This window comes from Hermetia illucens, chromosome 1 (genome assembly GCF_905115235.1).
Source record: "Hermetia illucens chromosome 1, iHerIll2.2.curated.20191125, whole genome shotgun sequence".
Classification (NCBI taxonomy): Eukaryota; Metazoa; Arthropoda; class Insecta; order Diptera; family Stratiomyidae; genus Hermetia; species Hermetia illucens.
In genome coordinates, this window is record NC_051849.1 from 69880592 (window position 1) to 69952680 (window position 72089).

Consider the following 72089-nt stretch of genomic DNA (forward strand, 5'->3'; position numbering starts at 1 on the left):
AGCGGTGCACGAACAAAGACAGCGAGGATGTTGCTGGGGAGAAGAGTTTTGGCGGGAGAAGAGATTGGTTTTTGGTGGGCAGAGTGAGGACAGACGAAAGAAAAAGAGGAGCGGTTTTTTTTGTTTGCTGGCTGGAGAATCGAGGAAGAAAAAAGAAGGAATTGGAAAAGTCTTGGAGAAGAGGAAAAAGGAATTGGAAAAGTCTTGGAGAAGAGGAAAAAGGAATTGAAAAAGTCTTGGAGAAGAGGTTCAGGAACGCAAGTGTTATTTGTTAACAAATAATAAAGGCACAGTGATTTAAAGTAAAAAAAAATAGAAAAACAATTGAAAGGACAGATAATTGAAATATCAAATGAATTAAAGTTAATATTTAGCGGCAGAAGTAGAGTTCGGAATTCCCGCGCTGTGTATAAGCCAACCCAAACACATAAAAAGTGAAGATAGAAAGTGAATTAACGTTAGTTTTTTTAAGGACTATATATCTTGTAATGATTAATATTTTGAATTTTAAAAACAAAAAATAGGTACACCAGCCGCCAACCGAGCTCGGCGTGACGACCTAGGTGAGTCATTGTTTGGATTTTCTTTTTTTTTATTTTCTTTTTATTTTTATTTATTTTTCATTTGTTTTATTATTTTCTTCTTTGTATTTGAACAATTGTTTATTTTTATTTTCATTTTTGCTGTTATGTTGTTATGATTAATATTATAGAATTGGATAAATAATGATTGCATAATCTGAAGTAGTTTGAGGACTTCCTCCCCTTAGTTCCTCCTTGCTCCCGCAGAATTCCTATTGAAGGGACATCCTCTAAACGAATCACTGGCCGGAGGATGTCGAGGAACGGTGGGAACCTCAGAGGCCGCGCCTCGTACAAGATCTGAGGCGGAAGAGACAGCACTCGAGACGGTGATCCGTCGTGGATCTTCCCCTCCTTGATCGCGGCACTCGGGTCCGGAGACTTACGGCTCCACGCGCGCGGTCGAGCCGGTTTTTTTTTTTCTATTTTCCAATTTAGCTCGCGTTCTGGTTTTCATTCGATAGGCCGTCGCGAAATCCTACTTAGAGTCGAATTTAAAATCCGGTGCGGACCCACGCATCGGAAAAGGCACGTTGTTTTTAGTAATGAAGCGTGAGGGATCAAAGCGCTCAAAGGACCCCCCCCCACATTCCCGAGCCTGGCTAGCACAGAGGCGTGCAAGAACGTGTCGACCGAGCACTTTGATGAGCTTCAATCTTTGTGGGCGGACCTTCACGGTCAATTTAGCCAAATTGTTGAGATTTTTGGGATAGCTCTGCCCTCTAGGTCGTTATCGGCCACTAAGGATGATCGACCTGATCTTCTATCTCCACTCTTATCATTACAATGGATTTATTAATGAAGAATCCTTACTGGTTAATTAAGATCGCTTGATGGATACATTTTGTGGTCGTGTAATAATAATTGCGCCGTTATAACAACTTTCTCTTTTAGAAAAGAACATTGAAAAACTTTGTTTGGAAGAAATAATTAGAAGACATTTGGAGACGAAAGAAAAAAGAAATAAATAACGAAAGACGAATAGCAAATGGCGCAACATATAAAAAGATTGGAATCTGCAGTAAGTAGTATTTGTATTATATTGCTGATAGCTGGGCAGCATTAGATTCCGCTGCAGAATTCCATTGATTATTCATCCGCGGTTATTGAAGAAAGCTACAATTGCAGTAATTTTTCTTTCCCTTGCCTTTGATTATGCTCCTTTCCGAAAGAAAGAAGGGCTAAGGATTATGGTAAAGTAAACTTCACCTTAGGAGCTCTGAAGAGAGGACGGCTTAATAATAATAATCGTTGGCGCAACAATTCAATTGGACCAGGGCCATGAAGTGTGTTAGAGTAGTTCATTCAAGACCGTAACGGTACACAACAGCATCCCAGTGCCCTATAGGAGGCAATGTATTCAACGCCCGTCCGAAATTATTACCCTGATTTGACTCAGATACTTATTCACAGCTGAGTTGACAACACAATCACGATACAAATTCCACTGCCACCAGTAAGGTTTGAACCACGACCTTCTGTACAATGGCCTTGTGCTCTAATCACTCAGCTATCCCAACACACGAATTCGTCCATATTTCCTCTTTTTTTTAATTTATTTTTTTTTTTTATTTATCATTTTTGATTATTGTTTTATTATCTAATATCCTTCAAGATTCTTTAATTTTGGTTTCGTTTCGTTTTCTCTTTTCTTTTTTTTGTTATTTTATATATTAATTTTAGCATTTCCTGTAATTGATTATTTTATCATTTTATTTTTTTTTGTTCTCCACGATTATTGCTTTTTTTTCTTAGTTGAATGGAATAACTTCAGCATGATTGTTATAAAAATATACTTTATTATGAATTAAATATAGACACTGATTTGAGGACTTCCGTTTCCTCTACTCCATCGTGGACCCCCTTTTTCGATCGCGGCGCTCGGGTCTGGAATTTCACAGCTCCGCGTATGCATTTGAGGCGTGATTTTAAGGTTAAAATCGGTTTACTGTCTGTCTGCCTGTCCGTCATATGCATTTTTCTCGGAGACGGTTATGGCGATTGAAATCAAATTTGGAGGAAAGGTGGAAACTGTGAAGGTAACTTAAATAACAAAAATACAATATCACTATAATTTTTAGTAATTGGCTGCGAAACCCCCGAAACATCTTAGTACCAAACAATCACTGTCTGTCTGTCTGTCTGCTGTCTACGCACCGGGAAGGACACGCTATTTTTTGGTATAATAACCCATGAAGGATCGAATTGCTCAAATGACCCCCACCGCCTCTCATTTTCCCAAACCTGGCTAGCACAGATACGTACAAGCACGTGCCGACGGAGCACTTCGATGGAGCTTAAATATTTACGGGAGCTTAAATATTTATTAGATAACCCTCTCCTCTTATTCGTCTCCGACCACGGTCATTCCGATTTTAGTTATTACATCTTATTCAGCCCAATTATTCGAAAAAACTCACAATAATTCGTCAATCTATGTGGGGTGTCAAATGAAAGGGCTCAATTAGAACTTTCTGGAACTGGTCCCATATTTGACATCGGGTGAAACGTAAGGGATTGGGGGCTCTAAATATGACTCCCAATAACAGGTCTCCATAACAGGTCTCACTCTCAGAAGCTATCCAAAGGAAAAATTCGAAGAAAAAAATCACAGTCATGTATCTAGACGAAATCTAGGCGTTAAAATACATTCCATTCCGATATCTGCCCAAATAAAATTAATAATAGCTTATTGCCATATTTTCAAGCTTTATCCGAAAACCCGTCTTACGCTTATCCTGGAAGTACAATAAGTAATAATGTAATTCATAATTTGGGGAAGTTTTAAAAAAATTAACTATTATAAACTCGAATTTATTGTACTCGAAGGCGTGTGTGACGTTATCATCATATAAAGTGCACTCATGTGAACGATGGAGTTGTAGTTGGCAAATACATGTATCCTGGAATAATTTTAATTAGAGATATGTATAAATGGGAAAACGTGAATATGAAATTTCTCACACAAAATGAACACAAAACCCTTGTACGCGCCTTTCGGTATTGCGACTTGTTTAAATTTTGGGATACCTCTCTCATCTCCAGCCACATAGAATGATCTTTAACCATCAACCAATCACATAAAGTTATTACAACTTCCTTAAAGAATGCCATAAAAATTAAGGAGCCACAGTATTTTATCAATTTTCTCACCACATATGTACAAAGGATTTTCTGGATCATGCAGCCCTTCCATAGAACCGCCTTAACAAATTTAATTTTTCAACTCAAAATCGATAAAATTGTTTGCCAGTCGTGTCCACCGAGAAATGAAACATTCAATCCCAATTTTTTTCATCCGCCACCTTTCTTGTGAAATGATTTTTACCTTCCATTATGAAGAGATGCTATCCTTGAAAAGGTATGAAAGATGTGTTTACGCTATCGTTGTTGAAAACTTTAGGAAGTGAGGCTCTTAAAAGACTTAACGGTTACAAAAAATTCAGCCTGAATTGGGCATCTGAAACCTTATTCCTATTGGACAATTGTTATGTATCAGGGAGTAATAACCTATCGCTACCCCTGCCAAAGCGTTGAGTTTCAAGCCCAACGTAAAGTAACATTTAAAATTTTGTTTTTTAAATTTGTCTACCTTGAAATTATAATAATATACCGAATAATGAAATTTACAGCGAAGAAAAGAACAATAATAATGGTAGTGCGACACTGAACTATGCTTTGACGGCTGCTAAACAATATTAGTGCGGATGCCTAAAGTGCGTAGCGTCGACAGATAAATTTGATTTACTGGGATGACTCATATTTTTTATTGATTTATTGATGTTAGTAACCAACTTGGAGATATCTTGCAAAAAACCAGGAAGTTTAGTCGCAAAATTCTGATGGATTCTGCCTTCTTGAGTGAAAGTGGGATTTGAAAAAATCCGTCTTGATCTGAATTCTTGAATGTAACCAGTCAGAGGTTTGGCTGAGCATTTACAGTTCTAGCCTTGACACTGATAACACTAGATACACCTGAAAGCTTCAGCTACTTCCTCGTTGATCCAGGTAGTTTGCTGAAACTCTACTTAACATCCGCTGTGAATGAGGGAGCACAGGAGATGTTCTCCCTAATGTTTCCCTCAATGTTTTTATAGCTAGAAATACCATTCTTCAATATTGTTCTGATACTCGGAAGAAGGAGTCTAGGAGTAATTTTAGATAACAAGCTTTCTTGAAACATTCGTGCAAATGTAAAGCTGAAACCAACTCTCATAGCCTATGAGCTATATAAACAGATCATTATCATAAACGGCGCAACAACCGATATTCCATCTAGGCCTGCCTTATTAAGACATCTTGGTTTTGCGCCGAGCTCACCAATTCGATATCCCTAAAAGCTGTCTGGGGTCCCGACCTACATCACCGCTCCATCTAAAATGGGATCTACTACGTCTTCCTTTTTTACCATAGACGTTGCCCTTAAAGACTTCTGGTTTTGATCTTCGTTGCATCTGCTCTCCATCGATTTAGAGAAAACTTTCGATAGCGTACACAGAGACTGTATCTGGAGGGCAGGAGGGTCATTCCGGCGAAACTAATAGCTGTCATCACGGCGACATATGATGACGCAAAATATCATTTGCGGCATCGGAGTAAAATCTCGGGGGATTTTAAGGTCCAAAGTGAAGTCCGCCAGGGTTGCATCCTTTTGCCGATATTATTTCTTCTTATAATCGGTGACATTCTTCATACTCCCTTGGAGGACGCGGAGGAGTTTAATGGACGATGACATTTTCCCCCGCCACTGACAGATAACGAACTTTAGAGGGAACCAAGTTAAGACGTCAGTTAGAGACTTAATTTTATTTTTTCTATATTTATTTTATTTATTTTAGTTATTCTAATATACAGAGTTAACTCTAAAATTGAAATCACGCAGGTTAATGCAATCAATTAAATCCAATTAATGTCCCAAAAACGTTCATCTTCCAAAGTCTTCAGAAAATCGTACAAATCATTTCCTGCTTGTCTTCAACTCCAAACAATACAAAACACACTCACGAGCTTCCAGTTTTTGTTCGATTCTTTTCAGAGCATTCACTTCTCATTATTCTTTCGAAAAGATTTTCGCGTCAAACGAAGACAATGACGGACCCCCAATAAAAGCTTTCATCGTATTACACTTGACATGGCAAATAAGGTTCAAAACGTTAAGATGGTACTTAGCTCCCCAGAAATACTGAAATAAAATAATCTCCAGCTGAAGATATCCCTAATCCCAGCAATCTCTGTGGTATTCAGGATTTTCCTTTATCTATAAATCCTGCTGTGAACTGAGCTCACACCCATACGTAGAAGGAAATGTTATGAATTTTGGATTATAGTCGGAGAATAAACTTTATACGAGTTGAGATTAGCAATTCAATTAGCTAAGAAGTGATGTTTTCGGAAGGATAAAATTCTTTATAGGAAATTTTGGATTTGATGCAAAGCTATTGTTTTGATCTGGGAAAAGAAAACCTGTTAATTAACAATCTGAAATATTATTTACTGTAGTTTATAGGAGGCAGACTCCTTAGAAACCCTATAAGCGCTTAACTTAGCCAATATATTGAATTAAGGAGAACTATATTTATTGAAGGCTAGAAAGTTAAAAGGGCAGTACATCATCGATGCGAATATATCCAATGGAGTTTGCGGAATGTACCTGTACTGTTCATATTAATAGATCTATTATCAATACCATTTACATCCTATTACAACTTTATCATTCAAGCTTGACACCAAATCCAAAAATTTTCGAAGAAACCAACAATTGGCAGCGATCTAATGGAAATATTATTGAAACCATCAAATCCAGCACTTTACTTTCACCTCAGCGTAAGACTACATCAAAGTATACGCGTAAAGAGGTCAACCAAGCTATTTCCGCCATGAATCGTTTTTCCCCAAGGAGGTTTCTAATTTTGTCTACAAAATTCACTGAAAACAGCTTTAAGGAAAATCGCAAATAATGAACTGCCTCGTGAATTCCCATGACAATAAGAGTATACCCCTTCAGCCACGAAGTTTACAGCTCACAAATCTTTTACAGCCTACACGGGAAATATTACAAAAAGTCTTTAAGTGGGTTCATGCTATTATTCGTGTCCTAATTGGACGTCGATCAAAGGCTCAGAATTAGCCTCTCTGCGCTTCATTGCCTTACCAGCTCCTTGCCAAAGCAACAATTCTTCGCTATACCAGAGTGTTTCAGTGTTCCATCCTCTAATGGTATTAACAAAATAGATGCCGATTTCTAACAGGCATTGAAAAAAGTCCTTGTTCGCACTTCATTTATAATCTGGACTGAGTATGGCCAATCATGATGGTCATTTTGGACATCCCAACCACCATCATGTTTTCAAATAAGAAATAAGCAGCCCAAACGTAAAAGTATTAGCTAGCAAAGTATCATATTTTTAGGGCTTATTTAAATTGGTTTACTGCCTGTCTATCCGTCTAACTGCCAGTCTATCTGTTTGTCACACGCACTTCTCTCAGAAACGGTAGCACCTATTGACACGAAATTCGGTAGAAAGTTTGGAATTGGGAACCCATACCCATGCAATGAATTCCATTACGGGACGGTGAACTTAAAGGGGAAAGCCACTAATCAAACATTTTTTTTAAGTGGCTTTAATCATATTTGCGAAATTCCAACTCAAGAAGTAATGAATCTGCCATTATGAAATGCGGAGGTACACACAAAATTATGAAGAATATGAACCAACATTTGGGACGATACCATATTTTTAAGGGTGCTCTTTTCTGCATAATTTGTGAAGAGCAAAATATTGAAAATTGAAATATTTTTTCAACATCTTTCAAATTTTTAATTTGGATTATTCTCGCCTACACTAAATTTCATATTCTAAAAAAATAAGTTATGTTAAACTAAAACCTTTCCAAGCAACTTTGTAAATTTTAACTTAAATTATTTCAAAAAACTCCCAAAAATTGTTCGAAGAGTGACTTAACCGGTATCCGGTCTGGGCCTGTCTTAATAAGGAACTCCAGACATCCTTGTTTTGCGCCGAAGTCCTCCAATTCGATATCGCTAAAAGCTATCTGGCGCCCTGGCCTACGCCATCGCTCCATTTTAGGCAGGGTCTGCCTCGTCTTCTTTTTCTACCATAGATATTGCCCTTATAGACTTTCCGGGTGGGATCATTCTCATCCATACGGATTAAGTGACCCGCACACCGTAACCTATTGAGCCGAATTTTATCCACAACAGGACGGTCATGGTACCCCTTATAGATTTCTTCATTGTGTAGGCAACGGAATCGTCCATCCTCATGTAAAGGGCCAAAAATTCTTCGGAGGATTCGGCTCTCGAACGCTGCCAAGAGTTCGCCATTTTTCTTGCTGAGAACCCAAGTTTCCGAGAAAAATATGAGGACTGGCAAGATTATAGTCTTGTAAATTAAGAGCTTTGACACTACGGTGAGACGCTTCGAGCGGAAGAGTTTTTGTAAGCTGAAATAGGCTGTGTTGGCTGACAACAACCGTACGCGGATTTCATCATCGATCGCAGCTGTTATCGGTTGTGATTTTCGACCCTAGATAGGTGAAATTGTCAACAGTCTCAAAGTTTTAGCCTCCTATCTTTATTCTTCCCGTTCGACCAGTGCGGTTCGAAGTTCTTGGTTGGTTGGCTTTTGGTGCTGACGTTGCCACCATATACTTTGTCTTGCCTTCATTGATGTGCCGCCCAAGATCTAGCGCCCCATGCTTGATCTGGATAAAAGCAGTTTGTATGTCTCGGGTCGTTCTTCCCATGATGTCAATATCGTCAGCATAGGCCAGTGGTTGGGTGGACTTAAAGAGGATCGTACCTCTTGCATTTATCCAGCCTCACGGATCACTTTCTCGAGGGCCAGGTTAAAAAGGACGCATGATAGGGCATCCCCTTGTCGTAGACCGTTGTTGATGTCGAATGGTCTTGAGAATGATCCTGCTGATTTTATCTGACCTTGCACATTGGTCAGGGTCAGTCTAGTCAGTCTTATTAATTTCATCGGGATACCGAATTCTCTCATGGCCGTGTACAGTTTTACCCTAGCTATGCTATCATAGGCGGCTTTAAAGTCGATGAATAGATGGTGCAACTGTTGTCCATACTCCAACAGTTTTCCATCACTTCCCGCAGAGAGAAAATCTGATCTGTTGCAGATTTGCCTGAAGTGAAGCCTCTTTGGTATGGGCCAATGGGGGCGTATGGGGATATACGGCCTAGCAAGATAGAGGAGAATATCTTATAGATGATACTCAGCAACGTGATACCCTATAATTGCTGCACTGTGTGATATCTCCCTTTTTATGTATGAGACAGATAATGCCTCGTTGCCAATCGTCAGGCATTCATTCGCTGTCCCATACCTTGAGCACAAGTAGATGAACCACTTGATGTAACTGGTCGCCTCCATATTTAACCAATTCGACTGTAATTCTATCGGCTCCTGGCGACTTATGATTTTTTAGCCGATGAATTGCACGGACTGTTTCTCTTAAACTTGGTGGTGGCGGTATTTGTCCGTCGTCTTCACTTGGCGGGACCTACAATTCCCCGATGTTCTGGTTGTTCAGCAGCTCATCAAAGTACTCAACCCATCCCTCCAATATGCCCATTCTGTCGGAAATCAGATTTCCCTCTTTGTGTCGGCAAGATCAGCATCGAGTTGTATAAGACTTCACCCTGCTGACTTGTTGGTAAAACTTCCGCGCCTGGTGCGGTTGCTCCCTATACTTTTCTAGTTCACAGATTTGTTGGCTCTCCCAGGCTTCCTTTTTCCGTCTGTGCAGTCGCTTCTCCGCTCGACGGAGTTCGTGATAAGTCTCTGCGCGTGCCCGCGTTCCAAGAGAATGCAACATTACTCGGTATGCGGCATTCTTCCGTTCCATTGCAAGCTTGCATTCATCGTCAAAACAGCCGTTCCGACTCCTTTTGCGGCTGGGGCCAAGTATCTTTGTGGCGGTATCAATGATAACGTTCTTCAGGTGGTTGTGAAGACAATTTGTTGATGCTTCATCTCCAAATCCTCTGTTGACTGCGGTTATTGCGGCATCCATTTCCCTCTCTCCCTCCTCGAAGTATGATTTTGATATCATATCTGGAACAGGCTTCGAGGGTTCGTTCAACTGCCTCGTAGAAGGTATCCTTCTCCGACTTTGCAATCTCCTCTGTAGGGGCGTGAACGTTAATGAGGCTTATATTTCTAAACTTGCCTCGCGAGCGCAGAGTGCATAGCCGTTCGTTTATGTTTTCAAAGCCAATAAGAGCAGGTTTCATTTTTTGGCTGACTAAGAAACCTACTCCGAGCACATGGTTTACTGGATGGCCATTATAATACATGGTGCAGCGGCTCTCCTCCAGGAAACCGGTCCCTGTACAACGCATCTCCTCCGCTGTTACATCAGCCCTATATTGGGACAGGGTATCGACTAGCTGCTTATCACCTTCATCTCTGTACAGGGAGCGCACCTTTCACGAGAAAATGCGCAAATCGTTATTCCTTTGTCGTTGCCGGGTTCGTTGTTGTATAATCCGTCCAGTCCGAAGCTCCTGTTGTGGCTTCGTAAGAAGTTGTTTTCCGTGTAGGGTTGTCAGCTCTACCCAACCCCAAACCTGGAAGGCCAGTTGGTACAATTTGTCCCGTTTTTTTGCGCGGGAGACTCGCCTTCATCCTTCTCTGTCTGCAGCTTTTCGTAAAGAAAGAGCTCCCAGCGGTCACCACGTCGAGGTGGAGATAGGGTTCAGTACACATTTCCTGGGTTTTATGCTCCATCGTGGGTCGAATTGAAGGGAGAGTCCCCATACATGCAAAAGGGGGGAGTAATTTCTTTTTTATCATATATAGTCATGTAGGGTATCAAATGAAAGGTCTTGGCTAGTAATTTTTCAAGCCGGTCTTAGTTTTGACATTTATTGAAAAGGTGGGGAATACGGGGGGTCGAAATTGATCATTTCTTTAATGCACCCATTCTCAGAAACTACAAAACCGAAAAATTTGAAAAAAATCAGGAGGCTACCACTATACGGTACCACTATATGGTGCCTAGGCTCCGAAATACACTATATACCGATATCTGATGAAATAAAGTTAATAATAGTATATTACTGAATCTTTTAATAATTGGCTGCAAAACCCCCTTAAGTTCATCCTAGTATCACGAAATTTAGCAATGTATGCTATAATAAAAAGCATGATCTTACCAAGTTTGATGGAAATCGCACTGTCAGTAACAAAGTTTCAATTGGTGTCAATATCACTTGAAAGTGGATATTTCCACATAATTAATGCATATATTACGGGCTAGATTCTAATGGGACAAATGCTCACTCAAATATCCCTATGAAAGAAATACACAAAACCTTTCATACCTGAAGCGTCCAGCTTCCGGTTTCCCGGCTTGCTCTCCGATAATTCCATGCGAATCATTTGCACTCAACGAAATAAATAATGAAAAAACATCACTAATGATGTGTTACGACAGTGGGCCAAACCTGTATTCGTGTGTTTATCAGTTTTACATTTGCCTTTTTTTCTAAACCATTTACATATATGTATGCAAATATATTTCTCAGTATTATCCTACGAAGGTGCGTGCGAATACTATTTGAGTGAAGCCTTACGAAATTCAGACAGATCTCAAATTTGAATATGAATAGAATTTATCTTAGATGGCACCAGCCGTAAAAACATTTTCATTTAATTTTACAACTAAGAGACTGCTATTGAAACCGGTTAGGTAGATAGATGCGATCTCTACCAACTCAAGCGGGGATGCCCCCGGCAATCTTAGACCCTAGAATTAAAATCAAGGTTTGCATAAAATTCTTCTTTCTCCCTCATTTCAGCGCTATCCGATTTGGTAAAAATAAATCCAAAGGCAGTACAGCATAGAACTTGTAACTGTTCGAAGCTAGTAAGATGAAATTAGCATTAGACGTTACAATCTGAATTTATTACAATCTTTCGAATATCTAGACGTACACTTGGTGTTTTGGCTTTTAAATTGTGTGAGTTTTCTTTGCATTCTAATTTCGTTTGAATATGCATATTTCTGCCTTTAAAAACATACATAAATTAGAAGTGATATGACGTTTTGTTATAAGACCGCGTAGCGTAATGTGCTATTCATTTTTTTTAAACATTTGGTAACATTTCTCATTTAAAATAGCAAAAGATATTCGCCGACGCCGACCGTTTCATATTTCAGATAAATTACAATGAATTTATCATCCTGGTCGATTGTAATTTTACAAACGCTCGTTGCGGGAAATTGTCTGCCGAGTAAAAGTAGCGTAAACAGTACTTCTGAAGATTCTACCAGGTGGGACGATACTTTGGCCGATATATCGTCATGTTGCATTCCCAGTCTCTCTATATATAATGGCATGGAAAGTGAATTGGGAGAATTTCCTTCACTTGCAATTTTGCATTATGTCAACTCGAACGGGTTCAGTACCTTCCCATGTGGTGGGACATTAATTAATAAGCAACACATTCTGACTGCGGCTCATTGCGTCACAGGAGCTATACTCGAAAAATCTGGAAAATTGTGAGTAAACAAATCTAGATGTAACAAAAATTATTTCCTCAATGACTATCCAAATCACTTTATTTTTCCTGTCAATAACCAATCACTTCCAATTTTACAGACACAAAGTTCGTTTAGGTGAACATGACTTGTCTCAAACTGTTTGCACAAATGGAACGTGTAATAATGGAGTAATAGAAATGGACATCGAAAAAATTATAATCCATAAAGGATACGATGATAGATCTAAAATTCATGATATAGCGCTAATCCGTTTCTCCAAGGAAATTGACAACTACGAGACGAATATTAGCCCGGTATGTTTGCGTTGGATTCCGCAGTCTCCAAACCCGGAATTGCTACCAACTCATAACTTTACGGCAGTAGGATGGGGTCGAACGCTTGATGGTAAGTTTCGTTTTATTCATTCAAACCTCGGCTTTTGCCCTTACTTATCCCTGATAAAAAAATCATTTACAGCTAAGCGAAGCAATGTAAGCAATAAATTAGAGATTCCCTGGTATCACCACGAAGACTGCAAACAGAGATATTCGAAAGTGAGAATAAACATAACGGACACACAAATTTGTGCAGGTGGAAAATTCAAAGAGGATACTTGTGACGGAGATTCTGGAGGTCCTCTTCTGTCAAATATTGATGGATGTGATTATTTGGATGGTATTGTGTCATCTGGGAAAGGATGCGGTTTAGAAGATTGGCCAGGGATCTATACCAACGTCACAGCTCATAAAGATTGGATAATGGAAAATTTGAAACTTTAAATATTGAAAATCCATGACGTTTTTGAGGATCGTATTGTTGAATATTCTTGTATATGAAAAATCAAAAGGTTTTAAAAAGTAAAATAAACTGAATTTCGTATGGATATATGGGACGATTAATATAAAACTTTTTCTTTAAATTTAACTAGAAAACGTTAAAACGTGGAATCTAAGGTGAAAATTTTATTACAAAGAGGAAAGAGCCAGCATTTATTTTACAAAATCTACATTGCTTAAATGTTGCATGCCACTATGTTTCATATAGTTTATATCCCCAACTCGGACCGGGACTATACTCTCGAGCATAGCATTAAGTATTCCACCGTCCGTTTACCAACGCTAGAATCATCAACCCTTAGAAGTTAGCCCCTTTTGTGAGTGTCGTAAACTTCCAATGCAAGATACCACCACAATTCTTAAACGGTGCTAGAAAAAAGGAATCTGCTTCTGCTTTTTCTATACGGTGTTTATTTACTGCCTTTCCGAAGAGGGGCTGGAAAGCAAATTTTACCGTAAAGATATGACTATATCCTTATTTCAAGTGTGATAATTTTTTAAAGAGAGGCGTCCCGTTTTCACGTCCCACATCCCAATCTAGCGGCTCCGGATTCATTCCCAAGGTTTAAGTTCCACCATTTAACTGCATGAATCCTTGAAACTTCACCCTTCAGAGTAGATTTGGCAATGGACGGCCGGATGCCAAAAACTGGCTTTGGCTCCACTATTTTGAATCCAGACCCTTGTCGAGCTAGTCTACCAGCTTCATCATTACCAGCGATGTTTGATTGTCCTAGCAACCACATCACGAATGTTTCGTTCGTCGGCTATGTTTCAACAGCACCTGAAAATAACGCCATGTCAACTGGCTTGATATTTTGTTGCTGTATAGTGCTGGTAATGCTGCCTGACAGACGGAACAAATTCGAATGATGCGACCCCTGCATTTTTGCCGCGACTATTCTTCTATCGCCAAATAAATGAAATATATCTCTGTCTGAAATATGGTTGTAATTTTTTAGAGTGATCGAGTGGGTTCCATAACCAAATTACCCGAGAAGACAGAGAACACACCTCCGCTCGGTCCCGTCGACTGACCCGTCGGTGATGACTATTAGGCCTGTAGTCCGGAAAGACTCGTGGCCATTTATCGACCATTCTTCGATTTATCAACCATTTCGATGGAGTAGGTCTTTTCAAAGACGAATTTGGAATCCATATAATAGTTAGTTAGTATAGTTAGTATCAAAGCCCCCGAATGTTTGGCGAGGAATTTCCAGACGGACGCATGACCGTAAGAGTTGCCGCTTTTCCACGCGCCAATAGTATCGAGTCTTTATGCCTCGTTGATTGCTTTCACTTTCACCTCCAAATGAATGAGGAGTTGATTGTGGATAGCGTCGAGTGCCGCGATCAAGTAAGCTACAGCACCAGAGCAATGTGAAGAATTTTTGATATTGTTCCCGGATATGGTTCTTCCACCTTAGCTTGGAGCCAAAATATACCCCCAAATACTTAACGGTTTGTACCAGCTTCGAGCTCTTTATGGCTCGTTGAACCTTCTCTTTGGTAATGTCCACAAAAATTCATGGCTGGCATAGTGACATACCGGGTTCCTTCGGCGGTAACTCACTCAGCATGTTGGTCGGGTAACCACCAAAGTTCACTCCGATATTCTTTGGCTTCAATAACTGAAAACTGTACTGTCTGGATGGTCTACTGAGGTTCATTAAGGGATTTGAAAAGACTCCGCTGCTACCTTGCGTACGTTGAATTCTGAATACATCTGGAGTGACTTTTGTCGTATCATTGTAACCGGCTGATTCCAACAAAATTTCTTCTACGGTAGTGGACGGGGATGACACAGTTCCGGTAAACCTTCTGCACCTTACTCCACAGCCGTCTGGTGGCATTACCAGTGCTGATTTGACTTAGCCTAACAACGTGCTGCTCCGCGCTGACGTTGGAAATGAATTTTCCATGTTGGACCTCTTCGATCACTCAAACCAGTAACACTAAAGCTGATATTCCATGCACTAGTGATTGTACTTGCACTCAGTCAAAATTCAATTTTACCATAAATTAAAGATATAATATTTCTTTTGTTTTTAAAATTTTGTTGTAAAACACATCCTTATTTGAGCCGATCTGATGTGTCTCTGTCCATCCGTCTGTCTGTCTGTCGATCACACCCGATTTATTCGGAAATTTGGTGAGAACATGTGGTCTGTGTCCGGATAGCTGAGTGGTTAGAGCACAAGGCTGTCGTACGGAAGGTCGCGGTTCAAATCTCGCTGGCGACAGTGGGATTTGTATCGTGATTTGACGTCGGATACCAGTCGACTCAGCTGTGAATGAGTACCTGAGTCAAATCAGGGTAATAATCTCGGGCGAGCGCAATGCTGACCACATTGCCTCCTACAGTGTTCTGTAGTGTACCGTTACGGTCTTGAATGAAGTGCTCCAACACACTTCAAGGTCCTGATCCAATATGGATTGTTGTGCCAACGATTATTATTATTATTACGTGGTCTATGAATCCCTTTACATATAACAAGTGGTGTCATTTGCCATTATGTTGAGTTTAATGGGGGACTCCTCATACATGCGAAAGGGAGGTGCAACATTTTTTTTTTCCCAGAACATGGTCATGTTGGACCCATATTTGATATCGAGTGAAATGTAGGGGAATGAGGGCTCAAAATATGACCCCAAAAAAAGTAACAAGTCTCGTTTTCAGAACCTATCCAACCGAAAAATCTGAAAATAATCGCAGTGGTCTACCTAAACGAAATCTGAGCCTCAAAATATATCCCGTTCCGATATCTGCACAAAAAAAAATTAATAATGGTATATCAGCACATTTTAGAAATTTGGCCGAAAACCAAAAGTTCATGGTATAAGTACAAAATATAGGTGACAATACAGCACATAATTCTGGGAAGTTTGAAGGATATTCAACTATTATTAACAACATTTTAGAAGGAGGAAGCCTTACATTTTACGCGAATTTCGTGCATTCTGAAATGTTTATGATGTCATCTTAACATATCAATTCGTCAATAACACAATAAAGTGAACTCATATGAATGGGGGATCGCAAGAAAACATTTCGTTTTAGTTTTTTCAATCATTGATATCAATATCAATTATCAGGGCAGACGTATGCAGGTATTTATATGTATATTGAAGCTTTGAGGTAATACCTAATTCAGATAGATATATATGTACATCAAACCAGCGGTTTCCAATATGCGCATTGTACATGTATATATGTATGCTTTCATTTTTTACCCCTATACATTTTTTTCCAAAGAAGCTTCTTGACTGGAATAACGCCCAGTCCATTCAGTTTACTCCTTTTAGTATTGGGGTTTTATTTGGATTTACTGAGGCACCAACTGTCAATCAAATCAACGCACATTGTCCATTTCTACACATCGTTCAGAGATATCCACCAAAAACTAGTACATCCACATCATCCACATAAGCTTAAGCGCGTATTGGCAGATTTTGTAGCTCGCATAATAGTCAGTCGATTAAAATACTCCACAGAAGTGGCGATAGCACAACTCCTTGGGCCAACACCCACTTCAGCAGATAGCAATCTCTGCATTAGCATAGCATAGATCCACTTAATTAGAGTTTCATCAACACATTGCTCTCCATCATCAGTATCACAGAGCTTTTGAAAAGGCGCACATTCAAACCCTCTTTCAATGTCCACGAACAGCCCCATCGCGTACTCGCCCTACAATATTAGGTTCTCTATCGTTGAAACCAAAGAGTGAAGAGTGGATTCACAGGACTTTCCACGCTGGTAAACGTCTTGGTTCTCATTTAGTGAGTTAGACCTTAGCGCTTTCGCGAATGTGACGAACAACCAGTTTCTCCAGACATTTCAGCGAAAATGATGTTAACTGATTTGTCTAAAGTTTTCGGATTTCAATAGTCATCTTTCCCAGACTTAGGTTTGAAGACGAACTTAACCTTCTGCCAAGAGGACAGTACGTAGCCCAGAGTAAGACATTCTTGAAAAATATTTCTTAGAAGTTGCTCTAAGTGCTCTATACCCTCTGTTAACATCGCTGGATAGATGCCATCCATACCAAGGACTTTGAAGTATTCAAAGTGTTCTCACTTCTGTCACCTGTTCTTCCAGGTGGTGTACTTCTAAGAGGGTCTTTACAGGTTCAATTCTGAGGTTCGTTAAACTTTCTGTCCTTAGAGTTTCTCATAGTATGCTCTAAAGGAATGTCGTTCCGAATGTTTTGCGAAAATCTTATATTAACGCTGTAAGTTCCAAAAATTTAACCAGTTTTCATTCTTATTGCTTTTACAGGCCTAATTAAGGAGTCGTTTCGTTGATTTCCTGAGTGGAACTGACCTCAGGAAATAGTATAAGCCTCTAAACTCGAAAAACGTACGATTCAGAGTTCGCAACTGATCTTCTATTGCGAAAAAGGTCTTTAGTCACCTAGGGAGCTTCACTTTCTAGGAGCGTACCTTACGTTTGCGATCTTCTTCTGTCTTCTTGAATTGCATTTGCTACTGCATCACAACCTATTAAGAGTTCAGGGTCACTTGATTCTGCATACACTAACAGTTCCCTTAATTGTGTTAATGAAGAAGATAAAGAATCATAGGGTAAATAATTAGAGGCAACGATGACGTTTCCCCCCTTGCCATTAATCTGGTATTGTAAGTTGGCCCCAACTGGTACCTGGAAGCAAAATTGTCTCAACATAACTGCTTTTAACTGTTTTGGTATTAAGACGCAGTCTCTATGTCTCGAGGAACTATCATTAAAGAAGATCATAATCCCCTTTATTAATCAGATTTTCTTAGATCGAGCCCATGACTCTTGCACTAGAAATATATGGTAGATAGCTAGAGACTTAGCATACTGTAGGTTAATTCGACTAACCTTTATGTTTGTAGACGTAAGTATAGTCTAATGTAAAAACTGAAGAGTATGCTGCGTCCAGTGTGGGTTTCACTGGGGTTACCAGCTTGTCCTTACTTTCCGCCGAAAGTTCCGCTTTCTTACGTCCTGTTTCTGTTGATGTCGCCACACTTGGTGCCCCAAGAAACTTCGCCCTCTTTCGCAGTGCCTTCCGCTATCATCAGCTAGGAGCCTTCCCCGGTTCACGACGTCTGGACTGCATCGATCTGCTTTCATATGTTACACCAGTTGCCCCCATAACCCCAGGTTTCCTTTTTCCGCTTTTCCTGCTAAAGGCGGAAGAGGAGGTTCTGAAAGGCAATATTTAGAAAGCAATACCCTCTCCTTTTGCCGAGCCCTACTCTTCAGCTTTCTGGAAGAATAGGACAACAGTGCCACCAGCTGTAGTCCGGTTTCCAGTTCCTCTCATTAAGGGAGTTGCTGAACTCTCCCTTCTGACGAACCGCGTCGGATGCAAGCTTTCCACTGAAGTGGAGAGCGTGTTTTCCGCAGATCTCTTCGTCAGGTACATGAATCTGGCGAGGCCTCCTAAATCCGTGCCCGGCCGCGACCTGATTTCTCAAAGTCGTGGGTGGATTCGAAGCTTGTCACTCTCTAAGTGATAACTTGGAGAGTTACAATCCATTGCTTCCATTTTCATGTGTTTTGGACACCTTTAGTGTAGTAGTAAACTACTACATGCTACCCCAACATGACAAGGCGGTGTCTGAGGGGAGCTTGTAGATGGTACATAATAACATGATACTTCTATAGTTGATATCTCCTTTTCCGTATGGGTCCTTTAAACATGTGTTAAACTTGAGAGGGCACTCGCCACATATGCGATAGATATTAGATCTGTTTTCTCAAAATATGGTCGTTTGGAGTGTCATAAGAGATCTATTTGTAATTTTCAAAGCTAGCTTAAAATTTAAAGATATTGGAATATCAGGTGAAATGAAAGAGAGTCAAAACTCTTTGTATTCAAAGCCTAGTATTTAGCATGTCAGATTTAGTACTTCGGGTTGTAAATTTACACGGTAAAGACGTTTTTGAGCTACTGTAACCTTGTTACTAATAATATGATTTGGATCAAACTTGGAGATAATATGCTTCATATTATATTTTATACTACTACCAACTTGATAAACTTAAAGGGGGTTTTACTCAATTTACCCAAAAATATGGTAATATACTATTATTTACTTAATTTGAATAGATATGGATATGGAGAGTATTTTGAGGCCTGGGCACTATATAAAGGCAGATCCATGTTTTTTTTTCAGATTTTTCGGCTATATAATTTCTGAGAATAGGTCCGTTCAAGAAATCATCACTTTCCACCCCTCCCACTCCCCGGCTTTTTAACAAATCTCAAAACTAAGTATTAATTAAGAGCTTTCATTTGGTACCCTACATGACTATATTTGGTGAAAAAAATTGTACCCCCCCCTTTTACATGTATGTAAATGTAAATCTCAACGTAAACGGATATCAATCACTGCATGTCTGGGGGTCTACAAGTCCCACCTTCTCACCAGATTTCGTGTCAATCCGTATAGACGTTTCTGAGAAAAGTGCGTGTGACAGACAGACAGATAGACAGACAGCTCCAGTTTGGGCAACCGTTCTGGAAAACTAGGAATGGGGTATCGACTAAGTTCACTCCGGGTATGCAGTGCTTATCGAACGACATCAGGAGAAGCAGCATATGTACTGGCAGGGACAATCCCCATAGACATCTTCACGGATGAAGGTCGGCGTCCCTATGACCAAATGTATGCAATCGGGGAGTCTATTGTACTTCGACGGCAACTAGCACGGCGGGAATCCATCGCAAAATGGCAAAACAGATGGAACGAGGTACAAACTGGCCGTTGGACCTCCCGTATCATTCCACCCATTCGAAGATGGATTGAAAGGAGCCACGGGGAACTAAGCTACGAGCTAGCATAGTTTTTAAGTAGACATGGAGGTTATCGGGCTTATCTATATCGATTTGGACACGACGAGTTACCATGCTGTCCAAGATGTGGTAACGTGGCTGAGAATGCGGAGCATGTTGTATTTGAGTGCCCAAGATTTACAGCACACTGAACTAGGCTGGAGGCGATCGCAGACAGGCGCTTAACACCTGGAAATATAGCGGAGTTTATGTTCGAATCAACGGAGGCTTGGAATCAAGTGGTAATTGAGCTGAAAATGATTCATCCACAGCTAAGGCATGAAGAACTGCCAAGAAAGCAAGAAAGGGAGCGAACAATAATGCGCCGCAGTTAAAAGCTGATCCTGCCTTGCGATGCAATGCTTATAGCAGTCCCGTGGGGAGAGTGGAAGAAGAAGGAGGTGGTTTTAGTGAGTAGGAGTCTCACATAACTGCATGGCAGGAGCCAGCAGTAAGTTTTGAACCTTTCCACCTTCCAACGATGAAAAAACAAGACAGACAGACAGACGGATAGATGGCAAGAGCGTTGAGAACGCTCGGGAAAGAGTCGGTGGAAACACAGGACCCGATTGTCCAAACTGCCATGGAGTGCCAGAGGACCCAGAGCATGTATTCTTCCACTGTGCAAGGTTTGTGGAAGAAAGGAAGAACATAGAGGAGACTCTAGGAGAGGTGCTCGTACCAGAGAATCTGGTGCGAAGAATGTTAGCATGTCAGCAAGACTGGGATGCGATAAACTTCATGGTCGTATCTATCCAGAGCAAACTGAAAAAGGCAGAGGAGACTAGAAAAGCGCGGTTACGTACGCCGCGCAGAGACGAAAGGGGACCAAGCTAAAATGAGCTGACTCCGCCCCGTGATGTAATACCGTACGGTGGTTCCACGGGGCTTGGTTGGAGTCGAGGGTGGTTTTAGTGGGCAAGAATCCCACACGCTGGCGTGTCCAGGCCAGTGTCTTTTGAAGATTTCCACCTCCTCAAAAAAAAGACAGACAGATGGACAGGCAAACAGACGGACAAACAGACTCATGGTACAAGACATTGATGAGACCGAGGTACTTACAAACGAGGCAATTTTTGGAATCAGGTCTTGGTTAGAGGAAGCTGGTCTGACACTCGCGGAGCATAAAACCGAGGTAGTCTTGATTGCCAAGCGAAGGAAGCAGACATCGATAAAGATCAGGATTGGTGAACACATCATATAGTCGTAGCCGACGCTTAAATACCCAGGAGTCATGGTTGACCAAAGACTGAAATTCAAGTCCCATCTTGAAAATTTAACAACCAAGGCTTCCGGAGTAGCTACATTGTTGGCGAGAATCTTACTAAATATAGGTGGTCCGGGACCTCGGGTGTTTTTAGCTCCTTCTTGCTGTGGAAAGTGGAAGCAAAAAGAAGCAAAATGGCAGCCCCATACCGATTGAGTGCATTGCAAATGTCATGCGCTTACCGTACAACTTCAGATGAAAAAGCTTGTGTGATAGCAGGCATGATTCCCATCGACATCTTGGCGAACGAGGGTCGACGCCTCTGTGATCCATCATATGCAATCGGCGAGTCCTACACCAATCGTCGGCAATTGGCACAAAGTGAATCTATTTTGGGATAGCAAAAAATATGGGATGATTCACCTAAAGGCCGCTGGACACACAGGATCATCCCAGATGTCTCTAAATGGATCAAGCGAAGGCACGATGATGTTAGTTGCCACCTAACTCAATTCCTAAGCGGACAAGGAGGGTACCGTGCATACCTTTATCGCTTCAGGCGTGACGACTCCCCGTATTGCCCGACATGCGTGATGATTCCGGAAGATGTGGAGCAGGTTGTTTTTAACTGCCCGCGGCTCGCCGCACACAGAGCGGAGGCGGAAATTGACGCCGAGGCACGGTTGATACCCGAGAATATCGTGGACCACATGCTAGCCTCTGAAACATCTTGGAAGGCGGTGGAAAAATTAATGAAGGAGATCCACAATCTGCTGAGGAGGTAGGAGCTTCGGAGGAAAGTTAAAATAACGACAGAAGCCGCAGTTCATAACTGATCCGGTCCCGCGATGTAATACCGGATTGGCAGTCCCGCGGAGTAAGCGAAGGAGAAGGAGGTGGTTTTAGTGAGTAAAAGTCTCACATAACCGTATCAGCGGTAGTTTTTGAACCTTTCCACCTACCAACGTGAAAAAAAAAGACAGACAGACAGGCATTGAACCGATTTTAATAAGGTTTGTTTTGCAAACAAAACCTTAAAAATCACCACGTTTCATCTATTATTTGTATTGTCTATGAAATTTAGGGCTCAAAATTTTGGGCTGAAATCTCATTCCTTACTAACACGTTGACTCATTGTAAATCAAATATTCACTGCATTGCGCATGAGTTCCGCTCCTCGCTTTATCGGTGCGTGGTCGATAAGGAACCAGTCAATAAATGCGTAACTCTCGGCCATGAATGATAAATGATGAGTAATAATCACAACTGAATTTTTATCTCCCCACATAAAAATACAAAACTCCGATCCGAACTGCCCAATGGTTCTCGGCTTGCCCTCTGGCAATATCAAGCGAATAATTATAGAAGACGTGTATAACAATCAAAGCAGACCAGAATTGATTTACTGCATTGGTGAACCAACTCGTATTCGTATGTTTATATATGAAAGTTTAAAATTAACAAATTAACAACAAATCAGTGAAATCTTCTCCAACTCAGTTAGGATTCAAATTCGGATGTGAATAAAATTTACCTTATAAAACTTAAATGGCACCACCAATAAAAACATTTTCAACTATATTTGTGCAATTAAAAGGTTTCCATTCGAACCGGTTACATACATGGATCCGATCTCCTCAAACGATGTATTATAAAATAATTAAGGTCTCAGCTCTTCACAGGCGGAGTTAGTGTATACATACATATGTTTGCAGTTCGTTGTCCCACCCTTTTGTATTATCTTATTTGGTACATTGTAACAGAGAAATTGCAATTTGGTACAGTGTAACAGGGAAGTTCCTCTTGTGCGGGCTAGTAAGGTTCAACTGACATTAAACCTTGAAACCTGAGTTATCCATTTGTATATAATATTTGGTGCTTTGCTGACGGCGGTCTTGCCTACAGTCCTGGAAAAGTGTGCAGATTGAGGGCAGGGTAACTTTTCGCTAAAAATTCCGTCACTTCAAAGTTTGGTGCTAAGAAACAGTTTTCTTAAAATTCATAAAACAGCTGGACTTGCTTCTAGTCTTAACATTTTGTCCTAAAATGAGAGATTGCGCTACAGATAATCCCTATTTAAAATTTTAGGTAAATTAAAATGAATTTGTCATTCTGGCTGATTATAGTTTTACAACTGCTCTCGGCGACAAGTTGTTTACCGAATAATAGGAATAGCGAAAATAGTCGTTCCAAAAAATCTGAAGAACCTACCAATTGGGATGAAGTTTTACCTGTCACATCAGTTTGTTGCGCCCAAAGTCGCAACTTCGAAGTATATAATGGAAAGCGAAGTAAATATGGAGAGTTTCCATCACTTGCAATTTTGCATTACGTGAATTCAAGCGAGATCAGTAACTTTCCATGTGCCGGTACACTAATTAATAAACGACATATTCTAACAGCGGCTCATTGCGTCACAGGAAATATACTAAAAATATCTGGAAAATTGTAAGTAATCGGATTGAAATATAATTAAAAAATCTTTCGTTTTAAATCTCTCGCCCCCCCCCCCCCCCCCTTTACTACCCGCTTACCGAATCTTACCTGCATAAAAAAACCAATCAGTTTCAATTTTCCAGATACAAAATTCGCTTAGGTGAGCATAACTTATCTAAAACTGTATGTACAAATGGAACCTGTAATAATGGAGTCGTAGAAATGGACATCGAAAAAATTCTGATCCATGAAGGATATGATAACAGAACCAAAATTCATGACATTGCACTCATCCGCTTCTCTAGGGAGATTGCAAACTACCGGATCAATATTAGGCCGGTATGTTTGCGTTGGTCTCCAGAGTCTCCAAACCCGGAATTTCTTCCCACGCATAAATTTATAGCAGTCGGATGGGGTCGAACACTTAACGGTGAGTCTCACTTTATTCATCTCCGCTTCGGTTTTTGTCCTTACTTATCCCTAACAAAAAATCCTTTGCAGCTAAGCGAAGCAATGTAAGCAGTAAATTAGAGATTCCCTGGTATCACCACGAAGACTGCAAACAGAGATATTCGAAAGTGAGAATAAACATAACGGACACCCAAATTTGTGCAGGTGGAAAATTCAAAGAGGACACTTGTGACGGGGATTCTGGAGGTCCTCTTCTGACCAAAATCTATGGATGCAATTATTTGGATGGTATAGTGTCATCTGGGAGAGGGTGCGGTTTAGAAGATTGGCCAGGGATCTATACCAACGTGACAGCCCATAAAGATTGGATAATGGAAAATCTAAAATAATGAAAATTGGAAAGTCATTTTAAAGGATTGCATTGTTGAATATTGTTTCATTTGAAAAATCAAAAATTTTGGGAAAATGTAATAAAGTAAATGTCCAATGGATATATTTTAAATAATAAAGGTTTTTCTGGGTATTATTATGGAATTTATTTTTCAGTCTCAGCAGCTGCAGTATGTTGCTCCAGAAAACTATAGTAGAAATTGCACCAAACTTTCCAGTATTGTGTAATGATTGCTAGGTTGACTAAAACCAGTCATCGGAGGAAAACCGCCCAGAAAATCCAAAAAACCAGCGGAAGTTATCTGTAATAATCGGCCAACATACAACTGCAGTTCCATTGGATTTTCCTGTCTATATCTCCTGTGAACTTGAGAAGCAGAAAATGTTATCCCATATAGAATGTTACTTCAGTCCAACAGAAGGAATGTGGAAAGAGAGACCTATTCACGGAGGTCATATCAAAAATTTGTCGTTGCCTCCAACAAATTGTTGACTAATGGTGTACTTTTCTATGAGACTGAAGCATTTCCAACTTCAATTCAGGATACTTCGCTCCCAAAAAAAAATTATAAACGGTACATTCTTCACGACTCCTAAATTACCAACTCCGGTTGTAGGTTATGCAATTCTGTGGAGGAGACCATCCAGCACATAACATCTGCGTGCAGGCTGTTGAGCGAGTGCACCAATCGTCATAACTCCGTCTGCAAGATTCTCCATCAAAACCTCGCGTTGAGTATAACTTAGGGGCAAATTACCATCCTTGTCATAATTATACTCCGCAGAGAATCTTGGAAAATTATCGTGCCAAACTACCGTGGGATCACACTGTTGCCACCGACCACAATGTTAATAGACCCGATCGAGTTCTGCTTCTCAAGGAAAAACGAGCTTGCTTCATAATCAATGTAGCCTTGCCGTTGGACCGGAACACTGTTAAAAAATAGCTGGAAAAAGTTTTGGAGGCTACAAAAGATCGAAGCAGTCCCCGTGGTAATTTCAGCGACAGGATTAGTCCCGCAAAATTTACATAAAGCGCCGAAAACGGGCTATACATTGAGATGCAAAAAGCGGTTGCCCTTGCAATCTATGTTATAGTCCGAAGAGTCCTGTAATCCTCCCGGTAATAGTCTGGCTTAGTGGGCTTCAGTCTCGATTCGTACTTCCTTCAATTTAAAATCAATGTCTCTGCAGATTATAACCACTGCGTCACGGTTTAAAGTGTTTGCGACAATCGGGGATGTAACAATATATTTTCGCATGGTCACACACGCTTTGCGTTAAAACGCATCATCGCTGTGATGCGGGCCTTTGGATGTTGCCTTCAGCCCATCCTTAGGTTGGTCGCCCCTCGGTCGGTTACTACATCCCGATTGTCGCAAACACTTCAGCCAATGACGCAGAGGTTCTACACTACAGAGACATGGATCTTATATTGAAGACAGTGCGGAGCAAGACTGAAACCCATTAGGTCAGATTGTTACCGGACAGGACTCTTCGGACTATAGCACAGGTTGCAAGGATAACCGCTTTTTGCATCTCCATGTATAGTCCAGCGCTAAGATCGAGCGTTTTCAGCGCTTTATGTAAGTTCTGCGGGACTAATCCCGTCGCTGAAATTACTACTGGGACTACTTCGATCTTTTGTAGTCTCCAAGTCTGCTTCATATCGTCTGCCAAGGGGCCGTAGTTCCGGATTTTTTCGTGCTGTTTTTCAACAGTGTTCCGGTCCAACGGTACGGCTACATCGATTATAAAGCACACTCGTTCTTCCTTCAGAAGCAGAACTAGATCGGGTCTGTTATGATTAACACTGTGGTCGGTGGCAATAGTGTGATCCCACAGTAGTTTGACCCGATCATTTTCCAAGATTCTCTGCGGAGTATACTTATAGTAAGGATGGTAGGTTGCCACCAAGTTATACTTCAACGCAAGGTTTTGATGGAGAATCTTGCAGACGGAATTATGACGATTGGTGTACTCGGTACCGCTCAACATCCTGCACGCAGATGTTATGTGCTGGATGGTCTCCTCTTCACAGTTGCATTACCTACAACTGGAGTTGGTGATTGAGGAGTCGTGAAGAATGTACCGTTTATATTTTTTTGTTGGGAGCGAAGCATCCTGGATTGAAGTTAGAAATGCTTCGGTTTCATAGAAAAGTACACCATTTGTCAACCATTTGTTGGAGGCTTCGATGTCAATGCCTGACAAAAACAAATTTTTTATATGACCTCCGTGAATGGGTTTCTCTTTCCACATGTCGATCTTCTGTTGGACTGAAGTAACATTCGACATGGGATCCCATTCTCTGCTTCTCAAGTTCAAAGAAGATAATTTATTATCTGCCATGATGGTAGCCTGATGTATTTGGCTAGAGGATTGTTTCTCATAGAAAAACTCACGAAGAGAATGCACTTGATTGTAGTGCAACGCTTTTAAATCAAGTACCTCCCTTCCTCCCTGATGACGTGGGATAGTGATCCTCAATTTTTCGGCAGCTCTATTGTGCATGTTGTTGTTTGCAAGAACTACCCTTACCCGTCTATTGACAGATTCTAAATCGGTATTACTCCACTGTATCACACCGAAAGTGTATAGAAGGACGGGAATGGCGAAGGCGTTGATTGCCATGATTTTGTTTTTCCCGTACAGCTCAGTTTTAAGGACAAGATCCAGACGCCGTTCAAATTCCCCCAGCAACTTAGATTTGATTATTGCCACAGCAGGTGTTGTTGCTTCCAATATGCCGAGGTATTTGTAGACGTCGTCCGAATCCATGCCCTCAATTCGGATGTTATTTTGGCTGTATCCTTCGTTGTCGGTGTGTTTTCCCCGAGCAATTGTTTTTATGCGACATTTCTCCAAACCCAACTGCATGCCGATATCCCTGCTGAACTGGATGGTGCTGTCCAGCAAAGAGCGAAGTTGGTTCTCTTCTTTGGCATACAATTTGATGTCGTCAATGTACATTAAATGGCTTAATGTACATTTCGACAATATGCCATGCTTGACTTGAAACCCGTATTTGCTTTCATGCAAAAGATGGGATAGCGGATTCAAAGCCAAACAAAACCACAGTGGGCTTAGAGAGTCGCCTTGGAAAATGCCACGCCTGATTGGTATCTCTCCTAATGTTTGCGAAGATACCGATAGCTTCGTGCTCCAATTCTTCATTACTGCTCTCAGTAGAAGAACGACATTCGGGTTGATTTTATACAAGCGTAACACTTGTAGTAACCACGAATGTGATATGGAGTCAAAGGCTGATTTATAATCGATGTAGGCTGTCGAGATGTTTCGTTTTTGATGGACAGCCTGCTTTATAGCTACCGTATCGATTATAAGCTGTTCTTTGCAGCCTCGGGAGCCTTTTGCGCATCCCTTTTGCTCCTCAGCTATCAATTTATGAACATCAAGATGTTTTGAGATGTTCGCGCACAGAACTGAAGTGAAGACCTTGTAGATGGTAGGAAGACAAGTAATTGGTCGACATTTTGAAGGGCAAGAGACACCCTGTTCCTTGGGGATGAGGAAAGTTATCCCCTTGGTGAAAAATGGTGGAACTAAATCAGGATCGGCAATCATCTGATTAAATTGATTTGCCAATATCCTGTGAGTGCTCTTGAACCGCTTCAGCCAGAAGTTGTGAATTTTGTCAACTCCTGGCGCCTTCCAGTTACCTGCCTTGTCAAGGGCTGCTTCAACGTCGACTTCGGTTACGTCAGGCATGATCATTTCGGGGAGGGCCTCGCATGAACGCATAAGGTGTGGGAGCCACGCTGCTTCTAAATTGCAACGGCTGGATTCGCTCCAAACACTTCTCCAGAAGTCTTCTGCCTGATCCAGATCGAGGTTACTGTCCCTATCTGAGCTGATGAGATTTTTGCAGAATCCCCGTTGGTTCTGGAAGAACAAGGTGTTGTCTGTCCTTCGCTGAAAGCTTTTCTGATACCTACGGATGCGATTGGAGCATACCGCAAGTTTCTGCTTCAGCACCTCGAGGATTTCTTCGATTGGCATATCATTGGACAGATGATAGTTTCCAATGATGTTCGCAACGCATCTGTGCACTCTTGGTGATGGATTTCCAAGGAGTGCTTGCGTCACACGACCAATCTCCTTTCTCAACTTTTCGACTCTTTTGTTGAGTCGAAACACCCAGAACGGTAAAGTCCTTCTGCGCATACCTCTGTTATTCGCTCTAAGATGTTGGTTATGGGGACGAATAACCGTGGCAGCTGCAACGTAGATCAGGCTGTGAACCTCTGTAGCAGTAATCTCGCTAGCCAAATGATCAGCCAAAATTCTGTCAACGGCAGCAATGATGTTAGTAGTTGCCGAAGTAAACTTCAGTTTTGGGATCTTTGGCCTAGCGTCTGGGAGAATCTCAGCATACTCTGTGAATGCGACCTGGAATGCGGTCAAAGCCTCATTATAAATTGGGTCGACATCCCCAGTTACTAAACTTCTCCTGACTGCTGGATTCATGGAGTGCCTTGCAGGTGGAGTACTTGTGTTACTCCTTTGACTAGTCCGGTAATTTGATGACTCCAGCCCGAGCTCAAGTGAAACCTCTTGAAAGATTTGTTGCCTAGTTGGTAAGGCAACTCGGTTGTTATTCACGATCACCCGGTACTGGTTGACGACGTTCTGTTCCGGAACATGACTTAGCTCCGGAAATCGGGTTATGAATGCGTCATGTAGTCGATGTCTGTACCCTGATGGATTCCGTTCCAAATCCGTGACACGGTAATAGGCGCGGACGATAAATTCGTTGAGTTGGTTCGTCCAAACCATACGAGGCCTAGGTCTCCCGTCCCTGGTGGTTGACGGCATAACCGCCAAAACATCCAAGGGCGAAGAGCCGCTCTGATGTTGGTGAACGACCCTTAACCGTGTTGGGTATTGTCTTCGTGTCCCTGGGGTCCCATTTAAGGAATTTAAACAAAAGTCCCCAATTTTATTCCCACGAGTAATGGGGAACCAGTCAGCCCTGCAACAGAGCCCCAATGTTGCAATGCCCCATGGTTACCTCCAAAGGTAGGGAAGGTATTTGGAGGGGAGCCGCTGAAATACAGTGTAACGTCACTGCAATTCATCCGATAGGCGCGTCGATCCCTTCACCCCGAATTACGGATTTGTCAAGGAGGTTTACTCCCCCTGAACGGGAAGAATCGGTAAGGGAGGACGAACACAAAGAGAAACGTTCTGCTTGTCCGCGGCTACTTATTTACAAGATTAACTTGCGATATTCGTAGCTGACCCGGTGGGTCATGTCATTATCCGTAACCCATGACACGCGCCTGGTCGCATGCAGCTCTGCGTTTGCAACTCAGGTAAGGATAAACCTGGTGCGCCAGGCATATATATATATAGATCCATGTCTCTGTAGTGATCCATAAGATCCATGTCTCTGTAGTGTAGTACCTCCGCGTCATTGGCTGAAGTGTTTGCGACAATCGGGATGTAGCAATACATTTTCGCATGGTCGCACACACTTTGCGTTAAAACGCATCATCGCTGTGATGCGGGCCTTTGGATGTTGCCTTTAGCCCATCCTTAGGTTGGTCGCCCCTCGGTCCGGTTGGGCGGGAAGAGGGTCCGTGGGCTTTTTTAACTATATAGATATAAAGTACATATATCGAATACCGCTTGTTCAGTGTACAGATACACTACTCCAAAGCTTCATTATCATATACATATAAATGCATGCATATGGCTGTCTCATATAATTGATATTGATATAAAAATTATTAAAAAACTAAATCGAGACCTTTCTCTGCAACCTCTCATTTATGTGAGCTTACTTTGCTGTGGTATTGACTAATTGATATGTTATGATGACCTCATATACGTTTTAGAATGCATGAAACACAATTAAAATGTAAAAGTTTCACCTTCTCTAACTTTGTTACTTAGATATCCTTGAAACTTCCCAAAGTTGTGTCTTATGTTATCCCTTATGCAATTTTTGTACTTTTAGTATGAACTTAAGGGGAGTTTTCGGCTAAACTTCTAAAATATGGTAATATACTAGTATCAACTTTATTTGTGCAAATTTCGGAAGGAGATTTATTTCGAGGCCTAGATTTCGTATAGTCACACCACTGTGATTTTTTTCAGTTTCTTCGGTTAAATAACCTGTTACACTTTTTGAGGGTCATATTTGAGCCCTCACTCCCCTGGGCTTCAACCGAGACCAAATACGGTACGAGTTTCGAAAAATACTAATTAAGCGCTTTCATTTGATATAATCCAAGGCTACATTCTGTCAAAAAATGTTGCACCCTCCTTTCATGAAAATGGGGAGTCCTCCCTTAAACCACATCTCACCAATTTTTATGGCAATCGGCCTCGCCATTTCCGAATAAATCGGGTGTGACAGACAAACAGACATAATTCCCAAAATTATTACTGGCGACTTCAACGCTTGAGTAATGAAGTGGGGAAGCCGGGAAACAAATGAAAGGTGAAGATCCTACTCGAGATTTTCTGCTGTCCAAATGTTACCCTGGTCAATACCGGAAGCGAAAACAACTTTAGTCGTGGCAAAGCTAGGCTGCGTCGTGGATCTTACTTTCGTAAGTGATTTACTGGTAAACGCCTACACTGGCATGATAGCGAAGAATACACGCATAGCAAATACGAGGCGTCACCAAGAACGCTTGATGAGGATACATTTCTAGAGGTATTGCACTGGAACACCGAGTTTACTGGAACGGCCATTGAAAAAGCATCGCAGCTGTCCCAACAGGTATACCGAACATGTGACGCTTCCATGCCAAGAGTGCACACTATCGGAGCGGTGAAATAACAAAGTGCCGTTCGGAATGCTTCAAGGCCAGAAGGCAGAGTCAACGCCGAAGAAACATGCCAGAGTATGAACAAAGGTACCTCGAATATAAACAGGCACGCAACACGAAAAGCTTATAAATTATTGTTTAAAGCGACTCTTTGATGGGACAGACTCCGGTCCATGGGGAGGAGCGTATAAGTCGGTTATGTCGGCAATAAAAGGCATCAAAGGCCATGATATCATCATAGTAAAATTCGAATTTTTACCCTGGTTTCGGAACGCAGAGAAGTATTAGCAGCGGCCACCCCCCTCCCCCTTAAAAAAGCATGGTGTCTCAAATTCGGGCTCCTCAGAGGGTTAGATAGGAGGTGGAAATAGATACCGCCTTTCTACCCTCGTTAAAAATTTCTAACAGCATTTTAGAGAGAAAATCTCCTACTTCTCTCTTCGCGCCCTCCTTTCCGCCTGGAGCGATAGAATTAAAAATTAAACCCTACCGTTTTGATTTAAAAATAGACCTAATTCAGAGTGCCATAGCCTTTTAAGCAGGAATGATTTGATCATTCAATATAGTTGGCTTCGAGGGCGAAACACCGATTAGAGCAACCATACAATTTGTCGATACCATTTTTATAGTACGATTTTTCTTTAGTCTCAAAATATGCCTCAGTTTCGGCGATTATATCTTCAACGGCTATAAATTTCTTTTTAGTGAGCATTCTCTTGAGGTTCGAAAACTGGAAAAAGTAGCTGTGGGCCAGATCTGGATGGATGCGGATGCAATCCAAAGCCCAATTCATGCAGTTTTGCCATCGTTTTCATTGATTTTTAATTTGACGCATTATCTTGGTGAAAGATCACTTTCTTTTTCTTCAAATGGACCATTTTCAACGATTTCATTCTTCAACTGCTCCAATAACGCTATATAATAGTTGCCGTTGATAGTTTTTCCCTTCTCAATATAATCGATGAAAATTATACCATGCGCATCCCAAAATACTGATGTCACAGGTTAGTCAGCCGACTGTTGTGTCTTTGCACACTTTGGAAGTCGGTTCATCGCATGCAGTCGATGACGTTTTGATTCTGGAGTGAAATAATGGAGCCATTTTTCGGCCATTTCATCCCAAAAATTCGGATCGTCGTTTTTGGTCCATTGTGAGTTGGCGCGGAACCCACTTTGAACAGAGCTCTCGGTTCAAACACGATATGCCCAAAATGCTCCTTAAAGAAATAACCTTCTTAAAGAAATATAAAAGGTCATCAATCATGCAAGGAACTCTACTCAAAAAGATTTTGTAATGATGATATATCGAAATAATAAAAGTATTTCTTATTTGTATTTTGCTATTAATAACGCTATCTCTTGTGCAATATAGACACTATATTGTATTATGTAATTTACCGTACAATGTCAGCTTTAATGATTATAATTGCATTTTTCTCTAGGCACACCTTTTTTCAATTAAAGTCAGTCACTAGTTTCATGAGTGTCCGGATAGCTGAGTGGTTAGAGCACAAGGCTGTCGTGCGGAAGGTCGCGGTTCAAATCTCACTGGTGACAGTGGAATTTGTATCGTGATTTGACGTCGGATACCAGTCGACTCAGCTGTGAATGAGTGAATGAGTCAAATCAGGGTAATAATCTCGGGCGAGCGCAATGCTGACCACATTGCCTCCTACAGTATACTGTAGTGTACCGTTACGGTCTTGAATGAAGTGCTCTAACACACTTCAAGGCCTAGATCCAATATGGATTGTTGCGCCAACGATTATTATTATTATTACTAGTTTCATTATAGATTTGTTGAAGATTGAAAACTTATTATACCATCTACACTTAACGCGAAACCGGGCATAGTCCTTACACCTGCAGACTATGTGTTCGTTAGTTTCTGTAACCATGCAAGTGATTCATTTGTCCAAATCTATTTCCAAACCTTTTGAGAAAAACTTTGTTATATGTGTATTGGTCTGAAGTAATTTTTTTCGGAAGCGGTAAGCGTACGCGCAGCCCACGATTGAATTATGGGTAAAGTAGCGTGAATGTTAGAAGTAAATGGTCGTTTGACACGTGATATCGCCAAAAAGTCATCCACCCACTCTCTACAGGAGTGTTCCTCAATTCCCTTCAGAACACCTACAGGGCAGGGTTTGACCAAACTTGTGGAACTGGAGCGCGGAACCTTACGGACCTTAATAGGGCGAGTTAATTTCATAGATGTCCCACGTGCGTCGAGCGCCATACACCTAAAATGGGACTCAGAAGCAAGGGCATGTATTTTTCCAACTAGGTGATGCTGGGGTACTTTTTTTGAGTAATGTACAAGTATGAAGAGAGTTTATAATAATCGCAACCTTCCCCTTACCCGTCCTGAAAGCCATTTTGATGGCCTGAACCACGGCAGACGCCAAAACCGAACTGACATCCAAAGAAAAATGTGAGACTTGCTACCCATCCGGACCAACCACCGCAAACTAATAGGTCGACTGCTGCAAAATTTGTACACGTGGCTTTAGAAGGTCAGGGTTAACTAAAAATCATATGGATTTAATAATAGTAGCGCCGTCTGTGTGTTAATCAACGAATTTTTCAGCACAGCTCAGCACGTATTATCATGTCAAACTACTCACTTTAATGATACTCGTCAATTACCGCTAGATGTGTTGATTGAAGTGCGAAAGTGGCTATATGTAGGCCATTTTGTTAGTACATTGCTGGCTATGCCATATAATGCAAATCACTTTCCCAGAGCGACTGATGAATGAGTCGCCCTAGATCGCCCACAATCTCAGCATCATATTAAGTTGAACAGTCGTTCTACGAATTTTGTGCAAATAGCATCATCCGAGAACCCAAATATTTTTACATAAAACAAGTCGGGAAACCGGAAGCTGGACGCTTCAGTTACGAAAGGTTTTGTGCATTTCTTAGTACGTAGCACGTAATATATGCATATACAATATTATGTGAGAATATCCACTTTCGGATGATATTGACATTTATAGCCTTGAATTTGCAAAGAAGCGACAACTTTGACGTATTATATCTTTGTTAGCAATAGTGCGATTTCCACCAAACTTGGTAACATCATGCTCTATGTTACACCCTATATTGTTGCGAAATTTCGTCGTCCTAGCATGAACTTAAAGGGGGGTTTGCAGCGAATTACTAAAAATTATAGTAATGTACTATTATTAACTTTATTTGTGCAGATATCAGTGTGGAAGGTATTTCGGAGCCCAGGCACCATATAGTGGCAGCCTCTTGATTTTTTTCAGATTTTTCGGTTGGGTAGTGTCTGAGAATGGCCCCCGTAAAGAAATGGTCACTTTCAACCCCCCGCACTCCCCACTTTTTCAACAAATGTCAAAACTAAGCCCGTTTTCGAAAAGTACTAAGCGAGGCCTTTAATTTGATATCCCACATGACTATATTTGATGAAAAAAAAAATTACACCCCCCTTTTGCATGTATGGGGACCCCCCCTTAAATTCAACGTAAGTGGATGTAACTCACTGTATGCGTGAGCGTTCACAGTTCCCACTTTCCTACCAAATTTGGTGTCAATCGCTGTTACCGCTTCCGAGAAAAATGCGTGTGACGGACAGACAGACAGACGGACGGACAGACAGACGGACAGACAGACAGACAGACAGACAGACGGTAAACCGATTTTAATAAGGTTTTGTGTTTACACAAAACCTTAAAAATCATGAAGTCTTTCATACATGAAGCGCAAAACCTTCGGCTTGCAATCTGTTTTCTTCTCATTAGCATTGTGATGGCATTGCTAGTGTGCAATAAAATATAGTTTGCCTAATGGATCGGTGTAGGCAATAGAGAAATATTTCTGAATTTTTGTTGTTGCACTAGGAAGTTGAAAATTTTCAAGCTATTATTCGAGGTAAGGAACGTCTTTTGGGTTTTTTTTTCTGGTGCGAAAATGCGATCAATCACTGAGGCTACTAGTCATATTATTTGCGGAATAATAATTTCCAAATGATGTTATACACTATACTATATAAGTTGTTTTTTTTTTCAAATTATTTATTCCCCATTGGAAACCTATGCTGGTTTGCTCCAAAGCGAAAAAGTCACATAAACTGTGACTTGAAAGCTATAAGAAATATTTGTATTTAAATATTATAATGAGATTTCACACCGTTGGCCGACTACAAAAGACAATGAACGGCGTCTTGCGGTAATGGAGACGAAGATGCTACATTCGACTAGTGGCATCACACGTTTAGATCACATCCGAAATGAGGACATCCGCGATCATTATGGGGTTGCACCGATCGTGGAAAAGTTGCAAGAGAGGCGTCTTCGATGGTATGATCACGCAATTCGTGCAAACGAGAATTCACTTGCAAAGATTGATCTGAACATCGAAATCGATGGTAAACGACCAAAAGGCAGACCTAAACAAGGGTGGCTTGATACACTAGATGGGGATTTGAAAGCCTCGAGATTGCACCCAGATCAGGTATTCGATAGAGCCAAATGGCAAAGCCGATCACGACCAGCCGACCCTGCTTGTGAACGGGAGAAAGGCTGAAGAAAAAGAAGAAGATAATGAGATTTCACACCCGATTGTTGGTTGACGGTAAGGTGTAGTGACGTAAGAACTTGACTCTTATATGCAACTTCTAGTTGAATTCACACCACATTCAAGGGGCGTTTTCGATTACAATGGTTGGAAGACATCGAGGTAAGGCATCCTAGAGGCCACACCTCATTGTCACCAGAAGCAAGCAAAGCAACAAATGAAGATGGGTCCATCGTTCATCTTATCTCCTAGATCGCGGCGTTTTAATTACGAACTTTCCAATTTGACGACGGTGGTCATAAAATTTTTTTTATTTTCCAATTTTCAGCTTTACCTTCATTTACTTAAATTCTCATAATCGTTTAGTATTTTAGGTTCTGGGAGGGTTCCAATGTTTCAGATTAAACACACGTACAAAATTTTGCAAAGAACGTGAAGTGTTCAAAAGGACCTCAACCTTCCTGAGCTAAATCAAGGCAAAGCATGCAGGCACATGACGACGCAGGGTATGGCTGCTCTTAGCTGCTGACAGATGACTATATTGCGATTCATTAGAATGAAGATCACTTTCTCAAACGATCACATATCGCTTTTTAAGGACGGACAGTACTTATCAGAACGAATCTGACCATTTGCTTATATTATATATAAATAATTCTGCTCATACACCGGCTTATAATTATATGAGAGAAGTCAACCACATTCAGAAGTGCGAATAACCTTTTATAAGCAATAATTACGCTCCTTATTTGCAAGTTACTGGAACATAAATTATGATAGTTCTATCGCTTCCAATGAGCATTTGTATTGAGCAGAGCATACTAGGGGCAAATTTTTTCATACAAAAGCTCACTGGGGTGACATTATATCAGTAGGTTAGTGACGACTCGATGTTAAGCAAATTACCTGTGACCTAGATATTTACAACACCAATAATGACGCGCCCCTTCCCCTTCTCCGGCTGGATATGTGACCGTTTTCAGCAAAGGTAAACTAATTGCAAAGAACGAATTTATACTGACTCCTTGGCATTGACATATTTGAAGGATGCCTGTAACAGATTCAGGAATATAGGAAATAGAATGGGAAATCTGAATCCCATGTTCTTACTCTGAGCGTAGCTTCCTAAACGCTACATATTGATAAAGCATTCTAACGAAGAAAATCATAACGATAATTTTTTGTTCGAGCTGCCGTTTGAACTGGAATTATCTCATTTCCTCAACAAGTAATATAGAGTTTAACAAGCCACCGAAATCAAGCTGGCAGTTGTTGTTAATAACTGCCAGCATTTGAAACCCATAGCGTGCGAATTGTTTTGTTTCTAATTTCCGAAGGCCACTGGGTGTTCTAATCAACAACATCTTCCTATACCAGAAGAAAGGAGGAAATTTGCTAGTTTCAGTGTGATGTGTGTGCTTAAATTCATTTACGATTATGGCTACAACTTGAAGCTTACGCCAAACCAATGTTTGAACATTGTTCAAAGCGCTTCAGAGTTCATTAAAAACTTCCACCTTCTCAGTGTAACTTGTTTTGCTCTTTTGCAAAATGTTCGTATACAAATTAATCCAGTCGTGAGTTGACTTCACGAAAATTACTGTATTCGCACAAGTGAATTGTTGGTGGAATCACGATTAATAAATTCATAATTTGCTGTTTTGTTATGACTACTTTGAGTGATATTGCGAAAACCAGTTGTGAGGAACTGACCCAACACCTGCTGAATTTGAAGGAGATCTTCAAGTTTTGTATGATATTTGACCTTTATTTTTGCAATGTTAAACATAGAAGTAAACAATTAAATTAAAATGTTTTTCAATCGACTATAGTAGGCTATAGAGCTTAAGATTCTGAGTCCGGTGGATGACTCTCCCAAGCAGTGTTGTGTTGTGGCGTGCTTGTAATATAAAAAGTTTTAATTAGTTTTTAAAGAAATATTTCATTAAAGATTACGAAGGTAAGCATTTGCTTTATGGTTAAGAAATTAATTTCATATTTCTAGAATTTCCATTTGTATAATTTACGTTCTCATGCCAAAACACTTTCATTGTTGACATACTTATTCTCCTATGTTAACTCCAAAGCTTCTTTCTTTTTTTTTATGGGGTTCGTGTTAAGTGTTAATTTTAACACTTTTCCGTTGCATTTCAACTTGATGTCCGTATCAACCACGTTGATATGGGACATATTGAAATAACAATCTAATGCGTGCTCTGCAAGCTGATTCCAACGCGTGAATTTCCCGGACCTCATATGTCAGATAGTGGCGACTTGCCTCTGCTTTGTGTTGCATTCATCCACTAGCAAAAGATCTCACAGTTAAAAGGCACCACCGCGATCCAGAAAGACTATGTCGATAACTATAGAGACATCATAAAGAGCCCACCAAAAAATGCTCATAAGCAGTGGACCACCGACAAAAGTGTTTTCATCTTACCAGAAGTTGCAGATGCAACTTACTGCGGGAATATGATGATAGGTTAACAGACATAATGACCTTAGAACAATAATGATGGGACGATGATGCTAACCTGTAATGGCGATATCGTAACAAGATCCATGATGTCCGATATTCTCAACAATTTGTTCCCAAAATACTAATCATCTTCATCAACAGCGTAGCAAGCGGTGTCGCCCAAACTTGTCTTGCCTTGTCTAAGGAACTATAATCTCTCGGTTTTGCGGTCGCCAAATTCGTTATCTCAAAAAGTAGTCTGGCATCTTGGGGTGCGCCATCGTCGCATCTCAAACAAGGTCTGCCACCTTTTCTCTTTCTAAAGCAGATATTATAGCTACAAACTTTCCGAACTGGATCACCCTCACTCGCTCACATTAGGTGACCCACCCATGGCAACCTATTCAGTCGGGTTTTATCAACAAACGGTCGTGTCGTCGCTTATAAATTCTTCTTTATATAGGCTGTGTCATCGTCCATCCTCCTGTGCATGGTCAAATATCGTTCGAAAGATTCTTCTTTCGATCGTGGCTAAGAGTTCGTAATTTTTTTCTGACAAGAACCCAGGTCTCCGAGGGATATTTTAGGACTGACAAGATCGTTGTCTTGAGCAGTGAATATTTTGACTCTTTGGTGAGACGTTTTGATCGGAAAAGTAAATGTAAACTGAGTATGCTCTGTTTGCTGCCACCAACCAATGCAATTGAATGATGCTGCTATTTTTAGACTTTTGTTTGAGAATCCTGGGATTCCTAAGTCCACCATCCACTTAATGGACGGAACCCTCCGTGGACCACAGCCGTGGAAGTATGACGCTTTCCAACGGGTCCGGCCCGCCATCAAGTGGAATCCCTAGATTCTGAAACAAAAGTCCAGTTTGGCCTCGCCTGGCTTAGACCTGAATTTTACAAGGCGGTTTTTATTCTCGTTATAATTCATACACATGTGGTGTTTTTGAATTGATGTAAGGAAGCAAATGCGACCTTGTAACCACTTCGGTCACGCTGCTCCCAGAGCAGAGGTGAGGCAGCGTCTGATGAGTTGCCTCTGCCCTGGACGAAACTCATATACTGTTATTTTTGTTTTGACGCTTCTGTTGGCACCATGTACGGGTATTTCGTCTTGCCTTCATCAATGTGCAAAGCATAATCATATGTATCATATGTATCAATATGTATCTCGGAGTGATCTTCCTATTATCTCAGTACTGTTAACTGTCATCGGAGATGTATATCACTTTTTTCTAAAACTAGGGTAAAAAGAGTGAATAATGGAGCATCCCTTTGACTTGAAAGTTTGTTGATGATGATAGGCCTGAACAGTAGTTACATTGAAAACAAAACCTTACTTAAATCGTCGCGGAGTTTCCTTGCTTTAGCTAGGTCTCTTTTCTTCTAGCTGCGCTGATTGCAACCGCGTGTTCCTAACCTAACAGTTTAGTTTGTATCTTTGCATATGGATTAGATGATCTGCATTACCTTGCCATTGATAATCTTAATAATAATAATAATAATAATAATCGTTGGCGCAACAATCCATATTGGATCAGTGCCTTGAAGTGTGTTAGAGCACTTCATTCAAGACCATAACGGTACACTACAGAACACTATAGGAGGCAATTTGGTCAGCATTACGCTCGCTCGAGTTTACTACCCTGATTTGACTCAGGTACTCATTCACAGCTGAGTTGACTGGTATTCGATGTCAAATCACGATACAAATCAGACTGCCGCCAGCCTTGTGTTCTAACCACTCAGCTATCCGGACGGACGGATAATTTTAATGATTAATTTTAATTCCAAAATACCAATATTTATACATAAGTTGTACGTGAGTGTTACGGGATTTAATTATATTAAACGAAGACGGCTTTCTTACCAAGGCAGAGGCCAACCGTCAGCGCGACCGAAGCGGCTCGCAGATGTTTAGTGCCCCTTTATATAATTCACAGAACACGAAATGGCTGCGAATTATATTGATTTATTTGCAAAATAAAATTCTCCACTAGCGAATAGAAGAAAACAAATTTTATCATTTCAAATGAAATTAACACTTTAACAAAGGAGGTTAATGCTTCAACAAATGAAATTAACGCTTTACCAAATGAAGTTAACGTGCTAAGAAGTCATAGTAACCACGTTTCAAGACAAATTAACTGTTTTTCAAGCAAGTCGTCGATCTGTTGAGTGAAATTCATCGTCTACCAGAAGAGAATAATGGGTATCAAATACTAATTACCGATTACAAAAATGAGAATGACGTTCTTGTAAATAATAACAACAATGTTTTTCAAAGTCCAAAAATTTATTTTATTTTAGTTCCAAACTGAATCAGGTCCTGGAGTCTATGTTCACGCATGTATCCCTTTATTTTCGAAAAGACTTTCCATTTAGTTCAGCATTGGAGGATATGGAGGCAGAAATAAGATCAATAAGCCACACGTACGCATAACTTTAGCGACTTCTCGGCCTTTCTGGTTTTTACGTTATTTATTATCACCAATGGGTCCTACCAAGATGGACCAAGCTTTTCCATCAATTCCCTAATAAAGTCATCGCAGATTTCATTCGTTAATATTTTATGATGCATAATTTCTTCGCTCGTCATCGCGGCAATGAGTGTCACATTGTAGCCCCGTACTATCGGCAATACCGCTCGAGCTCCAGCATCCTTTCTTGTCGAGCCTAACGACGCCAAAGGTATAAGTTAAGTCACACCCATCAATGAAAATCACCCTTCTCGACAGTGCGCGAAGCGTTAATCCTATCTAACTCGAAGCGCGCAAGCTTCAGAGTAAAGTCTACTAATGACAAGATCAATAAACAAAAACTTTCTTATTACTTGTTTTTCTTTTAAGTTTTTGAATGGATATTCATTCAAAAACTACCGTTAACACAGTTTGACTGCATGCAGATGATTAGAAATTACCGATGCTTATTGCCATTTGTCTAAAGCCATTTTTAAAGCGTTAATTTCGTTTGTTCAAGAATTAATTTCACTTGCTGGAGCGTTAATTTCAGTTATAATAGCGTTAATTTGACTTGCTAAGGGTATATATTCTGAGGAGATGATATCTCTGTTGTTTTTCATATTGTCATGAAAATTCCCTTATATTTCACTTTCCATCTATACAATCCTCTCAAAGGTGGTCGCGTTCACCGCAAATTCCGCGCTGTGTGAAATTTTGTGAAATGTACACCATATACTGACATGAATCACATCAACCGATTGTAAATATTATTTAGAAAAACATGAAAGTAAACCTTTTGAGCAAACTTTACGTGCCGTGTCGTATAAATTGAAATATATCACAGTCATTTAAAGAGTCCCTAAACTGACGACAAAGGGTCACATTCCATTCAATTAATTCAAACATTGATAATATCTCCATCACCCATCCTCTGATCACCCATCACCACCAACTCCTTTCGCAGGGTTGAAAGACTTATGGTAGTTACTCCAAAAGAAGAACTGGTTAATCGGCACCAATGTTGACACGTTACCAAACGTTAGCCTGCGGAAAACGATGATGATGTGAACATGTGTGATGTGAAAAACAAATCCTCTCGCTAATCATGATTCACCTTTCCGATCCAATGAATCGTGAAAAGCATTGAAACCCAAATCTCTGTGAATTTTGCTGAATTATGTGTGAAAGTCCAAAATACTGCTAACCTAACTGATCAAAATTCTCTTGCCTTATAACTCTACCTTGGCAGTTTATAGTAGTCGATCATCCCTCTCCGGGAGTTATTACGAAAATTCATTTAAAATTTTCCATAAAATAAAAATCTTCATATTTAAACGAAGACTATAACCATAACTTTCCAGTTGATATCTAACCCTAATCTCCTGTCTGTCTCTCAAAAAATATAATTTTATCAAAACTGAATGTCAAGGTCAACTCCAACCCAAGCGTAAAACCTCAACGTAATCAATTTTCAAGTTTTCGTCCTTCAAGACTTTCAAACCGTACTATCTCCTTTTTCTTTTCTCGCTGGAAAGAAAAGTTCTACGATGAATATTTCATTGCATGCACTTTATCTTTAGCAAATTATTCCCTTTTGTTAGGATTTTGAAGAGAGACAAATTTCATTTGAATCCTGAGATTTAATGGCATGAATTAATTATACGTAATTTTCAAAATTATTTGAATGGAATAATTCCCCAGCGTAGCCATAATATTATATACGGTGGGTAAGAAGTCCTGTTTCTTTCTTTCAAAAGTGTCTGCAATTTAGAGCTTCGTACTTGAAACTATACAAAAGCTTCCTAGTATGGGAATGATTAAGTTGCTCGACGATTTAGTTGGGTTCTGGTTTTCCTTTTATAGGATCTATGACTCTTGGCAATTCTAAATTTTCTTAAAGAAATGCTTTTGGTCAATACATTGCTGCTAAATTTGCATAAATACTTGCCGCCCTCAAATTGCTTAACCGAAACTACAATTTTATTTTATTATGTATATATACATATATTTCGGGAGGAACTTACTCCCTTCATCAGTACAAAGCGCCCTCATTTTCAATTCCGTCACAAATTTCCCCACCTCTCTCTTTGGATTAGGTTACGAAAGTCAACCGGGACAGACAAACAGAAGGCTTTTATGAATGGTATATGGAAATTATGAAATAATCCCAATAAAATCGGCGAGAACGACCACATCGAATATTTCATTTTTATCCGGCAAAAAAGGGTTTACGGTTTTTTCTCAGGAGCAAGCTTGGGAATTCAACAAGAATCTTTAATGAAATGAAAGTTTTGAATGCTCAAAGTGGGCATCAAGGTTAACTATTATCAATTACGAGGACGAGGCTAAAAAACCAAAAAGCAGCCGAATTTTGAAACCCTAGTAAAAAACAAAAAAAAAATAGAAAGCTCCAACAACTCGCTAATCCGGATGGCTGGATCAAGGAATGGGAAATCAACAGCCGATTGCATTCTTATGGAATACCTCCTTCAACCTCCGCTGTTAAAGAGGTGAGGTCAGGAAAAAGATTCTGAAAAAGAACTAAGTTTGTGATAAATATTTCCTGATCTGATTTTACTGCAGAGTCAGCGTATCCTTTGGCTCCTAAGTTCCCTACCCAAATTTGAATAAAGTTACCCCGTGGTCGCTTGGAATAAATAAATCTGCTAGGATATATTGCACAGTTCTGACAAATTCCAGTCCAATAAATTTCTTTGGTCAACACCAAAACAACTGCAAATCCGCAAAACAAACCTTTTCTTATGATTTCGCTGTCATAAAGATTTCAAACCATAATAAAAAATCACAGTTGTTGTAGAGTTGGCCGCTGAAGCATGTTTTCGAACTCTGTCAAAATAAGACTCAAAGAAGAATCACAGCTAGATAAATATAAGCAGCCCACAAGCTACCACAAGGCTAACACTCGCATTTTCTTATGGTAGCCACTCCATCAATCTAATTTGAGACCAACACTTCATTTCAAACATTCTGTAAGGTTTACTTGGGAAGTAGTCTCCGCACACAAGTTCTGGGTGATACTTCAGAATAGATTTTCACAAATAGCAGTTATCGAAAAGGAGCTTGATCAAAAGCGAATAAAGGTTTCCACTTTTTGGATTTTATTATCATAATTTAATGTCTATTATTCATTTGAATTTTTGATTTATTTTTGTTTTTGATTTTTATCTCTCTTTGGACTTTTTTGGTGAATTAATACTTCCAATTATTTTTAACTTTATTGTACAACGAATTTATTAACGTAAACTTGTGTTGCCTGTTTGAACAACATTCTTTGCCTTTCCTCTTCTTAATTCAAGAAGCACTCTTCAATTAAAGGAGATCTAGCGTATTCACAGAATAATAGGGACGTTAAAAGTCTGCAAAACGGTTCCCAAAAGTGACAGGTAGTATCGTCTTTTTGGTATCAAATATCTTTTCATGTTCATCAGTACCTCAGTACACTTTTCCCCTTTTCAGTACCCGCGGGTAGGGGTTTTGATATTGCAGTGAAAGTAAATACACCCAGTATTTCAAATTTTAGGATCCTTTTTTCAAGTTATGCCTTTAGGAAAAGGTTAGAGGTATTCATAATTCTGGTACGAGCTATAACTATACCTGGCACGTGATTTTTATAGATATATGATAATATTATTCTCAAGAGACGTCGCACTGCATCCTATAATAAAAGAACTATAACATATAGTGCATCATCTAAGCCTATAACAGACAAGAATCTATTATGCTCCCTACTTTCAAGTGTTTCAAACTAGTAAATGATATTAAGTATTCTCCCAGATGCCTGAACATATTATACTCTCGTCAATTGTCATACACTCTCCCAAAACATATGCGGAGGTTCCATTACTCTCCTCACAGGATCAGCAGACGGTGTCCCTAGATATCTCTAGCTTCCCCAGGTAATAGTTTAACCTGCAGTGACCAGTGAGTACTTCCACTATGGTCCGTAGGTTCTCTTAGTGAGGCTTAAACAATCTCCTCCTACTGCTTTTCTGCCCAGCTTGTCCGCTGCTTCATTACCTTTTTACCCAGTGTGGCTTGGAAACCAGAATATTCAGGCCCTAGTCAGCATTCTTATCCCAGTTTGGAATTCATCTGGTGAGACCTAAGTACCTTAATAACCGTTTGACTATCAGTTGGAATAGCAATGTTTCTACGACGTATATTTCCGTCTGCAATATACTAGCGCGCTTACCGATTTGCTCAGAGTAGATTCTCCTTGGATCAATGACCCTGACGCCGGTCTAAGCCGACTATCGATGATACGCGCTCCCAGTTTGCCCTGATGCTAAAATGTGTTTCAAACTTCCTTGGACAGGGCAGGAGTCAATTCCAGAACCTTTGGGGATGCCATTGGACATATTTTGATTGTCCCACTGATACACCCGCAAGCCAGTTTTTAAGTATGTGTAACTCGGTTTCTATTACGCTAAGTTCAGTTCTATCTACCTAGATTACTGCTCCATGATTAAAGACTGGCCTTACAATTGCAGCGTATATCGTGTGCAGCATTTTTGGTGTGAATCCCCATTTTTTTCTCTAGCTGGCCGACATATGTTTTCAATATGTGTCTTCCAGAGTTGCTTTTGATCTAATGAGATTCCCAAATATTTTACCTCTGTTTCACCTCCACACCATGGAATCTAATAGCTCACAGATGATCAACCTTGCACTTCCTAGGAAATAGTTTGCCTTGGCTGTATAATGTGCAGCCCCACGTTCCTGCACCAGTTACTAGTGATTCGTAGTCCAGTTTGGATTGTATGACATAGGGTATTGTCATATTTACTCCCACAGATTAAAACAATGTCTTCACTTTAACCCCAGATCTGTATTCCGGTCTTTGTTAGGTCTCCTAGAAGTTCGTCAACTACCATGCTCTATGGGGAGTTTGGTCCCTAATATGCGGACTCTGAACACCTTGGATACCTCCAGTTTCAAATAAGACCTTTACCCCGGGTGGCCCGGGCTAGTCAAGGTAGACATTTTTCCCGGACTACTCGTGGGACCAAAACGTGAACTCAATTAATAAAAATAAAAAAAAACCACGAAAGAAGAAGAGGTGGTGAAATTAGGTGCATCATCAGACGACGAGCTGCTAGCATCCAGCCAGGAGAGAAAAGCCATCGAGAGCAATACCACGGTGCCAGCCATAGCATCGCTGTGCTGAAACCAACCGCAGGGACCTCGCAGAGGAAGATGAGCGACGGATTAGTGGTTTTCAGCTTGCAATCCACTGCCGTCAAGCTGGGTGCAGCGGGCACCAATCATAGTACTCCTAACACAAAACTGTCAACGCCAAGACTGACAAGAATTTTGGTCACCGGAAACCAGCTATGATGCGTAGGTCCACTTTAGTCCTGCTCAGGAGCCAGTACCAGAAAGCCATTCATACTCCCAACAAAATTGCTAAGAATAAGGAGACCGGTACTGTCGACGAAGGAGATGAAAAGAACTTCACTAGATACCAGTCGATTGTGGAGGAATATAAAAGCAAATGCCTAGCAGACGAGCAAGAGGCGAAGCCCACCACGCTCTCATGCAATTCCATTTCAAAATGAGGGCGAACAAAAACACACACAGTTGAGAAGAATGTGCAAAGGCTCGGACGCCAACCAAGCTCTGGAGAAGCAGCAACAGCCAGCCGATGAGCCACGAACTGCGAAACCTTTCAGCGACGTGACCGGGAGCCACTTACGTGTGGTGCTGGCGGGTCGAAATTCCGCTAGCCGCAGGTATGGACCAGCGTTCAGACCAGGCTGTCGGAAATGAAGATGCCAATACATTGGATCCATCCCCTGCTTTGATTTCTTCCAGGTAGGCCATGGTTTCCACGCTATAGCTTGGAAGGACCAATTCTGCAGGGACTTTCTTGGTTCGTGCATCGCTCTAAGAAGGCCTGTATAGCCTTCTATGCCTGCAAGAGAACCACTGCAAAGAAAGGCGATCTCCGACCGATGATGGTTCCCTGTTGAACGTTCTATCCTAAAGTACGGCTCTATTGTGGCAGGCTAAGAGCAAAAAGTACAATGGAATGAAGTTTAATTGGATTCAAAGAACTATGTAAGCTGGTGCTACTGGCGCTCTGCAGTCCTAACCGGCAGATGCTCTCAATATACTCCTGCATCTCCTCCCCTTGGACCGCCATATTAAATCCATTGTAGTTTGCAGTACCGTTAGACGTGAGTCCGAGTGCTGGACAGCCATAGTAACATGGTGACATCCTAAACGAATTACCTCGGGAATTCTAGGCATTCCGCACGGCCTACGCCACACGAAAGCTGAACTTCACCAGGAACTTTGCGGTGGACTTTCGAACCAGGGCAGAGTGGAAGACCGGTGGCGTGTTGCAAGACCATGACACAGCATTCTTCACCGAAGAATGCGAAGGTTTTCTCCAATACACAGTTTATGCACGTCGAATGGTCTTCCAGGTTTCGCCAAAGTGTTCAAAGCAGAAATACAGGCATTACTGGAAGCCTGTCGATGGCTGAAGTAAGATCCGAGCTCGAAGCGTAACATAGCCATTCTGACCGGCAGCCAAGCGACCATTAAGGCCTTGTACTCAGCGACGACATCTTCCATGCTGATGGAGCAGTGTAGAAACGGTCTGAACAGTCTGGGTGCCAAGTTCTAGGTCACACTCCTCTGTGTTCCCGGTCATAGAAATATAGAGAGTAGTAAGCGGACTGACGTATTGGTCAGATCTTGGTCGTCTTTGGGCGGATATAATCTGTGTCCCGCTGGCGATTGCGAAAGCGGAATCGACTCGCACTACTTACCAGTTGGGTGCCTCATATGGCAAAGGTTCATCACCCGTGCCAAGTCAAGAAGGTCCACTTATGACAAAACCCGATCGCGAGAACCCCTGTGCCAGAGGCGTGAAAATACATTCCAGATTACGGCGGTTTGCACGGGGCACTGGCCCCTAGGGAAGGAGTAGAAAAAACCACAGAAGCATCCCATCAATTTATAATCTGTAGATGCAAGTTGGGTCATTTGCCGAAAATGAAGAGGGCAGGGTAGCCTACTTCAGAATGCAATTCTTGAGATTTGGCGGAAAGCAAGTAAAGCATTCTGCATCACATCCTAACAAGGGAGAGAATGGGGAAAATGACTTGTGGAAGAGATATTCTCGGAAACAGCAAGATGGGCAATGGCAATCTTTAAACCATTTTCAAAACACTACTGTAGAGAGGCCTTAAAATCATCTTAGGATCCCTTCTAAGAGTGGTAAGGGACAGCCTAATTGTGGGATATATTCCAAAAGCACGGAGGCGGGCGAGAGTGGTCTTTATTCCGAAAGTGGGTAAAAAGGATCCTTTTTTCTCTAAATCTTTTAAATCAATTTGCCTGACATCGTTCGTGCTTACATAAAATGGAAGAAAAAGGCATAGACAACTACATTAGAGTTTATATTCTAATGCGCAATCGCCTACACCCATGTCAATAGACTTATAGACTTACCGGGCAGAATGGTCAACCGAAACTACCTTGTATCAGCGGATGGATGTAGTATATGATGCCATAGAAACAAAAGAAATAGTAATGTGTGTGTTTTTGGACACCGATGGACCGATAACAACCGATAACAAACGCACAGAGAGATACCAGATGCCCTGATCTGTAATGGAGTGGAAAACACCCTGGTCATCTGAATGGGCAGAACGTGTGAGAATAGGTAAATAGAAGTATAGATCGGTACAAATTCTATTGTTATGAGCACTACTCTAAGTTTTTCTCAAGGTGGAGTATTATCACTATTAATGTGGAGCATGGCAGGGTAGGTAGGATACTAGTGACCGCTCCGAGGAACCCAACTAGCGCTGCGGTGCGCCGTTTAAATGCCAGAAACTTCAAAGGCCGTAACCGCTGCTATATGATCAAGGAGGCAGAGTCCAGCCGCCTGACATCTTTAGAGCTAGCCCGTTGCATTCATGAAGGAAAGCAGTTCTCCCACCCTGCAGGTAGAGATCACTATGAGGTCCCCAAATAATGGTTACCCTAATGTCTGTAGCTTGATTCTAGCTAGAGACAATCGAAATGGATGTACTTGAATGTTTCCCCCGTTTTCTTCGGTAATGAAGCTGACTCGTTTTGCTTCTCTGATCGTGTTGCTATATTTCGTTGTCAATGCCGTTTTTCACTCTACCAGTCCCCGATTTAATTCGCCTGATTTAAGAGGTTTCGCACCTTCCTTCTCATTCTGGCTAATTTCATACTCCACCAGGGGACGTCCCTTGATGACGTAACTGACGATTCTTTTGAGGTCTTCCTGTATTAGGTCTTCCTACATTAGTAGGTAGACATATACAATACCATGGAAAAAAAGGGTTTTGGCAAATCAATTTTTTTTGGAAAAGTAAATGAGACGGCTCGCTTAAGTGCGTTCCAGGAAACAATATTTTTTCCGGAATTTATAATGATAAAAATTCTAAAGCTAGAAGTTTTTCAGTTTTGAATAGAACCTATAATCACCGGACAGTAGTAAATATACTGACATACAAACAAATATATGAAACTAATACTTTTAGCAGAAGATACACCGAAACCAATTAGCGCAAAGTTTCTTACAGGAGACCAGACCAGGCGGAAAGAAATGAAGATGGAATTATGGATACTTATATTACTTCAAATCCAGCTTCTATGCACATGTTTACCATACAGCCAAAACCCAATAAAATCTGATACAAGTAATTACAGAAAATATCTTTCTTCTATAATATTCCACGAACAATAATTTATTTCTTCAAATCCAAATTTAGAAATTGTCTCTCGAGAGTGCGAATCCAACTGTTTACCTCTTTTAATTTGCCCCCAAATATTTCAAATCTTCAAAAATATAACTGTGGAGTCTTCTCCAGAAAATATTCCTGAAGATTTTCAATGCAATCCCGCTTCGAAAAATATAACATATATTTGTTGTCCTGAATTTGAAAGTACTCTACCTCCTCTTCCGGATAAAGAGGGACTTTTGCCGGACAAATCAACATGTTGCCCGTATGTACCATATGTTTATGGGGGTAAAGCAACTTATATAGGCGAATTTCCATCATTGGCCTTACTGCATTATATGGATTTACAGCAACGTAGCAGTTTCCCATGTGGAGGAACAATCATTAACAAACGCTATATTCTAACGGCCGCCCATTGTGTTGTTGGGAAAATTTTGGAAGAATCTGGAAAACTGTAACTATTTCCAATCGCCCACAATTTCGGTCGTATCTACTTACGAGTAAAAGCTAATCAAAAATTGTTTTTTCTAGATATAAAATTCGTTTGGGTGAAAATGATCTATCGCAAACAGTATGTGTCAATGGAACATGCGATCACGGGGTACAAGAAAAGGATATAGAAAAAATAATAGCTCATGAGGGATACAGTGAAAAGCACAAAATGCACGATATCGCGCTTATACGATTCTCGCCCCCAATTAGTTATTTTGAAAACAATATCTCACCAGCATGTCTGAGTTGGACACGTCGAGCTCATAATCTGCAGTTTTATAGGAATAACTTATACACAACGGTAGGATGGGGTCGAACTCTTGAAGGTAAGGATATTTTCCTGTGCGACTAACTTTCGCTTCAAACAATATCTAACAAAAATGTAATTATCTAAACATCAATATACATACGTATGCCTACATATTTCGGGAATGACATGTCAATTTGAATCACTTAAATTCCAAGTGAACTTGCCTAGCAAAACTCTAGCCTTCAGAGTAACCTTCCTTAGCTCCTTTAAAAATCTTTTTGAATTTTCGGTGATATGAGCAGACACATCTGTGTATCTATGAGAAATCAAAACAAAACAAACCCACACATGCTTTGATTGAATATTGAATTATCAAGGAGCCGCCAAAGACGAAAGCCCGCTCCAGAAATTCTTATTTCCACAAAATAAAACGAAGCTCCTAAAAATACTTCATAAATCTCTTCTTTTCCAGCAAAACAAAGCAAAATAAGTAATAAAATTCAAATTCCACATTACGACCATGAGGAATGCCGTAAAAGATACCTTCGGCTGAAAATCAATATAACCCAAGCACAAATCTGTGCTGGTGGAGAATTCAAGAGAGATTCATGCGATGGAGATTCTGGAGGACCGCTTTTTACATCAGTTGACAATTGCGATTACCTGGATGGTATCGTATCGTTTGGAAAAGGATGCGGTCTGGAAAATTGGCCGGGAGTATACACGAATGTAACAGCCTACAAAGATTGGATAATGGAAAATTTGAAGCCCTGAAAGAAAAAAATTATGGAAAGTCTTGTTATTCCAGCTATATACGTGTCTGTTAGCTCCTTTGCAGAACACACATTTGAAGGACATACTCACAGTATCCCCTTTTGTATTTTTTCCAGGTAAATAACATATGGATGCATACAAAATATTTTGTAAAAAGTGAAATTTACTAGTATTTTCAAAATAGATGTTAATGAATGTTAGATTGCGTTTCGTCTAAACATAAGCTTTCCATTTTTGTGTTCTACCACGAACTCGGAAAGAAATCTACAACATACTCCCATGCCATCAACTAGGTAGGTAAAACTGATTGATTTTACACAAGCCACCGGTTATCTAACTTGCACTCAATTGAGACTGTCGTTGGTCTGCTAATCTCTCCATAGTTCTCCATACAGGACTAAGATAATATTACTGTTTGTGGCAATTCCGAAGTTTTCCAAATACTTGAAGTAACTAACGCATTTGTACATATATGTAGTTCACGTCTGCTTCATGCTTTCGGTGAATTTTTGATTTGTTCGCTAATTCACGTAAAATAGTTTTGGTAGGTGGAGGAGGGAGAGTTTCTCACTTTTTTGGAGTAACGTGATTTATTACACCGTATTTCGGGAATTGGTTTTCCCCTTCTTCAATGTTTCTTATACAATTTTTTAGGGAACTCACTCACTATTCAAGCACGCTACACCGGATTTCGTATGCTCAACTAGCACCACGATAGATGTTATTAGTCCAATGCAAGTACGTATTCGCCAATATCTATAGGTTCGTTCATTAAAGTTACTCACCTGAAATGATGAAGGGAAAGTATTCAGTTAGTAAAACGTTATAAGATTTACACAGACAATAATACTGATGTTGAGAAGTTCCACAATTCTAACATATTTCACGAATAAGCATTACGCTGTACATTTACCTAGGACATGTATACATAAAATATGAATTTTAGAGGCTCTACAAAATTGCGACACCGATTCTTTTCCCTAATGCGGAACCCCGTTGGGACGCCTGAATATCCTTAAAAAAGAAAGCGTTAAATTCTACTAAATTCTATTCCCTAATATATAGGAAAAACAAGTGAATTTCAAGCTCATATCTAAGAAAACTACTACTGGTTTCATAAAGGTACCGACGACTTCTTCCTTTCATCTTTTTCAGAAGTTTTGTTTTCAAATTACGCAGCCGAAATGCTGAAGAAAAATGCTTTTAAACCAAGAGACTTAACGGATTTCTAAAGGCGATATCGTGATCGCGATTGGTGATCTAAATGCAAATGTTGGCTGTCACAACAACTTGCTCGGACATGTGATGGGGAAATATAGTCCTGATGATTGTAACCATAACGGTAGGAGGTCAGTCAATTTTTGCAGCTTCTATCGCTCTGCTCTTTGGCATAAGGTCAGTCGGATTTAAACTTTGCGAACAACTTTAGGAGTTATTTTCTGTATATGTGTAACAGGTCAGAGATTGACGGCGTCGGTAATCATCTAATATTCCCTTATCTTCGTTTACGAGATGTGTCCACCACCTTTCACATCCAACTGTCGCTGGACAATTGGAGAACTATCTTGCTGATCGGAAGACAGGTGCACTGAGTAACTCGTTTGAGAATATCGATGACCATTAGGTCGTCGGCCAGGTCTCGAAAGGGCCCAATAAAATTTGGCCGGCTGCGGAATCGTAGAAGCAGATCGATGAACAGAAGGGTTTGATGATTCTACTGACTACTGCGCGTGATTGTGGGCGTGACTCGTTTGAGCTCTGATGCTTTGCGAAATCCCGGGAAGTTAAATACAGTATGCGTCGTGGCAAAATGTAATTCATTATCGCTGGTCATGGAAGCGGAAGATTTCGCAGAAGGTGATGATGTGCAAACGTTTCAATCAATGACAGCAGTTCTTAACCACATCTCATCCTGTGAAGTTCTGGTTTTTGTAAATTAAATGGCTGGCTGGCCAGCGTAACATGCGGATATGGTCATCAATACTTGTAAATGGAGTGAAGCCCGTAGCCTTCACGGTTTCTTTGGAGAGTTATTTATCGCTGCACCTATTATCTCCGCAAATCCGCTATGTCCACTCGCATGGAAATCCTGGGGATCCAAGACCTCTAACAAAAAGTAGAAAAGAGGATATATAGTCACTATTTACCCTTTGGTGAATTATTGCGCACCAACCACACCTACGTGAGATCAGTCGCGGTTCACTGAAATACGCTTCAGTTTCCCCAGGACTTCTCGAGATGCCTGCACCCTCTGCGCTAAGTGCTCTGAGTCGACCGGCCCGGGGAGGGTGGGTTCCAGTGCATGGCGCAGTTAGCAAAGCAATTGCCGCCCCTCCTTAACGTGAACCCTATCCATAGCCATTTCCGCCTTCCAATCACAGTGCGTACGAATACTAAGCATTCGTTTGAAATAGTATCGGGCCAGCGTACCCTGATGATATATTGCAAACAAATGTTTACGAGGGCGTAGCGCTTGCGCATGACAGTGTTGATCACGTTCCTTGTGCTACTCCCAAATAACAACATAAAACAATAACAAAGTACATTTATACCAAACAACCTAAACTTAATTTTGATATTAAGGTAACAGCATTTTCAGATTTCAAACAAGGCAGCGCAAGCAGATCTACCGATGTTAATTCATCGGGCAACATCCAGTCCGGTGCCACCGTTGGTGGAAAATAACCTTCTTAGATATTCAAATTGATTGACACCTTTGATGTTCTGCACTTTAATGCAGATAGAGAGGCTTCGATAACCCATTAAACTGAGAACCTTGGTTTTGTTGGTATTTATTGACAGTCGACCTCTACTCGCCTCTCTTTCAAAACCAGAGCCATTCGACTAAGGCCCAAGACCCGGTGAGAACGGGGAAAGAGCAAACAGATATCATCAGAGAAGACGAGGTGTTTGAGGAAATATTTCATGGTCCATTGAGAAGAATTAATAAAGGTGGAAGGATGCAACTCTGGCAGACTTCAGTTTGGACCGTAAATTGGGGGAGTGCCAGCTCTCCAGTCTGGTGCAAAATGACGAACGCAACACCAAACGCACAACCCAGATATCCTTGTGCAGGCTCTGTGCTCGAACAATGCGCCACCAATCACGAGGCGATAGAAACTGCTGATCCTCCCACCATTATAGCAACAGCCGACTAGGCTGTGCTTCCGAATCACATGTCCAAGTAAGTTGTTGCCAGAGTTCGCAAAACAACCTGTAGGTAGTCTTCTCTTAACTGCGCGCCATTGCTCATAATTTTAAACTATATCAGAAGTCTCTGCCGGTGCATAACATTATATAATTATGATGCGCCTAAACTTTGACCGGAATCTTGTCAATTAGAAAGTGGCTAGTAGCTGTCAGAAGCAGCCCGACACCGGATTCGCGTTTGCTACCACTCAACTTTCCACAGTATAAAAGCACCTTCCCATAAAAAGGAGAGAAGTTCTCTCCACAGTCCCACCATCTTACTTTACTTGGGCCCCGGATGTCCAACTTATATCTTTGGAAATCTTGATCGAGTTGGAGAAAGTGAGTATTTTGAGGACCTCGCTACCATTAACGAGGAGCATGCGCACATTCAAGGAACCAATCATAGTTCGTCTTCGAAAGGTCGTAGCCTTGAAATCAGCCCCTAGTAGCAGCTAAGGCTCGAATCCAAGTCAATTTGCAGGCGGATTCCCAGAGCTATTTTTTTCAGTTGCGCAACTGGGCGTCCTATAGGAGACATGGAGCAGATAGAAAACCACTTGGCCCAATATTGCGGTGAGTTTCTCAATGCCACAACCCACCCTCAGTACATCGAAGGACCAGAGAGCATAAATTACCTTTCAAGGAAATCCAGGATGCCCTAGGAAGGCTAAGAAACAACAAAGCACTGGTGTGGATCAAATGCTTGCGGGGCTACTAGTTGACAAACTGAGCTGCGAAAACTGTTTGACAGCAGAAGAGAGAAAGAAAACTCGAACTCTTTTCAAATAATTCAAGCATATAACAGGAAGGATTTTAACGTGGCAGGTGAATTGTTGATCAGATTACTGAAGAAGTGCTGGGAATATAATGTTAATATTCACAAAATTTTTGTGGAATTCAGACAGTATTGATCGCTAGGTACTATACAAAAATTAACTGAATTTAAGGTTGGAATAAAACTGATCACACTCTTTAGAATCATAATAAGTCAGCCTACCACTCAAATAAAAATGCAAAACAAACAATCAACAATGTGTTAGCACAGACTCCGGACTCCGTTGTTTTAATAATGCTCTGGAGTACATAATACGAAAAAATGTCAGGGGCCCTAAATGGTACGCTACTATTATATATAGCGGATTATGCCGAAGATATAAATATCTTGACACAATCGAAGTAGCGAAGGTAGTTGGTCCAAATTAAACAAAGAGAAAACCGAAATCATGATACAAGCCAGAAAAGGTCGCCAGATAAAATTCGGCACTAAATGATTACAGCCTCGAATAAATCGGCAATTTTGTGAATCTTGGCACTCTCACAAATGACAACAATGAAATAGACGAAGTCAACAAATGGATTATGCTACCAAATAAGCCATTTGTCTCGTACTGCCAATTCTAAAAATAACAAGTCGGAATACCGGTCGCTCGCGCTTCGGGTATAAAGGTTCTGTGTTCATCTTATGTAAGAAACTTGAACGCACATTTTTCTATCCGTATATAGTTACGAATCCAACGTTCAAGTGTTTCCAAACTACAAAACATACGTACATATTACAGCCGTAGATGTTATAATCACCCTGAACAAACAAACTGCCTATTTCCGAATATTGTACATATATATCTATACAAATTGATCGTACCCATACTTCCGATTTACTTTGCGCACAAAAGCATAAATACATACATATATAGTATGCACGCTTGGTTTAATGTACAAATATATCTATCTGAATTAGAGACTACCTGAAAATTTCATTAGCACGCATATACTATATACCTACATACACAAATGTCTGTTTGAAGTAATTGGGTTGCATCGCTTCCACTAATGAAAATATTGGGGTATATGAACAAATCTAGAATATTTCAGTGGAAAGGACATCGAGCACAATGTAACAAAAAAATATGAATGCCCATGCACTTCCAGTCGATAACTATGAATTATGTACTCTTAGATAACGATGTAATTAACTTTAGATAACGATGTAAGTAATTGCATCCTCATAACTCAACCGGAACTGCATGATGATATGAAATAAGTATATATCCCATGTACTTCCAGTAGCAGACGAGATGTTGAAGTAACTCCTGTAACGCGAAACAATGTTGACACCAAACCCGATTAAAATAACTAAAAATATTTGAATGTTAAATTGATTTTTTAAGGACGTTGTCCACAAAATTCGCGTGGTTATTTTTATTTGTTTGCTTATTCAGTAAGACGATTTCTCTCTTGTTAGTTGCTCCCCTACATGAGAGTGAGTAAGGTGTTCAAAAGAATCTTCCCACATTTCCGAGCTTGTCTAGCACAGAGGCAAGCGTATTTCGACGGCACACCTTAATGGAGCTGCACTTAGGTGCTGGTAGACCTGCAGGGTCAGTTTTTGCCATCTAATACATCAACGTCCATTACACAGTGACAATCAATATTATCTTTGATTAGTTTCAAGCTTGAAATTTTGAGGTTGTAAGTACTATTTTGCAGGTCTAATTCTCCTCTAGCGCAATGCTGACCACATTGCCTCCTACAGTATACTGTAGTGTACCGTTACGGTCTTGAATGAAGTGCTCTAACACACTTCAAGGCCCTGACCCAATATGGATTGTTGCGCCAACGATTATTATTAATTCTCCTCTAAACTATTGATCATGAATTTAGAATTAAGCTAGAATATTAAATCGACTACGTAAACATGCTATTCTTCTAAGCCAGCAAATGCGGCTAAATAAGATTTCAGAATTCAACGCTTAAAATATTTCTGCAAATAATAAAGAATTGAATTTGGTTGCGACTGTTTCATCCAGGACCTACTATATTACTTTTCCAACCTATTGTCACGAATATGGAATAAATATCGCAAAGGAAAACTCGAAAAGACTTTTCATCAGTTTTACCCATTTTTCATAACCAAATTTTGAAGTTGGTGATGCGGCTAAAATACAACTTCAAATGGCAATCTATCTACGTAGACTTCGGAAACCCATTAGAGTGTAAAATCGATTGGAGGACATTGAATGTATTACAGATATCAGAAAATTGTTCAGGAAGTAATATCGGAAGGTATTTTCAAAGGATGAAAGTAAATCGATAGGACGATGGCAAGGGAAATGGAGTGAATGGACTCCATTAGCCACTGCATAAAAGATAAGAATGGCTCGATAACGCGGGGTTTAACGGTGAATAGAAGTGATTTTCGGGGTGCGGTGAAAGTACTTTTCAGAAATCGCCAAATAGACTTATAAACGAATCCACATTTTGCAGATCTGAATAATGATGATGCTTTGAGGTTGAAACTATCATTCAGTTTTAACAGATATTTTGTTCAATTCAATCCCCTTACAGCAGGACGAGGAAAGGAATTGAACTCACTGCTTGCAAAAATGAATTTGAAGAGGACTATAGAACAATTAAAGTTCTTATCGAACCCAGCTTTCAATGATACAATATTTTGTCCATTCTCGTACTCGTGTATTTTTAAGATCCAGGACGATCTAAGGTAGGTTACAAAGCTAGTGTAGAAGATTGATTCTTTTAGATTCCATGATTCCCAGATTATGCATCCATCATACATTTATCATTATACAAATATCTGACCCCGTCAAATGAAAAAAAAAAATCGATAAGAAAAGGAAATACATCATGAACACGGAAAAAAATTAATTTGGGGAAGGAGAGACATTTGAGAAGAAAGGAAATGCTAATTCTAAGTGATTTAATTGAGAATCTAGAGAACTAGATAAGATCAGTGTTTTCTACTTTGGTCTAGGTATACACGAATAGAAAACACTATTTTAAGCAGAAATTAAAATCCGTAGAAAATGTCTGTAGTACCATAAAAAAGAGAAATCAAAAGGTTAACGTCGATTGGAATCAAAGAAAATCTTAAGGGAGTTCATGTAGTAAGCAAAGAAAGAAATGCAATCGAGACGGTCTCAGTAGTTTGGAAAATTTGCAGATTTCTTGAAAAGAAAACAAGTAAAAACGATGCTGGAAATACATGATCCTGATCGGATCCGGAGATAACTGATCCAATAACCGAGATAAGTGAGTTTATGCAATTAAAAGAGCCAGTGAGCTACTATCAACACAATATCCGATTCCTGGAACCAATACTTTCAAATTCAAAGTTACCTCATTAGACCATCAACTTAGGATCCCCAAGAATTGAATACCAACTTGAAATTTAAAGCTCGAAGACAGCATCATCAGACAAATCGCGAACACCTAAAATTAGCCTGAGTAGCTGGACAAAATCACAGTTATGACGAATAAAGCCTTTTAGTGCGAAGGAAATAGAATAGAGCTATTCTGTGTTAGAAAATTATAAGAAAATAGCAATCTGTATATAGTAGAAAAGCATTGACGTCGCGATAACCGACTGCATTATCGTTAGCATGCTCAGAGAGAAGTGTTGGTGCTGCTAAATTGCGGGGTAAATTTCGCTTTCAAAGAGAAGAAATTGCTAACTTAGGCAATAACTATGGACACTGCAGTAGCCATTCAGCATTGAGCCCCTAAGAGAAGCTTGGTAACAAGTGGAATAGCTAAAATCACATAGGATAAAAAGAAGATTGGGCTGGTTTTCTAATAATAAAGAGCAAAGAAGAAAGTGTCGTCAAAAATTATATATTATCGGTTTACTTTTTCCATCCGTACATAGCTAAAAATTCTAAATATTCCATCTTTTCTATGGCGTTACAAACCAACCTTCTCCGACCAGTGACAACTCTCTAATTTCGCAAATCGAGGAGCGTGTTGTTGGCGTTGACCACTGAGTCATCATATCTTTTTTGGCGTGGTGGTGGTTATTTCCCTTCCATTTTACTTTTCGGTAGGCGCCTCCAAATTCTTCTGCAGCCCGTACACTCTACATGGTTTGCCCACCGGAGTTTTGGAATTTTAATATGGATGGCGGGTTCTTGTTTATCGTATAATATTTACAACTCACTGTTATATCATTAACTATCCGGCCTCTATCATCAACGGATCTAAGATTCTCTTTAAAACTCGACTCTCGAAATCATTTAATATTGTCGGGTCGTGTTCGTTGCTCACGTTTCGCTACGGTAATACAGGGCAGGTTGACATAAAACTTGTGAAATTTATTTTTTTTTTCTGCATTTTAAAGTTTGTGTTAACAAAACCTTATTAGAATCGATTCGGTATGTGTCTGTCTGTCTGTCACAACCGATTTATTCGGAAACGGCTTGACCGATTGTCACGAAAATTGGTAAGAGTGTGTAATCTGTTCCCTTTGCATACAGCAAGTGGTTTTAAGTTTAAGCGAGGGCATACATACATGTGAACGGAGGGTGCAAATTTTTTTTCATAAAATGTGTCCATGTTGGGTATCAAATGAAAGATCTCAATTAGTACTTTTCGAAGCTGATTCTATATTTGATATTGGGTGAAATATAGGGGAGTGAGGGCTCAAAATACGACCCATAAAAAGTGTAACAGGTCTCGTTCTCAGAACCTATCCAACCGAAAAATCTGAAAAAAATCACAGCGGTGCATCTCTCAAATCTAGGCCACAAAATACATCCGGTTCCGATATCTGTACAAATAAAGTTAATAATAGTAAATTTCCATATTTTAGAAATTTACCTGTCAACTCCCCTTATGTCCATCCCAGAGATACAATATTTGGCATGAGGGTAATGGATAATATAGTCCATAATTCGGTCAAGTTTGAAGAAAATTCATCAATTATTAACAAAGTTATAGATGGTGAAACTCCGCAATGTTTTGTGAATTTCGTGCATTCTACATCCTGTATGACGTCATCATCACATGTCAATTCATCAATACCAGAACGAAATGAGTTTTTATGAATAGGGTCGCAAAGAATTATTTTGCTTTAGTTTTATATATCATCATCATCATCATCAACGGCGCAACAACCGGTATCCGGTCTAGGCCTGCCTTAATAAGGAACTCCAGACATCCCGGTTTTGCGCCGAGGTCCACCAATTCGATATCCCTAAAAGCTGTCTGGCGTCCTGGCCCACGCCATCGCTCCATCTTAGGCAGGGTCTGCCTCGTCTTCTTTTCCTACCATAGATATTGCCCTTATAGACTTTCCGGGTGGGATCATCTTCATCCATACGGATTAAGTGACCCGCCCACCGTAACCTATTGAGCCGGATTTTATCCACAACCGGACGGTCATGGTATCGCCCATAGATTTCGTCATTGTGTAGGCTACGGAATCGTCCATCCTCATGTAGGGGGCCAAAAATTCTTCGGAGGATTCTTCTCTCGAACGCGGCCAAGAGTTCGCAATTTTTCTTGCTAAGAACCCAAGTTTCCGAGGAATACATGAGGACTGGCAAGATCATAGTCTTGTACAGTAAGAGCTTTGACCCTATGGTGAGACGTTTCGAGCGGAACAGTCTTTGTAAGCTGAAGTAGGCTCTGTTGGCTGACAACAACCGTGCGCGGATTTCCTCATCGTAGTTGTTATCGGTTGTGATTTTCGACCCTAGATAGGAGAAATTGTCAACGGTCTCAAAGTTGTATTCCCCTATCCTTATTCTTGTTCGTGCTTGTGTTTGACCAGTGCGGTTTGATGTTGTTGGTTGATTTGTCTTCGGTGCTGACGTTGCCACCATGTATTTTGTCTTGCCTTCATTGATGTGCAGCCCAAGATCTCGCGCCGCCTGCTCGATCTGGATGAAGGCAGTTTGAACGTCTCGGGTGGTTCTTCCCATGATGTCGATATCGTCAGCATAGGCCAGTAGTTGGGTGGACTTGAAGAGGATCGTACCTCTTGCATTCACCTCAGCATCACGGATCACCTTCTCGAGGGCCAGGTTAAAGAGGACGCATGATAGCGCATCCCCTTGTCGTAGACCGTTGTTGATGTCGAATGGTCTTGAGAGTGATCCTGCTGCTTTTATCTGGCCTCGCACATTGGTCAGGGTCAGCCTAGTCAGTCTTATTAATTTCGTCGGGATACCGAATTCTCTCATGGCCGTGCACAGTTTTACCCTGGCTATGCTATCATAGGCGGCTTTAAAGTCGATGAACAGATGGTGCAACTGTTGTCCATATTCCAACAGTTTTTCCATCGCCTGCCGCAGAGAGAAAATCTGATCTGTTGCTGATTTGCCTGGAGTGAAGCCTCTTTGGTATGGGCCAATGATGTTCTGGGCGTATGGGGCTATCCGGCCTAGCAAGATAGTGGAGAATATCTTATAGATGGTACTCAGCAACGTGATACCTCTATAATTGCTGCACTGTGTGATATCTCCCTTTTTATGTATGAGACAGATTATGCCTCGCTGCCAATCGTCAGGCATTGATTCGCTGTCCCATACCTTGAGCACAAGTTGATGAACCACTTGGTGTAACTGGTCGCCTCCATATTTAACCAATTCGGCTGTAATTCCATCGGCTCCTGGCGACTTATGATTTTTTAGCCGATGAATTGCACGGACTGTTTCTCCTAAACTTGGTGGTGGCAGTATTTGTTCGTCGTCTTCAGTTGGCGGGACCTCCAACTCGCCGATGTTCTGGTTGTTCAGTAGCTCATCAAAGTACTCAACTCATCGCTCTAATATGCCCATTCTGTCGGAAATCAGATTTCCCTCTTTGTCTCCGCAGGATGAGCATCGAGGTGTATAAGGCTTCATCCTGCTGACTTGTTGGTAAAACTTCCGCGCCTGGTGCGGTTGCTCCCTGTACTTTTCTAGTTCACAGACTTGTTGGTTCTCCCAGGCTTCCTTTTTCCGTCTGTGAAGTCGCTTCTCCGCTCGACGGAGTTCGTGATAAGTCTCTGCGCGTGCCCGCGTTCTTTGAGAATGCAACATTACTCGGTATGCGGCATTCTTCCGTTCCGTTGCTAGCTTACATTCATCGTCAAACCAGCCGTTCCGACTCCTTTTGCGGCTGGGGCCAAGTATATTTGTGGCCGTATCCATGATAACGTTCTTCAGATGGTTGTGAAGATCATTAGTTGATGCTTCATCTCCAGGTCCTCTATTGACTGCGGTTATTGCGGCATCCATTTCCCTCTTATAGGTGTCGCGGAGGGTTGTGTTGTGGATGGCTTCAGTGTTCACTCTCACCTGATTGTCAGAGGGGATTCTAGGTGGTATTGTTATTCGAGCTCGGAGCACCATGCCAACGAGATAGTGATCCGAGTCTATATTGGCCCCCCTATATGTTCTGACATTCATCAAGGCTGAGAGGTGGCGGCGTTCGATCAACACGTGGTCAATTTGGTTGAAAGTGGTCCCGTCTGGAGAGGCCCACGTATGTTTGTGGACCGCTTTCCGCGCAAACCAGGTACTTCCAACAACCATTTCGTGTGACCCTGCTAATTGAATAGTCCGCAGTCCGTTATCATTTGTTTTTTCGTGTAAGCTATGGGAGCCAACGTATCGCCTGAATACGGGCTCCTTCCCTACTTGGCTGTTGAAATCCCCAAGTATGATTTTGATATCATATCTGGGACAGGCTTCGAGGGCTCTTTCTACTGCCTCGTAGAAGGTATCCTTCTCCGACTCTGCAGTCTCCTCTGTAGGGGCGTGAACGTTTATGAGGCTTATATTTCTAAACTTGCCTCGCAAGCGCAGAGTGCATAGCCGTTCGCTTATACTTTCAAAGCCGATAACAGCAGGTTTCATTTTTTGGCTGACTAAGAAACCTACTCCGAGCACATGGTTTACTGGATGGCCGCTATAATATATGGTGTAGTGGCTCTTCTCCAGGAAACCGGTCCCTGTCCATCGCATCTCTTGCAACGCTGTTACATCAGCCCTATATTGGGACAGGGTATCGGCTAGCTGCTTATCAGCTTCATCTCTGTACAGGGAGCGCACGTTCCATGAGAAAATGCGCAAATCGTTGTTCCTTTGTCGTTGCCGGGTCCGTCGTTTTAATATCCGTCCTATCCGAGGCTCCTGTTGTGGCTTCGTAACGGTTGTTTTCCGTGTAGGGTTGTCAGCCCTACCCAACCCCCAACCTGGAGGACCAGTTGGTACAATTTGTCCCGTTTTTAGGCGCGGGAGACTCGCCTTCATCCTTCTCCGTCTGCAGCTTTTCGTTAAGAAAGAGCTCCCAGCGGTCACCACGTGGAGGTGGAGATAGGGTTTGGTAGTAGAGCTGTTGGTGTTGGTTCAGCAGGCATTTCCCAGGTTTTATGCTCCATCGTGGGTACCAATCCACGTTTCGCCCCGGGACCTATACTACCCTTTGACCACCTAAAAAATCAATTTAACATTCAAATATTTTTAGTTATTTTAATCGGGTTTGGTGTCAACATTGTTTCGCGTTACAGGAGTTACTTCAACATCTCGTCTGCTACTGGAAGTACATGGGATATATACTTATTTCATATCATCATGCAGTTCCGGTTGAGTTATGAGGATGCAATTACTTACATCGTTATCTAAAGTTAATTACATCGTTATCTAAGAGTACATAATTCATAGTTATCGACTGGAAGTGCATGGGCATTCATATTTTTTTGTTACATTGTGCTCGATGTCCTTTCCACTGAAATATTCTAGATTTGTTCATATACCCCAATATTTTCATTAGTGGAAGCGATGCAACCCAACTGGATTGTTTTAGCACCAAAAGCCTTGTCTCTAAAGCGCCTTTAGGATGGGCACTTGCAGAGAAAATGTTCCCTGAATTCCGTTTATTCGTTACAGGGTGCAGACATATCATCTTCTAATACTCCTGTTCTGAACACATGTCGGTCTAGGGAGTTATAGCCAGTCAGAGCACCAACAATACTTCAACAAATCTTCCTGCTTTTCAACAGTATTTGTTTAGTTCTGACGGTAAAAGTTCAATGTATGTAGCAGCCTTTGGCTTCACTGCTAGTCATTATAGAAACCTTCTGCCCATTTTTGAAAGCAGGATTTGCCAATGCTTCAGATACTCTAACAGCTAGCTCCGGTCCGACTTGCGAGAGATTTGCCAAAAGATCCCAGATTTCGTTTCTTTCTAAACCGCAATTACAAGTAAGCAGAGTAGTTCCTCCATATAGATAATCTAGATATAAAGTTCTAATAGTTTCCCCACTCCTGAACGATTTCCGAGGTAATGCAGGAACTGTTTTACCCATTCAAGGCTGCTTGGCTGTCACTGCACTTTGTGGCGCGCCTTTTTTTAATCACTCGTTGCCAATCACCCAGGCTGTCGCTCTTTGGACAGCATATGCTTCAGCTCAAAGGACCATTGTATATAATTCCAAAGAAAAACCACCCTTCTGTTTTTTTACCCGGAAAAGTAATCAATGTTCCAGAAGCTTGTTCAATTTTGAAGCCAGATCAAGTTTCACTAGAAAGACATTTTCTAGAGGTCGTTTCAAGTGTTCTGTTTAGCATAAAAACCATCCATGCCAAATGCTTTGAAATCCACAAAAGATAGTACCACAACTTCTTCTTACTGGTTACCACCTTTCTGCAATCTCTCTTGCAACACTCCTGTATGAAGGGTTTGCACCAACCACAAATTGTACTTCTGAAAAATCTCCATACATTTCACTGTGGAATAACATCCGCTTTTCTAAGAGAATTCGGTTTGGTCGAACCCTTGTGATTAGGGGCCCTTACAGCCTTTTAGTCTCTCTTTCTTCTTGCGAATCTTCATAGTATGTCCCAAAGGAATCAGTCTTATTGCTTTTATAAGAGCGGTTGAGAAGTTGTCTGGTTAATTGCACATACCGGTACCTGAAACCAACTGGTATTACTGGAACCGGAAGCACCAAACGGGATGACTCACAAAATACATTAATAAAACTCATCAACCAAATGGACTGCATTCACACGTCCAGTCAGTCAACTCTTTTCCACGTGTCTATTCTAAATTTCAAAGCAACCAGGCAATCGACCGCTCGTCCAAAACAAAGAGTTGACTCTTCCTCGGTTAACCGTGTGTCTATCATACTCACTTTCCTCAAAGATGACTGCACGTATTGACACGAAATTTGGTGTAAAGATAGAGACTATGAACCTCCTCGCATGCAATAAGTAACAACGTTCTACATTAGGTTTAAGAAGGATCCCCATACATGAAAAAAGGTTTGAAGGGAGGTAAATTCTGTTTTTTGCTTTTAGTGATGCTGATATCAAATGAAAGGTCTCGAATAGGTCTTCTCGAATCTGCTGTTAATTCTGGCAAAAGGAGTGACTGCGGGACAGGGAAGTCATCATTTCTTTCACAGATCCGCTCTCGGAAGCTACCGGACTGGAAAACCTGAAAAAATACGAAGCTGCCAGTATATTTTAAGCCCGCGGCATAAATTTATTCTTATGCATTTTAATGAAACTATACATATTCCATGTGTGTCGCCTTATTTCACATTATATATTTTATACCTTTTAACATTTTTAAGGTATTGTGTAAAACTAAACCTCATTCAAATCAGTTTACTGTCTGTCTGTCACACGTTCGAAACCTTCGTCGTGTCCTTCAGCAAGCCTCAGCCTCATCTCATAATTCAAACGTAAATCATGTGGGGTGCGAAGTCAGTTTGCCCGACTTTTTGATCAAAGAAGAATGAGCTTTTTATTCATCAGATTTAAATTGACCCAACTATTCCATAAGAGGAAATTCTTCGACCAAAAGGCTGTGCATCTTTTTACAACTCTTTGAAATGAAGAGGTTTGTTGGAAGCATAACATGAATTAGGTGAAAATGTGGTTTGCGTCTTAGTGGAACAATTTCCAGCTTAAGAGTTTGTGTAAAAGCAAGTGGTCAGCAGTTCGTAAATTGAGTTTAAATTATTATTCGTTGTTCCTTGTGATTTTGCAAAATCTTAATGTTAGTTTTGGAGAAAATTTCGAAATAAAGCTAACGTGACCATTCAAAATTAAGGTTAAGAAGCGGTAATTGTTAATATTGTGGAGTCGGGGAGGGATGATGAAAAATATAGAAACACTATATGATAGGGAAAAGAGAAATGCTGCATTCAATCAAATGAATTCTTCCTCTACCAGTCAGTTAACCGCGCCCTTATTGAGGTTTAATACCTATGGGTCCCCACAGCCATGGCAAAAGCCTCCATTAAGAGATGTTCAAATTACACTTGGCCTCCTCTTCCATAAATGATAGTTGGACCCATTTCCTCAACAGGTCGTTAGAATACTCCGGTGGCGGCCAGACGTCGAATAACAACCCATCAAGGTTTTTATACTGTTGTTTCAACTGTCACAATCCACGCACAGTTGAAACAGCAAAATGAAAAACTACTGATTGCGTGGATGAAATGATCCACGTCAGAGAATTTCAACCAGTTCCAACTCTGGCATTGGTCACTTCATCCGTTCCTCAATTTTATGCAGAACTTTAGAAAACCCATCGAAACTTCCGCTTGCTGTTGCGTCATCTGACAAATCAGATGCCGAAGTAATAATCGAAACGTTCGTTTCTGAAGAATTATTGTATTGGAAATTTCGGTAAAGTCCAATTCAGTTGGCCGACTGACAGGGAGTCTTATCAGTACCAATCCGTGGGAACATGTCTGAAAAGTAAGTGAGCACATTGACACCGAGCCCATGCTTATGCAGAACATGAATCGAAGCAATCTTTTGACCAAAAACAGAAAACACTCCACCGGGATACAGTTCCCTTGCCCCTACATTTAAAGTTCCAGGCGTGAATAATGTGCCTGCAGATAATGAGAACTGAATTGGGAGGGTGGTGCTGAAACGAAAGGTGCTTGTAAGATACATCTGACTGACATCGGGTCATTGAACCACCTCCTCCCGCAACAATATTGCCGGCAACTGAAACGCGAAATTAGCAGGGATCGCACCTCAGTTTTACCTGCCTGCTTAAAAACGGACTTGGGAAGAGTTACCCCGACATTGAGATTATACCATAAACCTTCAAAAGTACACAGAGCTCGTCAAGTGCAATAAAGATCACGTGATATGATTAACGTGACGACAAGGAGATGAAATTCCTTCAAACACTACCTCCTAGCCTAGCCTGGACATATCGTTGAAACAGTAACTTTCATTTTGGCTAGGCCATCTAAAATATAGTGTCCGGATAGCTGAGTGGGTAGAGTACAAGGCTGTCGTACGGAAGGTCGCGGTTCATATTTCACTGGTTGCAGTGGGATTTATATCGCTCAATAAAACAAAAACAAAAACCGTTAAGTCGAAACCGGAAGATCGGCGCATTAGTTATTAAAGGTTTGTGTTTTTTATGCCAGAATATTTGCGTTCAGACTGTAGGAAAGTAGGATATTACATTTTTGTCGAGCTAGTTAATTGGGAAATACAGTGACTCAAAGTCAAAATGATCCACCCGGTATAAAGCAGTTAAAATGTGTTGTACTGATTGAAAATAAGTAAATCATGAACTACTATAAATAAAAAAATGTTGCTTAAGATGAACTCGTTTACTTTGAAGTTTGTAAAAAATAAAAAATTTATTTCATTTATAAATATAATAACATAAACATAAAAATGCATAATTCCTAGTCAAAGTGAAAATGATCCATTAAAATAAAAAAGGCAAAAACAAAGTAAATTAAAAATTTTTTTTAGCTAATTAATATTTAGTATGAAGCCCTTTAGCCACCCTAACAGCTGACAGTCTTCTTGGCATTGACTCAACAAGTTTTTTTGTGAATTCTGATGGAATTTTTGCCCATTCCTCCAAAATAACCTGCTTTAAGTGATTTCGGCTAGATATTCTATATTGCCTGATTCGATCGTCTAGAAAGTCCGACAAATGCTCGATAACATTCAGATCTGGTGATTGTGGTGGAGTTTCGATAACCTTAGGACAATTGTAGAGCATCCATTCGCGAATGAGAAACGATTTGTGTTTGGGGTCGTTATCTTGGTAAAACTGGAAATTCCCTTCAAAACCCAAATTTCTGGCACTGGCATGTAAATTGTCCTTTAGAATTTGAAGGTACATAAATTTGTCCATATTGCCGTCTATGACATGAATATTCCCGACCCCATTGGCTGCCATGCAACCCCAAACCATTACTGAACCGCGCCCATGTTTTACGCTCGCTTGTAAATTTTTCAAATTTAACTCTTCATTCTTCTTTCTCCATACTCGAACTTTTCCGTCGGATCCAAAAACATTAAATTTGCTCTCATCTGCAAAGATAACGTTGTTCCAGAATTCTGGACCGTGTGAATAGTAACGATTTGCAAATTCTAGCCGGCGTTGCTTATTTTTTGGACTAATTAACGGCTTTATTCGAGGGGCTCTGTTGTTAAATCCAAGATTTCTCAAAACGATTCGGATTGTTTCGTCGCAGACCTTGATACCTAAATGCTTTTCAACTTCTACACGTATTTTTGGTGCACTTATTTTAGGATTGTCTCGAACCAAATTTAAAATCCATCGTTCGTCACGCTCGGAAAAAGCCTTTTTAGGACTTATACGAACTTTATTACCGATGCGATTTTCTCTAAATCGCTCAATTATATGTTGTACAGTTGAAGGACTTTTATTAACAATATTCGCTATCGCTCTTTTACTTTTTCCAAGCATAAAATGATGGATCACTACCTCCCGCTCTTCGTACGTCGTGTGTCGACCCATTTCACTAGAAAAACTTGCCGAAATAGAAATGTAACTGATGACTGCACTCAGCGAAGGGCTATAGTCAACTGCACAGTTGCTCAGCTACGCATTTTAACAGTACATCACAAAAGTTTAGTACCAAGTCCATTGGAATAAGTTGCCTGGATCATTTTCACTTTGACCCCATATTCGGACCAATGACAAATATTAACAAGTAACTGCAAAGAAAATACACTAATTTCAAATATATCTTGAGTATTTATTACTAACATATCAAGAATTATTATTACGTTGAAATAAATTCATTTGTATTAACTATACTTTAATCTAACTCGACTAAAGTCATTTTCAATGGGTGGATCATTTTCACTTTGAGTGACTGTACATATTTTATTAAACTGAGGGTTGTAGTTTGTTTTGTACGTTCAAGTGCATAAGTATATCTACAAAGGTTCAAAGTGTAATTGGACAAAGAGTGATTCATTTTTTAACATGTTTCTTCCAACTAATTTATCATTTAAATCATCATTTATATGCATGAATAATTATCAAAACTTTCAAGAAAAGTATACAACAATATATTTTATTAAACGTAACAAAAAAACACAAGCAAAACACGCGTGGAACAATACAGCGAACATATCCGGTCTGGATTTTACGACGAGCTTAAGGGCTCTGTTCGGTATCTCGTCCAGGTGCGGAACTTTTTTATCACCTATTCTGCTGCAGATCTACAGCAGCTAGTCCGAGGTAACTGCAGGAATTGCAGTCACATTCAGAGACTTCTATAAGCGCTACCGCACGGATTTACATTCGCGTCTGAGCGGAGCTCCGTGAAGCATTGCCTCTTGCTTCGCTGATGGATGCGTCACATGCCTTAGTGATGCATTGTGTGGCATGGAGAGCTCATTCCGTGGGACCATCTATCTTAGTAGATTGACCTCGCCACACTTCCAAGAAACTTACCCGTCCAATGCTTTTGCAGACGAGCCTGATGCCCTTCTTGGCTTTAAGTATCCTATCGCTCCCTCCTGATTTCAAAGATGATTGCCTGGTGATCGATGTTGCTGTAGTCCTCGTTAGCTCGCCAGGATATACCACGCACAAGTGCAATGCTAACAAAGGTCAGCTCTACGATTGAACAGACCCCCTTTGCGAAAGGTACTTGCATCATCTTCATTGCTCAAAACTAAATCCAAATGAGCAAAAGTCTCTAATAGATTTCGGCCTCTTGCACTACTCTCCCTGCTTCCCCACTCGACCGGCGGCCCAAGCGTTGAAATTACCGGCAATCACCTTTGGACTCCGGCCCCTTGCATCGATAATGAAGTTGTCTAACATGTCTTCAAATTCAGACAATATCAGACTGGGAGTGGGATAGAGGCCATACATGTACACACCGCTTATTTTCGCCCAGACTCTGACTCATACAGCATTGGACGTGCGACCGCACGCGCAAATCTCCGTTTCACCAGTCGAGTCTGTGACCTATACCACAGGTAGATACTAGACAGCTACCACACCCCCCTTGCCCCCCAAAAAAATGAAATCAGAAGGGGTACGCACGATTTCTAATTGTTTTGCCCTTGAGCATGAACAAGAAGCTGTGTTTGACATACGACCCGGACTTGTCAATGTATTGATGAGATCGGCAAGTTTTTGCCTATTTACAGATCAGATACTGACTCGAATCGAAAAGCCAATAACAGCCATTCAAAAGTAGCTTAGGCAGGAGAAAACCAAGAAACTAGGAACTTGAGCAGGAGTACCAGTTAAATTATGACTCCGCAAGATAATACCACATGCCAGTCCCGCGGGAAGAGTGGAAGAAGAAGTAAGTGATTTTAGTGGGTAAAAGTCCACATAACCGCCAGCGGTAAGTTTAAATTAAAACCTCCCTTGCCCAAATATAAATTGAAACAAGTCGGAATACCGGAAGCTCGCGCTTCGGGTATAAAGGTTTTGTGTTCATCTTATGTGAGCAACTTCAACGCACATTTTTCTGTCCGTATATAGTTACAAATCCAACATAATCCTTCATATTTTTCCAAACTACGAGACATACGTACTTATTACAGCCATAGATATCACGTTCACCCTAAACAAACAAACTGCCTATTACCGAATACTGTACACATATATGCACGTATATAAATTGATCGTACCTATATTTCCGATTTACTTCTTATATCTATTTGAAAGTTCATTAGCACGCATCTATTATATACCTACATACACACATGTCTGGCTGACAAATAACTAAAAAACTAAAACAAAATAATTCTCTGCGACCCAATTCATAAGAACTCATTTCGTTGTGGTATTGACGAATTGATATGTGATGATGACGTCATGCAGGTTGTAGAGTGCAATTCACAAAAAATTGTAAAGTTTCACCCTCTATAACTTAATTAATAATTGTTGGATTTTCTTCAAACTTGACCAAACTGTGCATTAAATTCTTCATTACACGCATGCCAAATTTTGTACTTCTGGGATGAACATAAGGGGGGTGCTGGGTAAATTTCTAAAATGTGGAAATATACTATTATTAACTTTATTTGTACAGATATCGGAACCGGATATATTTTGAGGCCTAGATTTCGTAGAGATGCATCACTGTGATTTTTTTTAGATTTTTCGGTTGGATAGGTTCTGAGAGCGAGACCTGTTACACTTTTTGCGGGTCATATTTTGAACCCTCACTCCCCTATGTTTCATCTAATATCAAATATTCAACTAGATTCGAAAAGTACTAATTGAGGCCTTTCATTTGATACCCTACATGGCGACATTCTGTGAAAAAAAAATTTGCACACTCCATTCACATGTATGGGGAGCCCCCCCTTAAACGTAACACAAGATGGCGCCACTTACTGCATGTAAAGGGATCACCAGATTACATACTCTCACCAATTTTCGTGACAATCGGTCTAGTCGTTTCCGAATAAATCGGGTGTGACAGACAGACAGACAGACAGACAGACAGACAGACGGACAGACGGACAGACAGATACCGTCTCGATTCTAATAAGGTTTTGTTTCACACAAAACCTTAAAAAATGGTTGTCAGACAGATAGACAGCAAATCCATGGTAGTAAGTTTCTGTTTGATACACCACCCACAACCTTAATAAACAACCGAACCGAACGAAAGGCATACGAAAATTCGCCAAGAGGAAAAAACGTGCTTATGAACTGGCTAATTGAAAGAAAAAAATCAAATAAAAGATCCTACATTCAAAGGGGAAAGAATTATTAAAAGAAAACTACACTGAAAAAGAAACGATTCTACATATGACCAAAAAAAATGAGATTAATGAAGGCTATAAATGAAAACAATTAGTCATAAAAAGCGCAAATAATGTGAAACCTGAGGAAAATGAAAATAATTTGAAGTACAAAAAAGAATAATTACTAATTTGAAAACTTGCTTCCGACCCAACGGGGGATAATCGGAACCAGCTGCAACTGCCGTTATCCAACCAAAGACTACATACTCATTCAATTCCCTACCATCAGGACGAATTCTGCGCTAATTAAATCTTTGTTATTTAAAATCAGAAAGCTTATCTGGCAAAGGTACGAAAAGAATCTTCG

The 72089-nt window shown here is 40.6% G+C and overlaps 2 protein-coding genes across 4 annotated transcripts; both read left to right on the forward strand.

Annotated features, from left to right (window-relative positions):
• The first annotated feature begins 11441 nt into the window (after nt 1-11441).
• On the forward strand, nt 11442-13005 carry LOC119656488 (serine protease 7-like). 3 transcript variants are annotated; one of them, XM_038062818.1, is made up of 4 exons: nt 11442-11587; nt 11751-12131; nt 12232-12518; nt 12591-13005. In XM_038062818.1, the coding sequence occupies exons 2-4, from the start codon at nt 11800-11802 to the stop codon at nt 12890-12892; spliced, it is 921 nt and encodes a 306-aa protein (XP_037918746.1). In that variant the 5' UTR covers nt 11442-11587; nt 11751-11799; the 3' UTR covers nt 12893-13005. The 3 variants fall into 3 exon arrangements, with proteins under 3 accessions (XP_037918746.1, XP_037918761.1, XP_037918754.1); XM_038062833.1 differs by having other exon boundaries at nt 11454-11587; nt 11790-12131; XM_038062826.1 differs by lacking the exon at nt 11442-11587 and adding an exon at nt 11594-11727 and having other exon boundaries at nt 11790-12131.
• Nucleotides 13006-22483: 9478 nt separating this feature from the next.
• Nucleotides 22484-50976, forward strand: LOC119651852 (serine protease 7-like). Its single transcript, XM_038055691.1, has 8 exons — nt 22484-23434; nt 23566-23852; nt 23924-24216; nt 37510-37534; nt 49097-49213; nt 49286-49709; nt 49787-50073; nt 50470-50976. The coding sequence occupies exons 1-8, from the start codon at nt 23085-23087 to the stop codon at nt 50769-50771; spliced, it is 2085 nt and encodes a 694-aa protein (XP_037911619.1). The 5' UTR covers nt 22484-23084; the 3' UTR covers nt 50772-50976.
• Nucleotides 50977-72089: the final 21113 nt, after the last annotated feature.

Coding starts and splice junctions, on each gene's coding strand:
- LOC119656488 (XM_038062818.1), top strand. CDS start 11,800: ATGAATTTATCATCCTGGTCGATTGTAATTTTACAAACGCTCGTTGCG. Junction 12,132..12,231: donor CTCGAAAAATCTGGAAAATT/GTGAGTAAACAA, acceptor CCAATTTTACAG/ACACAAAGTTCGTTTAGGTG. Junction 12,519..12,590: donor ATGGGGTCGAACGCTTGATG/GTAAGTTTCGTT, acceptor AATCATTTACAG/CTAAGCGAAGCAATGTAAGC.
- LOC119651852 (XM_038055691.1), top strand. CDS start 23,085: ATGAATTTGTCATTCTGGCTGATTATAGTTTTACAACTGCTCTCGGCG. Junction 24,217..37,509: donor ATTGGATAATGGAAAATCTA/AAATAATGAAAA, acceptor TAGTTTTTAAAG/AAATATTTCATTAAAGATTA. Junction 50,074..50,469: donor ATGGGGTCGAACTCTTGAAG/GTAAGGATATTT, acceptor CTTCTTTTCCAG/CAAAACAAAGCAAAATAAGT.